The 71,837-nt window shown below is 46.8% G+C and overlaps 2 protein-coding genes, 1 long non-coding RNA gene and 2 pseudogenes across 3 annotated transcripts; 3 read left to right on the forward strand and 2 right to left on the reverse strand.

Annotated features, from left to right (window-relative positions):
- Positions 1–4,501: 4,501 nt before the first annotated feature.
- On the reverse strand, positions 4,502–5,925 carry LOC136481594 (pentatricopeptide repeat-containing protein At4g35130, chloroplastic-like). The gene has a single exon (XM_066478930.1). It carries the CDS (start codon positions 5,923–5,925, stop codon positions 4,702–4,704), a length of 1,224 nt encoding a protein of 407 aa, XP_066335027.1. The 3' UTR covers positions 4,502–4,701.
- Positions 5,926–17,693: 11,768 nt separating this feature from the next.
- LOC136484406 (uncharacterized) lies at positions 17,694–23,409 on the reverse strand (annotated as a pseudogene).
- A 14,064-nt stretch (positions 23,410–37,473) lies between these two features.
- LOC136479522 (uncharacterized) lies at positions 37,474–49,093 on the forward strand (annotated as a pseudogene).
- Positions 49,094–49,957: 864 nt separating this feature from the next.
- Positions 49,958–50,636, forward strand: LOC136482979 (uncharacterized). Its single transcript, XM_066480120.1, has 3 exons — positions 49,958–50,025; positions 50,103–50,201; positions 50,283–50,636. Exons 1-3 carry the CDS (start codon positions 49,987–49,989, stop codon positions 50,610–50,612), a joined length of 468 nt encoding a protein of 155 aa, XP_066336217.1. The 5' UTR covers positions 49,958–49,986; the 3' UTR covers positions 50,613–50,636.
- Positions 50,637–50,991: 355 nt separating this feature from the next.
- LOC136481596 (uncharacterized) lies at positions 50,992–54,214 on the forward strand. The gene is made up of 2 exons (XR_010764784.1): positions 50,992–51,160; positions 53,977–54,214. It is a non-coding gene; the product is annotated as an uncharacterized lncRNA (long non-coding RNA).
- Positions 54,215–71,837: the final 17,623 nt, after the last annotated feature.

A 71,837-nucleotide genomic window follows, 5' to 3' on the forward strand; every position in this document is an offset into this window, starting at 1 on the left:
TGCGAAAAGTTGGCCAAGACTAGAGCCTCGCCTAGTCAAGATAGCGGTCACCTTCATCCAACAAACGCGCTGAGTCAGATTTGTCGTCACCATTTTGGAATAATCCCAAGCAGCTGATTGCACCACCAAAGGTGATGATTCTTATAATACATTTTTACTAAAAAATAAAAAAGTAGAAAGCGGCAAGAGCATATCCAGCACCCAAATCAGAGTCTCTACTTTTGATTTGGGTCCTCCGCCTACTTTTGTTGGCCTAGTTTTTCTACTTCTACTCCAGTAGTAGCACCCAAATTTGAGACCTCAAATTCATTCTAGTAGAGACAAGCAAACGGGACACGCATGTCATTCTCTCCGTCTTCTTCCTCCTCCTGGAGGGCCGGGGGGCGAGCCCCTGGAATGGTTGCCTGAGGGGGATTTGGGTGCCCACCCAAAATATGGGCCTCGAATAGGGGTCTGCTGAAGCATAGTTTTTTGATTGCGCACCCATATTTAGCTATGGGGATTCAAGCAGGGGTTTTATTGGAGTTGCTCTTAAATGAAATGCACAAACTGTTTGATTGCACAGTCATCTTAGTGCCTGTCGTTTGGATCCAAATTATATGTCGTGCCATGTTGTGCAGCCCGATGACAATATAATACATTTCACCCAAACGTTCATTTGTTAAAGCAACCAGCTCCCCACTGGCATGGTATCTGCACCCCGCAATCACACACACGTACATGAAGCTGCCAGCCACTCGAGGCAGGTGCAGGTTAGTGTAGAGCACCATGGCATCTACCCGGTACACATCTTGCTAGACATCCAGATGGGCGATCAAATTGTCAACTTCCAACTTGCAACACTAACATCAGCTTTTACAGTGCACCAATCCGGTGTGGAATTAATAAACTAGGACGCCGCACGCAAATCGACCGAAGCTGTCACGCACTTTCCGTCCCACCTTCCGCTGTCACCACTCTACCGCATGCATCACCATCTTCTTCCCTGAACCATCACCAATTCATTCCCAGTTGAAACAGCCAACAGAAGCCATCACATTACCTAAACCCCTCTCGCTGCTCCTTACTGGCATGGTATCTGCAAGCGATGCAGTCACATGGTGCATACATCTAGACAACCAGATGGGCGATCAAATTATTGTTATAACTTAATTCAACTTGCTTTTGTGTTGACTTCGTTTGCTAGCTAATGAGGCTCCAATGCGGAAATAAATTGCAAGGGAAATACGAGCATCCGTCTACACTCGAGATTGCAAGGAAATGAATTGCCATTGCCAGCTCCAGCATTATTGTAACTGAAAATCCCGTCTAGCTACCTGTGTTAATTAGCCTCCTGCTCACCGGTTGTAAGCTTGGTGAAAAGGTGTGTCTCAGCTATCTGTACTTACAGTGCACTAGTAGAAGTGGAGATGCTCACCGGTTGGTGAAACAGGAAGAGCAGCAACAAATCGAGAAGGTGTTTGATGAGCTCTGCCCTCCGCTTTTCGAAGGGCATTTCAGTCAACGACTTCCGAAGTGGATGACGCCTACAGAAATTTCGTCCCTTGGAAGCTTGAGGATTCTACTGATGAAAGACTTGCCTTATTTCACGGAGCTACCTGATGGTTTGTGCCAGCTCCCCAGCTTGGAGTTCCTACAGATTAGAAGAGCCCCAGGCATCAAGCGTATTGGCCCAGAGTTCGTACTACCATACCATCATGAGCACCCAAGGGCTATGGAAAACTTTGGTTCTGATTTGGAAATTCAGGTAATCGAATGTCAAGGCCTCAAGAGGATCAGCAATCTGCCAAATTTCCATAACCTCGTGATCATAGAGTACCCAGAGTTAAAGGTACTAGAGGGTTTGCCTGCACTTCAGAAACTCGGACTGGAGGACTACGACATGAAAACACTCCCTGGATACTTGAAGGACGTAAACCCAAGGGACTTACTTCTAGACTGTGATGTCTCACTGCTCGCTTCCATAGGTAAAGGGAAATCTAGCCCTGAGTGGGACAAGTTCAGCCATATCAAGCAGGTCAGGGCATACGCAAATGATGACGACAACAACATTCGAAGGAAGTGGTACGTGAAGTACACGAGAGATCCTTTCAGCTTGAAGACAAACATCAGCCTCTCTGCTGACGCCTCAGGTAAATTAACACAACTGCTGCTTTATAGGTTGCATACTGAGTATGTACCTTTCTTGTTGTTGGAATATCTCGTCACGTGACTGGATGTGCCGTTTCAGGGGATGAAACAGAAGTGTTGTTGGACGAAGTGGAGGAAATTTCAAAGGAAGAAATCCAAGAAGAATGTGTCAATGTGGAACAACTGAGGGAGTAATCGAGTATGCTACTACAACTTGTTACTGGTTGCTTGTTAAGCCGTGTCTAACACTGCCAATTATATAAATAATGCATATGGACGACCTTGCCTGCAGGTGGAGTGTCCGTCTGTGGACGTACATGGACAGAAGGATCCTTGGAGCGGCCATCGCCTTGACGGAAGAAGTAGCAGTGCAGAATTTGTGATGCAAATTTGTTCCCTTTTTTTTAGCTCGCAGATTGTTCTGAGGTGGTCAGATATTCGACTTTGCAAATAAAAGGAGACTAGAACGTCATGTCAATTTGTTCCTTTTTATTCGGTAATTTGCGTGCATGTTACTGTTCAATCCCGATGCAGTTTGGCTTCACAGTTGAGAATTGAGAGGCATGTATCACTACCGGAGACTGTGTATTTACCGAGTGCTCCGACAATTACCGAGTGTGAAAAGTCGGGGCACTCGGAAAAAATTATTTACCGAGTGCCAACACTCGGAAAACATAAACACCCGGTAATCAACCTCTTTACCGAGTCAGCACACTCGGTATATTCAGACACTCGGTAAAACTACAAGTTTACCGACGGGGTGCACTCGGTAAAAATGGTCACTCGGTATTAACGTGCCACGTCACCTAGGACAGCAACCGTGCCCAGACGGCGTCTAGGCATGACATGTTTACCGAGTGTTATGATCATACACTCGGCAAACATGAAAATTTTACCGAGTGTTGGGCCAATACACTCGGTAAACACTATATTTTACCGAGTGTATTGGCCCAACACTCGGTAAAATTCAACCAAATTTCTTGTTTTTCCCTTCATTCTTTTTCCTCTATCCACATATGATATTTAGTACTCCATTCCAAAATATGGTGTTTATTTCAATTTATTTACTATATTTCACAAAAGTTTCATTCTTTATGAAAATTAGGAACATATCGTGTGAATTTAATTGTAATAATTAAAATCGAACTCGATAAATCACAAGATTGGAAGAATTAACATTGAAGCATACATCTGTGTTATAGAAAAAATTTCATAACGTTTTGGAAGTATTTTTACATTCGTCGTTGCCGAACCGGTACATCTCCCAAAGAGACGCTAAACATTCACAATGACGAGTAGGATTTCTATTAAGAGTGAAATTCAACAATATGATTTGAACTTGGAATTTTTTAGATAGTAAATAGATGACATGAAATAGTTCGTGTGAAAGTTTGGTGAATTTTAGGATTAAATTGGCATTTTTTCTTTTTTGTTTTGCATGAAATAATGGATACAGTTACCGAGTGTGACCTGAAACACTCGGTAAAGGTTAGCCACGGCCCACTTCTACCACGGTTGCTTCTGTTTACCGAGTGCCGTAGATCTGGGCACTCGGTAATGTACCAGGCTTATGTTTACCGAGTGCCGTAGATCTGGGCACTCGGTAAACATGTACCCCACATGTCATTGGGCTGCGGTACTTGAGTTTACCGAGTGCCGTACATCTAGGCACTCGGTAAACAGAAACATTCAACACAGCCGTTTCTCCCTCAAATCGTGCACAGACGCACACACACACACCGCACACGCCTCCCCACCACCGCGGCCGCTGGCCTCCTCCCCTCCACCACCGCCGCCACCGGGCGGTCCCCCACAGCTGCCGCCACCGGAGAGACGGAGAGAGAGACAGCGGCACCGGCGCACCGGACGACGATCCCCTCCGCCGACGCCGCCCCGTGCTCCCTCCTTCGCTCCCGTTCCCGCGAGGTGGGGTGGGGTGGGCCCCAGCAGCAACGGCGACGGCGAGCACTCTCTCCCCTCCACCACCGCCGCCACCGGGGGAGGGCGGTCACCCGCCGCCACCGCGGGACTGCCGCCGCCGCGGCCGCCTCCTCCCCTCCAAGCTCCGGACCTGCTCATCTGCTGACTGAATTAGGTAACACACCACTGCTCCCATGCATCCGCTTGGCATTACAAAACTAGACAGCACAGCTTCATCACATCAAAGGGCTTATTCTCTTGATTTGGATTTATTTTACCACCCTTTTATTGTCTGGTTCACTCAAGTAGAAATAGTTGTTTCATTAAATAAGTATCATTAGATTTATAAATAGTTGTTTCATTAAATAAGTATCATTAGATTTATCATAAGATATATTTTCATAATATATATCCCCCCAAAATTGTCTGAAAACAAGAAACAGAAGTTCCTTCCTGGAGCATCTGCTAGAGTACCTGGGAATGGGTCTTTCCAGTATGTGTCCTCAACTGAATACATGTTGTAGTAGCCTGCAATCGTGCCTTGTGTCAGTTTTGTGAAAGCCCGGGTGCTATCAGAACACTCTGCATCCAGGTGTCCTGCTCTAGCAGAATCTCATTGAGTTCAGGGATTCCATCATCAATCTTAACTGTTCACCAGTAGTCATCACAGCAACAAGAGCCATCTGAAAATATGTGGTATATCCTTGTGTCACCAACTACAATCTTCCGTCCCGAATATTTTGATATCAACTTCAGTGCATGATGGCAGTGGTTGCATACACGCACATTCTTCTTGACAAGAACAGGGGTCCCAGCCTCAGATGATATCAGACCAAAGGCAACAGCCAGCCTTACACTATGCTTATTGGGAAGTACTGTTTTCCCTGATGCAAAAGGAACTGAATCGCGGAGATTACTTGGGCTATCTAAATCTTCTCCAATATTTCTTGATAGGATATCAGACAATTCATGAATTTTCTCACTCTGAGGGTGAGACATGTCCCCATTGACAAAACTGCACTCTTTATCATTAAGCTCGACAAGACTTCTTGCCTCTGTCCTTCGGAGCCCCTTCTCCTTCATCAGAGATCTTATCCTCTCCACATCCTCCCATCTCCCAGCATCAGCATACATGGAAGACAGAACAACATAACAGCCTGTGTTGTTGTGTTCCAGTTGGAATATCCTCTCTGCTGCATATTCTGCTATACCAATATCATTCTTATTTCTGCTCGCTGGCAGCAAGGAACCCCAAATCCTGGATGTTGGAGCAATTGGCATGTTTTCGATAAACCGCAGCACCTCCCTGAGGTCACCTGCCCGGTCCAGAAGGTCAGTCATGCATCCGTAGTGCTCAATCTGCAGAATCATACCATACTCCTGTTGCATTGAATTGAACTCCTTCCAGCCCTCAGCCTCCAGGCCTGAAACACTGCAAGCAGTCAACACAGAAACAAAGGTACTCTCATTTGGTTCCATACCACTGCACTTCATCTCATCGAACATTTCCAATGCAGTCTTTCCCTGTCCGTGAATTGCATATCCTATAATGATTGTATTCCAGGAGATCACATCCTTGCCTGGCATTTTGCCAAAGATTCCCCTTGAGGCCACAATATCGCCACACCTTGCATACATATGCATAACGGCATTCATAATGAGAGTGCTGTCTCTATAGCCTAACTTGACAATGTAGCTGTGCATTTGCCTGCATTGTCTTATTGAACGTAGTAAGACGAATGCTGGTACTACTGTTGTCATGGTGAAATAATCAGGATAAAGAGGTTGATTCAGTAGCTCCAGGAACAATGTGATGGCTTCCTGGTACATTTCCATGTACATGTAAGCAGCAATCATATTATTCCATGATACCATTAGAATAACAGAATCCAGAGAAACATCTTGCTACCATGTCTGGGTTAGTACTGCACCAAGGCTTATTACTCTGACTTTGTTGTTGCTTCTTGCAATACTCTGACTCTGGTCATAGGTCATCTTAGATTTCAGGTGATTGGGTCATGCCTAATCAAATCATCTGTGCATGTGCAGTTGCTTGACAAGGAAACCACGTTACCTACTGACATCATTGAGAAAAATAGTAAACATTATATAACTAAACCATAAAGTTTGCCAAAGAATAAAAGAAAATGTGTGCCTTGTATTTCTACAATAAAGTGACATTTATATTTATATACTAATTAAGCATTAGTTAAAACGTCACCCAAACCATAACCTGAATTTTCTTTTTGCTAAGTTACCAACATGAGGTCCCAAGTTCTGTAAAAGGAACTGGTCACTAAGAGCACATAATTCAAGAACACTATAAGCCAGAAAATTAAGCTGCTGCCGGTTGCATTCCAAAAAAAAAAAAATTAAGCTGCTAGAACTTTACAGTATTTCATTTGTTAAGATAGGGAAGTATTGCTAGGGGAAAGAACATTTTTCTTCACTGTTTCACACATGTCAAAAGCTATGCAAACTCAAAAGAAAACTGAAGAAAAAAATCTCAAACTCTAATGGGCATCATATAATCGAAATATGCATAGGTAAACTCTTCTGAAGCGCAAGAGTAGAAGCAGCAGAAATTTGAACCTTTGATGCGTCTCAACTCTTTACAGAGGGTGATAAAATCTCCCCATTTCATATGACACCGTCTTATAAACCTTAGGTAAAATCTCATCATCCAATCTAGCAAACATCTTCTATGTGAATCGACCAAGAACATGAATGTCTCTTTATCATCTCATATGGTTTTTCTCTAGCACTACTACTCTATTGCTCTAAACTGCAATATCGTCTATATGTTAGGATGGATGACCGTCAGTGGATGTACACGGGCTATCAGAAGAGGGGTCAATACACAAATGAATGGATTGAGAAGGCCAATGATTTCATGACGAAGGCATTTGCAAACGGACGGCGACATGCCTGGTGTCCCTGTAGGAAGTGTAAGAACAAGGCAATGAAAACATATGAGGAGATGAGTAAAGATCTTGTCAACAATGGATTTGTAGAGAACTATACCCGGTGGACCATGCATGGTGAACGCCATCGTGCGAGAGAAGAGGTCGTGAGACAACGGATCGAGGAGTTTGATTCTGAAGCCGGGGTGGCAGAAATGTTAAATGACCATGACATGGCTTTCGATGAAGGAAGTGCAGAGCAGGAGCCAGAGCAAACTGCAAAGGCGTTTTACGCCATGTTGGATGCGGCACAACAACCCCTTCACGGGCGCACCAATGTTTCTAAACTGGATGCCATTGCATGTCTAATGGCTGTGAAGTCCCAGTTTAGCTGGAGTAGAGAATCCTTCGATCAACTGTTGACAGTAGTTGGCACCCTACTTCCGGATGATCACGTTCTGCCAAAGAACACGTATGAGTCAAATAAAATCCTTCGTGCACTCAAGATGTCGTACGAGCAGATACATGCTTGTCCGAACGGATGCATCTTATTCAGGGGAGAACATGCTGACGATAAGTACTGTCCGAAGTGTAAGGCATCTAGGTACATTGAGTTAGAATCTGGTGATGGTCGGAAGACGCAAACAAAAGTCGGCGCAAAGATCCTGAGGTACCTTCCTTTCATACCGAGGATCCAACGGCTTTTCATGAGCGAGGAATCCGCAAAACAGATGACGTGGCACAAAACTGGACGCCGATACACTGACAAGATGATACATCCGTCCGATGGTGAATCATGGAAAAGCTTCGATCGGAAGCATACCGACAAAGCTAATGAGGCTCGTAATGTACGCATTGCACTGGCAACTGATGGGTTCAATCCTTATGGAATGGGTTCTTCACCATACACATGTTGGCCCGTATTCGTCATCCCTCTCAACCTCCCACCTGGCGTCGCCTTTCAACGGCAAAATATTTTGTTGTCACTTATAATTCCAGGACACCCGGGGGCTAATATGAGTGTGTACATGGAGCCTTTGATAGACGATTTGGTCCGTGCATGGGACGAAGGGGTAGTGACATACGACCGATTCACAAAGACAAACTTCAGAATGCATATTTGGTACCATTATTCCATGCATGACTTCCTGGCTTATGGGTTATTTTGTGGCTGGTGTGTTCACACGAAGATGCCATGCCCGATATGCAAGTCAGCTGTGGAGTTCTTTCGGTTGGAGAAGGGGGGCAAGTTTTCTTCGTTTGACAAACATCGACAATTCCTCCCTCTTGACCACCCATTCAGGAGAGACAAGAAGAACTTTCGAAAAGGTGTCACAGTGGAAAACTCTGCACCGGAAATGATGACAGGTGCCCAGGTTCTTGAGATGTTAGATGGTCTTGTGGTCGACAATGAAAAGGGGGGCTTTGTGGGATATGGAAAAGAGCATGCCTGGACACACAAGTTGTGCTTGTGGAAGCTTCCTTACTTTAAGGACCTCCTTCTTCCACATAACATTGATGTAATGCACACTGAAAAGAATTTCGCCGAGGCGGTCCTTCACACAATCATGGACTGGGAAAAGTCAAAGGACAATGTCAAGGCGGTCCTTCACACAATCATCTTGAAAGGCTTTTTTAGTTCAGATTGTGCTACAGTCAACACTATCATGTTAGAACCTAGAAGAGAGTAGGATACATACATGTATAAGTTAGATTATTAGTAATATTGTTCAGACCTTGAAAGGCGTCATGTTAGGTTCTACATGAGTACATAGGTGTTTGCCCAATTCATGTTCAGTCTACTCGACCATGTGTGACGATATCTTGCACATAGAGGAGAACTAAACAGCAACTAACTTGATATGTGTTATCTATTATATGCCTATATATTGATGTCACTGTTAACTGGTCTTTCGAAGGAATATTTGAATTTGGCATACTACCTTATGATTAATTGACAAATATGTTTATTTTCTTTTGCTCCCTCATTCCAGGGACCTTCTACAGCTGGATCGAACAACGATCAAGACTTGGACTTGTCTCCGTTTCTCGGTAGGGCTCCGACCATGTGACAGGACCATGTTTCACTTGTTTGTATGTTGAACTTAGAAGTGGGTTGAACTTTGTGGACTTTGGAAATGTTGATGGTGTTTGTGGACTTTGCATTGTGCTTGTGACATTTGTTGTAGCTATATGTTGGTTATAATGAGTGGATGTGACATTTGTGGACATATATGTGATATATATTGTCTATCTGTTGGTAACTGTGATATTCTGTTATAATTGTTGTTAATTGTGGCTGGATATGCACTGAAACAAACAAAAAAAATACTGTGGACAAGTTTTACCGAGTGTAACACTCGGTAATGGTTATGTTTACCGAGTGTTACACTCGGTAAAACAGAGAACAGAACCAAATTGGTTCTGATTCTGTTAATTTTGCCGAGTGTGCCATTTTTTACCGAGTGCCACGACCCCACTCGGATATATGTGCCATTTTTTACCGAGTGCCACGACCCCACTCGGATATATGTGCCATTTTTTACCGAGTGGAACACTCGGTAAATGAGTTAGATGTTTACCGAGTGTTACTGGTACACTCGGTAAACTATATTAGGAAAAAAATATTTGCGGAATTGTTTTAATCATGAAAATGGTTATCTGTTTACCGAGTGTTACTGGTACACTCGGTAAACTATATTAGGAAAAAAATATTTGCGGAATTGTTTTAATCATGAAAATGGTTATCTGTTTACCGAGTGCTATGTCTAACACTCGGTAAACGACGTCGTTAACGGCAAGCTTGGGGACTGACGACCGTCACGTCGTAGTTGTTTACCGAGTGCCGGCTTAGCACTCGGTAAGATTTATTCTCCGAGTGCCCCGTTAGTTAACACTCGGTAAACTAACTTTACCGAGTCGTTGTTTACCGAGTCATGTTTACCGAGTGTGGCACTCGGTAAACAATTTACCGAGTGTTTATCCATATTTGCCGAGTGTTTATCACACTCGGTAATTAATCAGTATCCCGTAGTGTATATGTATATATAAGTTGAGGAGTTACAGAACAAATTAATGTTATGATACAGCTTCATTCAGCTTGCTGATTCACGGTGATATATTCTGGAAATGCAACTTGCCAATAGCTGAATGTGCATAACATGGCTCACACGAATTTTTGGTTTGTCAAGACTCCAAGTGGGTGCTGTGAGCGCTGCTTCTTCAGATCGATAAACCAGCTTGACAGTTTTTATCAGATGCGTCAATTATATTAGTAAGTATAGTGCCCATTTCTTGTGACTACGACATGCTAGCTGGTTGTTACGGGCCGAGGGAGACAACGAGACATTACCTATACTTGTTCAACGCGTAATGCAACGGAAGCCTACAAACCAGCAAAATGCAGCTGAGGAGAGACCGAGAGAATACTGCATTCGATGCTTAATAATATTCGATGCACAAGACACCAACAAATCACCATGGATGCATTCGATGCTTAATAATGTTCTTATTAATTGAGCCGTCCCAGATGACAAGCAATAATTATGATTAGCAGAGACGCATGGAGTGGTGGTAATGGTACTGAAATAGAGGAGAGGCTAGCACACGAACACTGGGGATATTTAACTGTATCGTCAATCCTAAAGCTGCTATCTCAAGAGTTGTCATCAGTTATTGTTGAAACCGGCGGTCTCAGACAGTGTGGAGGAGGTAGAGGCCTCCGTCTCTCAGACAGCGTGGAGGAGACAGGGGCCTCCGCCCACCGAGCGTCGCCCTCGGGCGGAGGCTCGGGATAGGCACGACAGGTGGGTACGTGAGAAGCTGGCACGGAAAGCTAGGGTTTCATTAATTCATTCACCAACCAACCCGCACGGTTACAAGTGTTCCCTATTTATAGGGCTCAACTACTTCCTGACGGAATTTATTACAATGCCCCTCAACTGCTACAGTACATTCCTGGAATATTCTGCCACTGGTCTCTCGTTTGCGGGGCAATCCTGCCACGCCGTCTCCTAGTAACGGGCCTCCTTAAGCGGCCGGCCCACCGTGCCTCGATCTCCGGCCCAAAAGGCTCGGGTTCCCGATGCTGGCCTCCGTCTTTGGGGGCGCGCCGTCGCCTTGGTGGGTCTCCGCCGGTCCGGTCGGAGACGTCAACCGTGGGTCTCCGCCTGGCCGCGCGGGGGTCATGCTGGCGCACTCGCGCGGTCCCCGGGCGCCTGCGCTTGAGTACCTGCACACACTTAGGCAAGATTGTTTGTTTAATTAGTTCGGAGGTAAGGCGGCCTCCGCCCTCATGGTCGGAGGCGCCGTCCGCCTGAGCAAAGGTCGAAGGTCCCAGCGCACGGCCTGGGCGGAATTCGCGACAAGCCTGCTGGGTCTCGCGTTGTGCCCTACGAGCATAGCCAGGAAAGTTCCTTTAGTCAGCGCCAGGTCTCCGCCCTCGGATGGTCAAAGACGCCTTAGCGACACCGTGCTGTCGGAGGCCTTCGTCACCCGCCGAAGCTGTGTTACAACAGTTCCCCCCTTTTGAGACCATGGTTCGCCGGAGCGTGCCTTGAGCTCAAAACGCCTTGGCCAAAGGTGTGCGTGGGGGAGGAGGCCATTTGCATCGCCGTCTTCGAGCGAGGCCCCGCTACTTCCCCCCTGGCCCGCTCTGGCGTGGCCGCTGGTCTCGTTGAGAGTAGCCGTTGGGCAGCAAATCTAGCCGTTGTCCTATGGCGCGGCCGTTTATGCCGTGTCAGTTTCCATTGCATACCTTGCGACTTTTTCGGAGATGACCGTTGTGCGTCAGGCGAATTTTCCGGAGGTGACCGTTGTGTGGCGGGAGCCGGACCGCCTGCCCGCTGCCTATATAAGGGTGTTGTTGGTGGCGGGGTCCCCTCCCGCATTGCTCATTCGCTTTCATTGCATTTGAGACATCGCTCTCCGCTCTCTTCGCTTTCGCCTTTGGCTGCCCTTGCGCGTTCCGTCTTTCTGCTTGCGTCTCGCGCTTAGGCTGCTGTCGCGGTGGCTCTTCTTTCCGCCTCCGCCCAAACTTGCCGGCCCGCCTTTTTCGGACCCTACCGCCACCTCCTCGGCGTTAGGGCCGTCGGCTGGGGTGCGCGCTTTGAGGAGTGCATGCTTGCCTCTGCCTCCGTGTTGGAATTTGAGAAGCTACTGGAGGAGGATTTGGGGAGTGTCTCCACGTCCGTCGGAGACCTGATCGCTGTGGACTCCGGAGTCATGGCGATAAAGTCATGGGATTTCGGCCCCTCCTCCATTACTGAGGAGGCGGTCGCAGAGATGTTGAAGGAATCGTATTTCCCTTCTACGAGGGTAAAAATCCCTCCGCTAGGCCAGACCGTTCCGGAGCCGGAGGATGGATATGCGGTGGTGTTCCGGGACTTCTTCACCTGCGGCCTCCACCTTCCTTACGTCCCCTTCCTCCGCCGGGTGTTGGAGACTTTCAACGTCTAGCTTCATCATCTGACTCATACGGCCTTCCTCACGCTCAGCAAATTCTGTTGGGCGTGTGTCTCTTATGGCGCCGAACCGGATGTGGACACCTTCTGCGCTTACTACGAGCTGCAGAAGCAGCCAAAGAAGAAGAAGGAGATGCGGGAAGGCAAAGAGGTGGAGGTGATCTACCAGTATGGTAGCTGCACCTTCATGTCGAAGAGGAACCAAGGCGTAGATCGCCTGGAGATTTCATTCTGCCAGAAAGGCAAATGGGACCGTGGCTGGCTTGAGCAGTGGTTCTACGTGAAGACCTACGGGGTTTGTGGCACCACCGAGGATGGTGCGGAGGTCTGGGAATATCCACTAACCTCAAGGATGGAGGTGATGGCGCCGCATTCGCGCGTGGATCCACCGGAGGCGGTGTCTCCGGCGAGGGAAGCCTGTCAACGGGCCTTTGCGTTGGCGTGCCGTTACTCCGGGGGCCGTGATCTGGTGGAGCAGATAATGGCCTCCAACTATTGGCCCCTGAGCAAAGACAATCCACCCTTTCAGCTGGAAACGGTGCCGGTTCCCGTTTTTGGGCCGGAGGTCGGGATTCCGTTCCCCCGCTTTGGCCATTCTTTGGGGGAGGGGGTGACGGAGGACGGCTTTGTCTCCGAGGTTGAAGAAGCCACCATCGGGTTGGTCGGCAAAATTTCTGAGCGTGAGTACACGTCTCGGAGAGCCGTGGCATGCACCATGCCGCGGCTCAATCGAGTTTTTGAGGAGCTCGGGATCATCTACCGGGAGCGCGAGGTTCCCGCGGAGGTCCTGGCTTCGATTGACAAGAAGAAGAAGAAGACCTCCGCGAAGAACGTTACGGCAGAGGCCGAGTCCAAGAAGAGGAAGGGAGCCGCCGTTGCACGGGTGCCTCCGAAAAAAAAGAAGAAGGTCGGCACTCTAGTGATTGCGCCGGCCGCGTCTTCGTCCGGTAGTGCGGGTGTTGCCTCCGTCGGTAGTGAAGATGGGCAGAGCTCTTCCGTCCCGTCAAGGGACGTGCGGGTCGCGGGCGGCGGAGATAGCGGCTCTCCTGGTGCTTCGGTGCGCCCTTTGCGCGGCGCTGTGAGCGGTGCGGGGCGGCCAGAGGCCAGCGCTGCTCCGGCGCGATCCTTGCACGGTGTCACGAGTGGCGCCGAACAGCCGGAGGCCAGCGCCGTGAACCCTATGCTCGACATTTTTGGCGGGATGTCCTCAAGTTCTGAAGAGGGCGCGGAGGTCGACCTACGACATGCTCCTCCTGCTCCCGCCGTTGCTTTGCCTCCCCCGGTGCCAGAGGCCGTCGATGGGCAGCCGGAGGCCATTCTTGCAGAGCAGGCCCCGGCGGCTCGGTCTTCTTCGAGCCCCCTGCCCGCCGGGCCGCGGGGGAAAGAGAGTCGGCCTTCTGGTCCTTCGCCGCATGATAGGGCGGAGACTTCTTCCCATGGGGCTCAGCAGGCGGCCCACCCTGGGCTTTTTATGAGTAAGTTGGTTTGGCGCACACTTTTGTGTTTACTGTCTTTGGGCGGTTTATTTGTTTATGTATTATATGTTGCTTTTGCAGGTGATGTCATGGCCGGACTCCTCACTTCGGAGGAACAGGCGGCTGCTGCCAGCGCCAGGTTTGGTCCGGGGCAGCCGGGGCCGATGGCGCCGGGTCCAAGTGAGTGTGGAGTGTTTTTATCTTACTCGTCTCTTGGTCTACTGTTATTGCCTATGTCTGATCGGCCCTCTGACCTGAGTTGTTGTTGTTGTTTTTTTTACGCAGGCTCCTCCGGCACTTCTATTTCAGGTTGGGAAGAGTGCTATCTTGGGGTTCTTGGAGACGTCGGAGGTGGTCTCCGGCAGTTGGTGTATTCATTGTGAGATTTTTTTTTCTTCACCTTATGGTTTTGTATTTGTTTGTTATTCTTTGAACAGATCGCTTCAAACAACGTATGAGGGACATGGATTTCTTCCAGCTTCTCCGTGTTCATCTAGAACACCAGAGCTTGGTTCGTCTTCGGCAGTTTACGTTTTTTGGTGTATGCTTGCCTTTACATTTGTTTTGTTTTATTTCTATTACTGATCGCCTTTCTTTCTGATCGTAGGGGTATCACACGGGCGTTGTTATGGAGGAGCGCTGCACTCACGAGGTCTCCGACCGAGATTCTGCGATTGAAGCGCTCAAAGCGGAGAACGAGCGCCTGGAGGGTGAAAAAGGGCGTTTGACCAACTCCCTTGCAGCTCTTCGTCTTTCACTGGTGGAGAAGGAAAAAGAAACGGAGGTGGTGAGGGCCGATATCACCAAGGCTGCCGAGCAGGCCCGCAAGGCGAACGAGTTGGCCGAGGGTCTCTGGCGAGAGCTGGCCTCTGAGAAGGAATCCGCAGCTGCGATGGAGGGGCAGCTGACTTTGACGACGAGGCGTTTGGACTCGGTCAAGGTGGTTCTTGCTGCAACCGTTAGCCAGTACCGGGCCATCGTCGCTGGGTTCGGCGGCGAAACCTCCGCTCCTCTGGAGGAAGACAACGTCTACGCCCTCGCGTCCTGGCTAAAGCGTCACCTTGCGAAGCTCCCCGATCTGCTGAATGGATGCACGGACTACGGGGCGCTGGTGGGGGTGACGAACTACGCCAAGCTTCTAGTGCGCGGCGGGTGTACGCATACTGAGAGTATTCCGGGGGGGGTGCTGCCGGGTCCGGAGGTGCTTGGTGAGACTTCTCCTGGTTTGCGAAAAAGCTTGAGGAATTTCATTGGGTACTTTTGGGCTCCGTTTGGGAGGCTAGCCGCCCGGAAGCTGGCGGAGGAGAAGAGGGCGAAGGTATTTGTAGTCTTTGTTGTCGTTGTTTTTCCCTTCCCTTGTTTCTTACGAAGCTGTGGAGGCTTTTATTGCTCTGTGAAGCTGATATTGTGGTCTGTGCTTTAATAGGAGGCGCAGAAGGGTCTGGTGGGCAGGCCTCCGCCGATTGCTAGCTTGGCGACTGCGGGTGATGCCTCCACCTCTGCTAATGCCCCGAAGAGCGCTACGATCGGCGGTGGTGATGCCCGGAAGCCGCAGGCACCGTCTCCGTCCGTGTTTGGTGCGGGCTCCGCTCCTAGGACTTCTACAGCGTCCGAGACTCCGGAGGTCTAAGCTCTTTGTAGGATTTAGTTCTTTTAACTTGTATATCGCAGTCCGGTTGGACTCTTGTGAATAAAGTTTCTTTTGTTCTGAATGATTTCGTGGAAAATTTTAAACTTGCGCAGGTTCTGAATCTGGAACCTGCGCAAGATGTTGCGCCTTTGAATCTCTACAACGATGGTATTTACGTGAGAGGAGAGCTTTGGGAGTACTGGCGTTCGGCTTTTCCGCGCAGCGTTGCGCGTGACGTGTTTGAGTCAGTTAAGTTAGACATAGACGACGAGCATGCTGGGTTTACTCGCGCGCTTGCTTGGCATGGACCTCCGCCACAATAGTTAGGATTTTATTGTAAGTTTGTGTCCTGTAAGAATGCTACTTGATTTTATATGGAATACAAAACAGGTTCGCTTTCTTGATTGTTTGTGCGGGGGCTTAGGTCTGTTGTGCTAGTTTACATATCTCGTCTAGTCCCGAGCTTGCACACCGTTGTCCTTTGCTTGGGCGAGCGTGCGCGATACAGAGGTGGTGGCCGGGACCTTCGCCCCATTTTTTCTCCTTCTCTATGCTTGCTTGATGGCCGGGGTAGAAGTCTCCGCAGTTTTTGGACCGGCGGAGGCGTACTTGAAGTCCGCCTGGCGAGGCTTGCCGAATCGGTATTTGATCCGACTGGAGGTTTGGCGCAGCTTGTGCAGACGGCGGAGACTTTTGATATTTCTTTAGCTGGTTGTTTTAGCTGTCTGGAGGTATTGGTCTCCGACGCTGCACTCCCGTGGGACATGGTTGATCTTTGGAGATGGCAGGTTAGGTCTCCGGCATCAGGGGGATGTTACGAGATTTCGTGCGATATCCCCCTTGTTCCATAGGCCTTTGTTGTTCATCACCGTGCCATAGGTCCTAACTCTTTCCCCACTGCCTCCGACTGTCTACTGTTGCTTCCGATTTTACAAGTTTTCGTACAATATCTATGGTTGACTGGATATCTAAGGAGACCCCCGCCTCCATGTCTGTCGCTGTGGCTTTTGCCGGCGCTATGCCTTGCTCCCCCCTTGCGCCCTTGCGCCCTATGCTGACTGAGTTTTTAAGGGCATGGGGGGAGTCCGTTTTTATAGTAGGGTGGTGGCTTTCGGGTGTTAACATTTTTGTACGTTGTTAGTTGGAACGTATCTTGGCTTTAATAGCCTATATCTTTCTTGTATTATTCGTTCCCCTTGAGATCTTTTGAAGTAAAGAGGCCCGGCGCCGCAGTGGTTGCAGTGTTTTGTCAGGCACTTTCTGTTTTTCCTATTTTTGATGGCGGAGACCTTCTTCCTGGTGCTAGTGTCACAAATTTGTTGCCCTTGACGCTAGGGGGGTTTTTTGTGTTAAGGTCGGAGGCATGTTTTCCCGAGGTTGTTTTTTTCTTGGCGCCTGAATTTGTTCAGGTCTTCTTCTATGGTCGGAGGCCTGTTTGGCCAAAAAAAAAATTGACCTTGCTGCCTGACTTTGTTCTGGTCTTCGTCAAGGGTCGGAGGCCTGTTCGGCTAAGGTTGTTTTTGCCTTGATGCCTGACTTTGGACAGGTCTTTATCAAGGGTCGGAGGCCTGTTTGGCCAAAAATTTTTACCTTGATGCCTGACTTTGGACAGGTCTTTGTCAAGGGTCGGAGGCCTGTTTGGCCAAAAATTTTTGCCTTGATGCCTGACTTTGGACAGGTCTTTGTCAAGGGTCGGAGGCCTGTTTGGCCAAGAATTTTTGCCTTGATGCCTGACTTTGTACAGGTCTTTGTCAAAGGTCGGAGGCCTGTTCGGCCAAGAATTTTTGCCTTGATGCCTGACTTTGTACAGGTCTTTGTCAAGGTTCGGAGGCCTGTTTGTCCATAGAGGTCGTTTCAAATCGCCAATGCCTTTGGCGGGCGCTTTGAAAGGACCTGTGCTTGTTATTGTTCATCGAATATTGCGGCGCCAGAGCTGGCCGCTTTCGGTTTCGGACTTTTCAAGCATTCTTTTGGGGGATTACCTCTTTATACTTGTAGAGGATTTTTACATTGAGCCTGCCTCGTTAAAAACCTCACCTCCGCTTCGAGTTCCCCTGTGAGGAAAAGAGTACAGGCTCTTTTACATTTTTTTGGTTGAAAAAAAAAACTGAAAGGTAAATGAACGGAGGGGCCTCCGCTTGTTATTTGCGGAGGTTGCCCTTTGGTACACTGCCTAGATGTAATATCTTCGGAGGCTGTCGATATTCCAGGTGTGGGTTGTCGTGACACCTTCGCCGTCGGTCAAGTAGAAAGAGCCAGGGCGGCCTACTGCCGTTGCTATATGGGCCTTCCCATTTCGGTTGCAGTTTACCAACAAGTTGTGCGTTGGGTTTTCTTCTGAGCACGAGGTCTCCGTGTTTTATGTCTTTCCTTACCACCTGAGAGTCTCTCCACTTCTTGGTTTGGGACTGATATTTTGCAATGCTTTCGACTGCTTCCAGTCTTATGGCTTCTATTGTTTCTTTTGCATATTCTTCATCCTGCAACATTAGCTGTCTCGTTGTGCGGAGGCTTTCGTGCTTGATTTCTTCCGGCATCATGGCCTCTTCTCCATTAAGCAGTTTGAATGGTGTGAATCCTGTTGTTCTTGGGATGGATGTATTGTGTGACCAAATCACTTTGGGTAATTCATCTACCCATTTTCCTTTGCGTAGGCCCAGCAATGTTTTTGATATTGCTGAAAACACTATTCTGTTTGCTCTTTCCACAGCACCATTGGACTCTGGGTGGTATACTGAGGCGAAGGCTAGTTTTATCCCAATGCTTTTGTAGAATTCTTTGAAGTTCTCTGAATCGAATTGTTTTCCATTGTCTACTGTCAAAATCCTCAGTACACAGAATCTGCAAATGATGTTTTGCCAGAAGAATTTTCTGATAGTTTCTGAGGTTATCTTCGCCAGCGGCTTTGCCTCTATCCATCTTGTAAAATATTCTACTGCCACTACTGCGAATCTGTTTCCTCCTTGGGATGGTGGTAATGGGCCGACCAGGTCCATACCCCATCTTTGTAGCGGCCATGTCGGAGGTATAAGCTGGGTCTCCGACGATGGTTTTGACTACCCTGGAGAGAATGTTTGGCATGCTTTGCATGTTCTGACTGTCTGCTCTGCGTCTTTTATGTGTGTTGGCCAATAAAAGCCTTGCCTTATTGCCTTTGCTGATAAAGCTCTAGAGCCAATGTGCGACCCGCAAATTCCTGAGTGTATTTCTTAAAGCAACTCTATGCCTTCGCTCTGCGATATGCATTTGAGGAGAGGCTGGACTACTCCTTTCTTGTACAGTACACCATCTATGATTGTGTAATTTCTTGCCCTGGCCTGTATTCTTGCTGCTTTTGCTTCATCTTCTTCGGTGGTTTTGCCTTCTAGGAATTCTGTTATCGCCTTTCTCCAATCTTCATTTTGCAGGTGTAGCATGGGCTTTAGTGCCTTAGATGTCTCCGCAGTTGCCAGAGACTTCAAGATCTGGTAAAAGGTGTTTGGTGGCAGTGGCAGGTTGTTTGCCGCAGCCTTTGCCAATTCATCTGCCTCTGCATTTTCTGATCTTGGGATGTGCTTCAGGGTGAAGCCCTCGAATCTCCGATCCAAATTTCTGACAACTGATAGGTATTTGATGAGTTTTGGCTCTCTTGCTGTGTATTCTTTCTCTACTTGGCCAGTGACCACTTGAGATTCTATTTTGACTGTCAATGTTTTTGCCCCTAGGGCCTTTGCTTTGCTCAGCGCTAAGATCAGGCCTTCATATTCTGCTATGTTGTTTGTCGATTTGAACTCTAGCCTTGCTGCGTATTTCAGTCTGACGCCGGAGGGTGCCATTAGGACGGCGAAGGCTCCTGCTCCGGCTTGGCCCTAGGCTCCATCCATGAATGCTATCCAGCCTTGAGTTGTTGGTTGCACCTTGGGCTCTGTTGGAGGTGTCCAATATGCTACAAAATCGGCTAATGCTTGTGATTTGATTGCTGTTCTGGGGACATACGAGATACCGAACTGTGATAGCTCTGTAGCCCATTTGCCTATTCTGCCGGAGGCTTCTTTGTTTCTGAGCAAGTCTTGGAGTGGCAGCGATGTTGGAACTGAGATTTCGTGGGCTTGGAAATAATGCTTTAGTTTTCTTGATGCCATCAGCACTGCATAGGCGACTTTCTCTACCTCTGTGTAGTATAGCTTGGCTCCGGACAGTGCTTCTGAGATGAAATAAACTGGTTTTTGAGTTTTGCCTGATTCTTTCTCCAGCTCATGGACTAAGACTGCGCTGACTGCATGGTCGGAGGCCGCCACATACAACAATAGGTGGCTGTCTAATTCTGGGACGGAGACCATCAGTGAGTTTGCCAGATACTCTTTCAAGTTATGAAATGCCTCCAACTGCTTGGACCCCCATTCGAAGTTGCCTCCGCCCCTCAGGGCTTGGAAGAAGGGTAGGCTACGTTCTGCTGATTTTGAGATGAATCTGTTGAGTGCTGCTATTCTTCCCGTCAGCTTTTGCACTTCTTTCTTGTTTTTGGCTCTGCCATTGTCATTATTGCTCTGGTTTTGTCCAGGTTCGCTTTGATGCCTTCGCTGCTTGTTATATAACCGAGCATCTTCCCTTTTGTGACTCCAAATATACATTTTTCTGGGTTGAGGCGGAGGCCAGCTGTTCTGAGGTTGGCGAAGGTCTCCTGTAAGTCGAAGACATGATCATTCTTGTTCTTGCTCATGACCACTATGTCGTCGACGTATGCTATGATGTTTCTATCTAGTTGTGAGCCCAAAACTTCCTTTGTCATTCTGGCAAAGGTTGCTCCGGCATTTTTGAAGCCCTCTCGCATTCTGGTGTAGCAATATGTCCCGAATGGAGTGGTGAAACTTGTCTTGTCTTCGTCTTCTTTTTTTCATCCAGATTTGGTGATACCCATAGAAACAGTCGAGGAGAGAGAACCTCTGGCATCTGGCTGCCTTGTCGACGGAGGCATCTATTCTTAGCAATGGGAAAGGGTCTTTTTTGCAAGCTTTATTCAGATCTGTGAAATCTATGCACATTCTCATTTTGCCATTCTTCTTTGGTACCAGTACTACGTTTGCAAGCCATTCTGAATACTTGACTTCCCTGATCACTTTTGCATCTAGCAATCTTTGCACCTCCGCCTTTGCTGCCAGGATTCTGTCCTCCGACATTTTTGTCTGTTTCTGCTTTCTTGGTCTTGTTTTTTCATTGATATCCAGTTCGTGTTGTATGATGTCCCTGTTGACTCCCTGGAGGTCGGAGGCTGACCAGGCGAAGATGTCCTTGTTTTTTACTAGAGTTTCCATGAGCTCTTCCTCCTCTGCCTTGCTCAATTGTGAGCTAATTGTTACTTTTCTGTCTGGTAACTCCTTTTCTAGAGGGATCAGCTTTGTCTCTTCTTGACCTGCCATATCTGTTTTTCCTCTGGGCATATCCGGAGGCTCTAGTTCTTTGTCTGCCGACTCGACTGCATTGATGTTTCTTTGGGCTCTGTAGATAGCTTTTTCTATGTTTCTTGCTTCTTTCTGGCTGCCTCGGACTGTGATAATACCATGGAGTGCTGGTATTTTCATGCACAGGTAGGCCATATGCAGGGCTGCGTTGAATTTGGTTGTGAATCCTCTGCCCAAGATGGCATTGTATGGGTAATACAGATCGACTACGTCGAAGGTTATGTACTCGGTTCTAGCATTTGCTTGGGTTCCAAACGACACTGGGAGTGAGATTTTTCCTAATGCTTGTATCTGCTTGCCTCCGAATCCTATTAAAGGGGATTCGGAGGGCTGTAGTTGATTTCTGCTGAGCTTCATTTGGTCGAAGGTATTTGCGAAGATGATATCTGCTGAACTGCTAGTGTCGATCAGTACTCTGCTTATCTCCCATGCTGCTATGTTGGTCTTGATCACCATTGCGTCTGCGTGAGGGTAGCTCTCTAGCTGGAGATCTTCTTCTGTGAAGGTGATTGGGACTCTGGACCAATCTGTGTGTTTCGCCGGGCCTTGGACTGCTACATTGTTTACCAGGCGGAGGTGATCCTTTTTCTGCTTTTTCGTTTGAAACTCCATTGATGATCCTCTGGCGATTGGCAATATCATGCCTATTGTTGGCAGTGCTCCATGAGGGTTGACTTGGTTTTCTGGGTTTGGCTCGTTTTTTGGTGTTTGGGGTTGGTTGTGAAGTGGTGGCGGAGGCAGTTGCTGCATGTGGTGTTGTTGCGGCGGAGGCTCGAACCTTATTTGGTTTTGTTCCGGTGGGTTTGTTTCGAGGTAGATTATATGGGGAGATTTTGGGTTTATGTAGGTCAGGCTTGCCTCCGACCTGTAGTTGTTCGCCGGAGGCTGCTGCGAAGGCGATGACCGCCATGCAGGTAGGAAGTTTGGGTAATAGGCAGAGGCCAGTGTGGAGGGATGTATTTGGGTTGCGTTTAACGCTGGGTACATTGGGCAGTACTGCTGGTGGCCAGTTGTGTAGGTGGTGCTGACCTCTCTTGCACTCTGCTGTGTCGGAGGTTGGGCAGTCTGCTTGTTCTTCATCCTTTCTTGTGTTTCTTTTGTCTCCGGACAATCTTTGGTGCTGTGCCATGCGTTTTCACCGTGGAAAACGCAATATGGCCTGCGTTGTTTCTGGCTTTGGTTTTTGTTCCAGTTTTTGCCTTGGTAACCTTGCCGACCTTGGTTCCTTGTCTGGGTCTCCGGCGATGTTGGCGCTGCCTGTTGCCCTTGCTCGTTGTGAGGTTGACCCTCGATGCTGAGCACTTGCCCCTGGCCTGGTTTCTGATTTGATGCATTCTAGTTCGTATAGGTTTTCTGGGAATTTTTGCTGTTGTTTTGCTGTCTATTTTGACTCTGCTCCTCCAGCCTTTTCCGGAGGTCATTGTCTGATTTGTAGTACTTCTCGAACTTGTCGTACAACTGCTGTATGGAAGTTGGTTTCTTTCTTGCTAGGTGTGCTGCGAACGGCCCGATTCGGAGCCCTTTGATCGCTGCTTCAATGGCGATCTCTTCTGGGACGTCTGGTGCCTTCGCCTTTAGTTGCACAAATTTCCGAAAGTAGTCGTGTAGTGTGTCTCCCTACATTTGTCTGCATTGGAACAGATCTGTGGATGTCAGCGACTGTGCTGCTAGCCCCTTGAAGTTTGCCAATATCTTGTCCCGGAGATTTTCCCAGGAATAGACTGTGCTAGGTTTGAGCATGGAATACCAAGCCAACGCGTCACCTTCGGCGGCAATAACAAATGACTTCGCCAGGACGGCGTCGTCTCCACCGGCGGAGGCTAGTGCTGCCTCGTAACTCATAATGAACTGATGGGGGTCTGTCTTTCCGTTGAACTTTGGTAGTGTGATTGGCTTGTACGCTGTTGGCCATGGCGACTGTTGTATGCCTTCAGAGAGTGGGGACTTGGGATCGATAGGCCTCCGCATCACCTGAGATGGCATCGTGGGCTGGCTGATCACTGGCGTAGGGCCTTGTAGCATGGTTGCAGTTGGTGTTGCTGCGGAGGCTGGGATTGCGGAGGTTAACGCTGGTACTGCATGCTGCATACTTAGCATCTCAGCATGTAGGACTGCCAACTGCTGCCTTATTTCTGCTGCTTGTGCTGACGCTTGAATAGCTTGCTGATTAGCTGCGAATGCTGCTGCCATTCTGTCCCTCTCTTGTTGCGCTCTTTGCAACTGTGCTTGCAGCTGTTGCAGTTCTTGCTCGGGCGTTGTGGCTGAGTTTGGTTGGGCCTCCGGATCTTGAATCTCTAGATCTTGGGGTTCCGGTGGTTGACCCTGAGCATCTGCTCTGGTGTCATCCTCCGCTGGCGAGGTTGCGTAGGTGCTACGAATGTTGCGCCTAGGCCTTCCTCGCTGACCCGTGGTCGCTGCTGCTCTGGTGGTGGTTTTTCTTTTCCCTGCCATCGTTGGTTTGCCTTGGCCAAACCACGGTGGGCGCCAATGTTGAAACTGGCGGTCTCAGACAGTGTGGAGGAGGTAGAGGCCTCCGTCTCTCAGACACCGTGGAGGAGACAGGGGCCTCCGCCCACCGAGCGTCGCCCTCGGGCGGAGGCTCGGGATAGGCACGACAGGTGGGTACGTGAGAAGCTGGCACGGAAAGCTAGGGTTTCATTAATTCATTGACCAACCAACCCGCACGGTTACAAGTGTTCCCTATTTATAGGGCTCAACTACTTCCTGACGGAATTTATTACAATGCCCCTCAACTGCTACAGTACATTCCTGGAATATTCTGCCACTGGTCTCTCGTTTGCGGGGCAATCCTGCCACGCCGTCTCCTAGTAATGGGCCTCCTTAAGCGGCCGGCCCACCGTGCCTCGATCTCCGGCCCAAAGGCTTGGGTTCCCGATGCTGGCCTCCGTCTTTGGGGGCGCGTTGTCGCCTTGGCGGGTCTCCGCCGGTCCGGTCGGAGACGTCAACCGTGGGTCTCCGCCCGGCCGCGCGGGGGTCATGCTGGCGCACTCGCGCGGTCCCCGGGCGCCTGCGCTTGAGTACCTGCACACACTTAGGCAAGATTGTTTGTTTAATTAGTTCGGAGGTAAGGCGGCCTCCGCCCTCATGGTCGGAGGCGCCATCCGCCTGAGCAAAGGTCGGAGGCCCCAGCGCACGGCCTGGGCGGAATTCGCTACAAGCCTGTCGCGCCTCGCGTTGTGCCCTACGAGCATAGCCAGGAAAGTTCCTTTAGTCAGCGCCAGGTCTCCGCCCTCGGACGGTCGAAGACGCCTTAGTGACACCATGCTGTCGGAGGGCTTCGTCACCCACCGAAGCCGTGTTACAACAATTATAATAATAAAAAGTTAAATATCCCCGAACACTGCCTTCGTTCAATACTACTAGTATTGTTCTTGAAACCCTTACAAGAGCTCTGCTTTCGGTAGAACAGAGTACCCCGGTCCTCTTCCTCCTAAACCAAATACCTGCAGATCACAAGAACAGAACCCCTGCGAATTGAGGTACATACTCTCTCTCTCTCTCTCTCTCTCTCTCTCTCTCTCTCTCTCTCTCTCTCTAGATCAAAAATGCATCATATTCACGTCTCCGTTCTTTGCTTAAGTCGATTTCAGCTCTCTAAAAAAAAGTCGATTTCAGCTCCTCCGCGCTCTCTGGCGCTGGCCAACCACAATCCTCGCCATATGCCCATCAGCCTTCACCAGCACCTCTGCCACCCTCCGTCAAGCAGAGCAGTAGCCAGTATCCAGGCCAAGCTGCTGACGACTGCACCGAGGCCGGATCCATCTACGGAGCATTCTCGCTCCCCGCAACAAATCTATGTGCATAAGCCTAGTCTCTCCCTGCTCTTTCTATTTTTCTTTCCATCCTACTCCCTCCAATCTAAATTATTGGAAATTTTGGTTTTTCTAGATACATTGTGTTGGGAAAATGATCCCAACACAAAGGATGATGTGCAATTTGAATGTACTGAGAACGAGATGAGAACTCGGGACAAGTTCGACGACTGCTAGTGAAATTTACTCTTTATTTAATAATTAATCAAATGATAAAAAACTTTGTTAACAAACCACATATATAAAATAAATAAAGATACTGACAATTTATTTGATATTACATTTATAAGATATGGAAATAAATTTTGTAAGTTTTTATTTTAAATAAGTTTATAAATTTTGGCAGAAATAATATGTCATATCAATACTAGTAATTTAATTTTAATTATTCTATATTTCTACAAAATAATATTGCTACATATATAATTCTTTGATATAACAAGTTCAACATTTTTAATGCCAAAGTGTAGGCTGAGACGATAGTTCATTCAATTTTAGTAAAATAATTTTTTAATAAAAGCTACAGGAGTGAATATAAACAGGTACATAATACGGTGACTATAAAATACAAGAGTCGGTAATGCTAGAGTGACCACTTCTGTCCACAGACGTCACCTAGTTGCACCGTAGTGCTATACATATTACATATATAATAAATTTTGCCATGCGGCTGCTTGCGGGTGGTCGGAAATGAAAATAATGATGAATAAAAGATACACTGAAGAACATTGTAGTGTCGATTATAGAAAAATGTGATGGTTTGCCTCTCGCAGTCAAAGTAATAGGTGGCCTTCTGCGCCAGAGAAACACAAGGCAAAGCGACTGGAAAAATGTCCTAAATGATTCTACATGATCAGTATCCCAAATGCCTGAAGAGCTAAACTATGCAATATACCTTAGCTATCTAAGATTTGCATCCTGATTTGAAGTCTTGCTTTCTGCACTACGCCCTCCTCCCCAAGAGCACAATTTTCTCGCATGACCGCATTATTGCCATGTGGATTAGTGAAGGATTTATTCATGGAAACTCACAAGATTTTGAAGTACTAGGAAGAGAGTACTATGACCAGTTGATAGCTAGGAACCTTCTAGAGCCTGTTCCAAGGTTTGTCGACCAGGGAGTTTGCAATATGCATGACGTCATTCGCTCATTAGCTAGAGATGAAGCAATGATAGCTCACAAAAGCGAGGCTGGCCTTATCAATTATATTAATCCACAAAATGTTTTTCGGATATCACTAAAAACCAAAGGATCAGAGTCCAATGAGCTTGGGTGGAGTTCTCTGCAAGCACATATATCACTACGGACACTAATTTTAGTTGGGGGAATAAAAATCAACCCAGGTGATTCTGTCATCTTTTCCATGTTTGCAGACTCGACATATAGAAGATGGAAATTTCGATGTATTGTCAGAATCCTTGTTCCAACTCAAACACTTGAGGTATTTGTCCCTAGATGGCACTGACACCTTTGCCAGAAAAAATAGCTAAGATGAAATTCTTGCAGTGCATTGACCTTTCTAATTGTAAAAGTTTGGTGAAGCTTCCTGGTGGCGTTGGGAGGTTACATCAGCTGAGGTACCTAAGCCTCTTTGACTCAGGTATAAACAATATACCTAAGGGTTTGGGCGGCCTAACTAATTTGAGAATATTGAAGGGCTTTCCAACCCACGTGGAGGGTGATTGGTGTAGTTTGGAAGAATTTGGGTCCCTTAACCAGCTCATGGTGCTTCATATACATGGCCATGGCCTGGAGAATGTATCTTCTTCCCCGTTTGCTATAAAGGACAGGCTTGGTGAAAAGGTGCACCTCAGCTTTTTGTACTTAGAGTGCACTAGTAGACGTGGAGGTGCTCAACGGTTGGTAAAACATGAAGAGCAGCAAGAAACCGAGAAGGTGTTTGATGAGCTCTGCCGTCCACCTTGCTTAGAAAATCTAAAAATCCAAGGTTACCTTAGTCAACTACTTCCACGGTGGATGACGTCGACAGCAATGGCGTTCCTTGGAAGCTTGAGGAATCTAGCAATGGAAGACTTGCCTTATTGCGCGGAGCTACCCGACGGTTTGTTCCAGCTCCCCAGCTTGGAGTTGCTACAGATTGAAAGCGCCCCAGCCATCAAGCGTGTTGGGCCAGAGTTCTTAATACCACACCATCATGAGCTCCCAGGTGGTTCTGATTTCAAAAATTGAGGTTTTTTTTAGGGAAAACAGGAGGGGTAAAGCCCCCTACTGTGCTTTTATTGAAATACTAATTTTACAGTTCTACAGTTCTCAAAAACTGGAATCAAGATACAAAGAAGGTTACAAAGAAAATTAAAAGGATTACACTTAAGCTTCTAGCCATGTATCAATTGTTGGATGGTAAACTGTTTTTTCCCTTAGTATAACTAAGGCAAACTCTGTCCTGAAGATCAACTTGCATCGTTGGATGGGGGCTGGAATTCCTTTGAAAATGACATCATTCCTAACAGTCCAAATAGACCAACACATCGTTACCAAAATTTCCATAAAGAATGGCACATGTAGTTGAGTCTTGAAGGCTTCAAAAATCTGCAAAGGTGAAGAAGACACTGGTACCAACAGATTCAGAGTATTCCAGCAAGCCATTGCAAAAGGGCAGTCAAAAATGAGATGGAAGAGAGACTCTTCTACACGATGAGTACAGAGAACACAGTTATAATCTTGCAGAAACATTGTTTTACGTCTGAGTAATTCTCATGTACTCAACCTGTCCTTGAGTAAAAGCCAAAAGAAATTTTTTCTCTTGTTTTGGCATGCAGATTTCCAAAGCCATTTATATATTGGGTGTCCTTGGGAACTCCCAATTGTTGGTCTATTCTAATCACATAGTCATTGTGGGGGATATACCCCCGGGTACCGCAAGATGGTACATGGGCCGCACCATCCGAGGTGGCCCGGCCCGTAAGATCAAGGTGTGCACATCAAGATTACAAGTTGTACTAGATATTGTAATAGTACCAAATTGAATACTTTACTTGTAACCTTGTCTCTTCGGAGTATATAAGGAGAGACAAGGGTCCCCTAGAGGACAGGTTAATCTGTATACATCTCAATACAATACACCAAAGACACAGGACATAGGGTATTACGTCGATCAGACGGCCCGAACCTGTCTAAATCGCTGTCTCTGCGCCTTGTGTCACCATCTGGTTCCTGATTACACGCACCGTCTACCGATAATCTACCACCACGGGCACCCCCCTCGGTGGATTGCCGACCATATTTCGTCGACAGTGGCGCGCCAGGTAGGGGTCCCCTTTAGGGGTTGTGCGCGCTGATCTTTCGACGAATCAGATGGGATTTTCTTCTTCAACATGTCAATAACAACTCGACTGATCGCGGTGGCGTCCTTCGGCAACTACGTCGACCACGTCCCGAGCAGCTCCGCCGAGCTCCGACCACGTCGACCACGGACCACGTCGACCACGTCCCAAGCAGCTCCGCCGAGCTCCGACCACGTCGACCACGACCACGTCGACCACATCCCGAGCGGCTCTGCCGAGCTCCGAGCACATCGACCACCAGACCACGTCGCAATGATGATCGCCGCGAAGAACGGCGCTACGACAACCGCGACCATCGTCATGACGATAGGTCGGAAAGCTCGAGGACCAGACAACTTCATCACCACCGACCAGATTTATATCCAAAGATAAGTATACTTCTAATATTTATATTTAATATACTTTTCATTATGACGTTTCTCCACAACGTCCTTGTCATGATCATTCTTCAAATAGCGTTTGTCCATGTATACCATCTTAAATATAACATACAACTATACTTAATGCAAATCCTTGACCAGTCATGTTGACGCTCGATGCCTCCAGAGACGGCCCTGTCTCCGGCTCATCCCTACACGTGCACGAGCGTCTGCCCTCTGCGTTATGGGTGGTCGCCAACGGCTCCTTAGCAATGCTTTGTTCTTTCTACACGTGCACGGGCTCTGCGCCCCGCGTTATGGTTAACGGGCTAGCTAGGGCTGGAGACTCAGCTACATACTAACTGGTCGGGCAGTTTATATTAAGTATAAACACAAACTTCACATTAACACTGATGTTTACAAAGCACCAACTGCTTTATCACATCATGCTCATTTGCAAATGACTACTGAGCGTCATACGCTATTTCTTCACCGCTGATTTTTTTCCATAATTTATTATTTTGTACATCATATACTACCATTCTACATATTTATCTACAGGAATTTCAAGCTATGCTCGAGGACTTCGTCGCTCGCTTCTCGACCTACGCTCGGGGACTGCCTCGGTCACTCTCCGACCACAGCTCGGGGACTTCGTCGCTCGCTCCTCGACCTATGCTCGGGGACTGCCTCGATCACTCTCCGACCACGGCTCGGGGCCTTCGTCGCTCGCTCCTCAACCTACGCTCGGGGACTGCTTCGATCACTCTCCAACCATGGCTCGGGGACTTCGTCGCTTGACCTGTGCTCGGGGACTGCCTCGACCACTCTCTGACCATGGCTCGAGGACTTCGTCGCTCGCTCCTCGACCTGTGCTCGGGGACTGCCTCGATCACTCTCCGACCACGGCTCGAGGACTTCGTCGCTCGCTGCTCGACCTGTGCTCGGGGACTGCCTCGACCACTCTCCGACCACGGCTCGAGGACTTTGCGTCTCGACTACATGTGACTGGCAACTCGCATATAGTTGGGATATTTTTTCTCACTTAGACCTTGCTACAAGGCTCATACCTCGCCTTCCAGCAAGCTCGGGGACTACATTGGTACGATGCACCTGCCGGTGCATCTCATATCGCCTGTACGACGATTGGGTTCTCAACTTAACTGGGAATTCTTTTTAGACCCTGGCACCATGTGTCTACGTCACCTACTACCAGGCTCGGGGACTAAGTGGGCACACTTCACCTTGCGGTGAATGTGTTTGTTTTTTGACCCCTACGCCTCTGATGATCAAGGACGCTACGCTTCAAGATGCACTTACATTTCTTTTCAGAAATACAGGTGGGCACACTTCCCAGGACGGAAATCTTTTTCTTTTTTCTTAAGAGCACCATACATTCTTCGGACAACCTATTTCTCCGGTGACAACAGTGGTCGGAGATGTCAAGAACTCAAGCCTCACTGTTCGAAGAAGGTTAAAATGGCGTGTCGCATCAGAATACATGGCGCTCGGGGACTAGCTGTGGGGGATATACCCCCGGGTACCACAAGATGGTACATGGGCCGCACCATCCGAGGTGGCCCGGCCCGTAAGATCAAGGTGTGCACATCAAGATTACAAGTTGTACTAGATATTGTAATAATACCAAATTGGATACTTTACTTGTAACCTTGTCTCTTCGGAGTATATAAGGAGAGACAAGGGTCCCCTACATCTCAATACAATACACCAAAGACACAGGACATAGGGTATTACGTCGATCAGATGGCCCGAACCTGTCTAAATCGCTGTCTCTGCGCCTTGTGTCACCATCTGGTTCCTGATTACACACACCGTCTACCGATAATCTACCACCACGGGCACCCCCCTCGGTGGACTGCCGACCATATTTCGTCGACAGTCATAGATCTAGCCGGGTACATCTTGTAAATGGATAACATGTCCTAGTACGTGAACTAGACAGAAATTAGAGAGAGGAGTAGTGCTAGGTTACCGGCCATCATAGGGCTTCGATCCAGCGGCGTCGGCCATGGTCGTTGTGTCGGTGTCTGCGCGAGGGCAGCGACGGTCGGTGAAGACGGTGACGGTGATGAGCAGTGGCGACCGGTGGTGAAGACCGATGGCAGCGTAGTGCAGTGGTGGAGGTGCTTCCCGTCACTGGCTGCACCCCTCACTAGATCAGGTTAGGATTTTGTCGGTGGGGAGCTCGGCTCAGGCGAACCTCATACTCAGAGCCGCCGGCCCCCACCTCAATTTATTGCGCAGTGTGACAGGAGCCCTCTAGCCATAGTGGGCTAGGCGCCCCCGATCAGGGCATGGATCAAAGGCCCAACTAGACCGTTGGGCCCAGTTTGGGATTAGAGATCAATCTAACAATCTCCCCCTGGATCTCCGACCATCTTTCAATTTCATATCATTTACTTTTGTTCATTCCATTACAGATTAGCACATAGAGCATGTTTCATCGTCACGGTCAATTATCGATAGATTTAACAGCTACAACACACCACTCTGTTCTGAAATAGATACTTAACTTTGGGCCTTCTTTTGTCTAGGAATTATAGGCTTTCTCTTAAACCCATGCCGGCTACATGTTCTCTGAACACGTTGGGTGGTAAGCCTTTTGTAAGCGGATCTACGAGCATCTTTTCGGTACTTATATGCTCAAGGCTTATGACATGATCCCGGACTTTATCTTTCACAACATAATACTTTATGTCAATGTGTGTAACACCCTCGGTGTTACATTGTACTATTTTGCTAAAACATTGCATGAGCATCATACTTGTTTGTACATGTGTGTAACATGAAGTATAAATCAATGTTTGGCACTTGAAACATTTATATGAAACATGAAACAAAGTTACGTTTCGTGTCACTTAAAATGAAATTTGTCGAACGAAAATGATAAGGAACGTTTTTGCGAATGGCGATGAGATATGTGCGGTCGAGGACAAGGATAGCTAGTTAGTACATCAAGTAGGTCGGATTTGGGGTTCGACGCAAAATCGTTCGAAACGACGTCAGTTCGCATAGGTTTGAAAGAAGGTCGACGAAGCTACCTTTGGCAAGTTTTATAGAACGATCGGCTTAGGAAGTAGCACAATGTCACGGCTTCGATTGATAGCTTGATATACCCTCTTGCGCATCGAGCAATTAGTTTGGCGTTTGGAGCATTGTGTATATGTTTCTTCCTGCTTTAAAAATCGTGCACGGCACCTGGCCTCTGCTCTGGGCGCAGTCACCACTGGGCCAGGAACGTTGCTGGCTTGCCAGCACACTGCCGCGCTGGCCATGCTCCACTGCTACGCTAGGGCATGTATGCACACGCACGGCACCTGTGCTGCGGGCCCTGACCACCTACCACCGCGCGCTGGTCGCGGCCACCGCCACTGCCCGGCCTGCCATCGCTGCTGACTCGCCCAGCGCGCGGGAGCGCCATTTGTGTCCTAGCTGCCGCCCGTGAACACACCGCGCGTAGGCCCTGGCTGCTGCTGCCCTGGCTACTGCTGCCTTGGCTACCTGCTGCTCCTTGTGGCGCGTGGGTCACCTCACCGGCTAACACGTTGTGCCTAGGACGTCGACAGTGCCTGCCGCGCCATGCCCTGCTCCGCACTGCCTTGGCCAGGAGTGCGCCAGGTCCGCGCTACACGCTGCCCGTCGCCACGCCGGTACTACGCCCATTGACATTGCCTTGGCTGCTTGCACGCAGGACAAAAGCCTACTCCACTATCACCTCCATGTCACTCGCACTGTGTTCCCTTGTCTGGCACTGCCCGCTGCGATGCCGTGCCGAGCCTCGTCGGCTTGCAGCCACGGTCGTGCGGACAGTCACCTAGGGCACGTCCCGCTGTCCCCCATCATGGCGCATGTTTGTTTGTTGCATTGACAACCGTAGCCGGACCAAGCCTAGCCACGTCAGGACCCTCCCCTGCCTCCGCTGTCTTCATGGCCGCCGGGGCGGCTCCTTCAAATTCGTCGTGGCAGCGGTGCCTTGTGTCAAATTGAGCACGTTTTTTACTCCGCTAGGTAGCCTGTAGTCCTACTGTCCCCACATCGCCGCCTATAGCTTTGTCCTGTACTCCAATTTCTTAATGCCGCGCCATCGGGTCCATTAGACCGGACGGATGCGCACCGTTGGCAAGATAGCCACTCCGAGCACCCCGTAGCAATTCAGTGCACCGTCAGCATAGTTGTACCCTCCTAAGCACCCCGCGCACCTCAGTCGTAGCTTTGCAGCCGGCCGGCCACCACCGCCACGGCCGTGCCATCACCGGGCGTCGTCGCATCGTCGGTGCGCACGTGGCCAACTCACCTCGGGCTTCCTCCGGCCGAACTGTCAACGCGAAGGTGTCTGTGAGCGCTCACTTGTGCTCGCTAGCTACTGTGCTTACTCTGCCTTCGTTGTTGCTCACGGGAACGCATCCGCCATTGCAAGTCAAGGCTCACCGCCGGGTAGGGAACCCGGGACAATGCCCCTACTCACTGTATCGGTTCTAGCCATTGCACGTTGCTATGGAGGTAATCACCGGCCCCTTAGCTAGGCCTTGGAGGCTCGGATGTCACCGACGTGGCCGCCCGGTGCCCGTGCCGTCGCGCGAGTGCACGCCCGGGTGCCGGGGGACGTCGCCGCGATAAAGAAGGAGGGGGAGGGCATATCTGTAAAAGCATAGACTAGTGAAATAGTGTCTTAGCGCTCGCTGTAAATGCCAAGTAGCTCGGGGGCATTTTTGTGAAAGTGCCGTCGCACGCGGGTTTTCCCTGTCGTGGGCCGTTGGCCGGCTGGGCCGCGCCTCGCATGGGCCGCGCTGAGGCCTGCTGGCGCGCGCGGGCGGGAAGACGGCGTGGGCCGAGCCAGCGTGAGTTGGGCCGAAGGGTAGGATTCGGTTTCCTCAATTCCAGTAAATAAGAAATGTTCATTTATTTTAGTTATGAATTGAACTTCGATAAATCGTAGTAAATCGCGTAGTTGTCCAAAAATAGTGAGACTAATTTTGTTAGGTTCACAAAAATATCGTCTACTGGATAGTACAGTTGGATTGTAGTTAGCTGTGACGAGTAGTGGGTCATAAATTCAAAGCTAGAGAGCTAATGTTAGGTCGGTTAATACTTGTAGGAATAATTGTGTATAATTGGTGATAGATATAGTCACAAAAATTTTATAGTAGGACCACTAGGTTGTCATGTACTTGTAAATTTTGTAGCCTCGGAATGGGATGGTAACTAAAGTAGCTATTACTCTTGTTTTATCTTATCTCGATTAAATCGGTATTAGGAGTAGCAATACCTGTAGTTGCTATAATAATGTATGTCATGTTTCATACTTGTTAGTGGTAATGGTACGTAGCTTAGCCTTAGTGGGTAGACCTCACTTAGTAGTTCACTAGATGTACTTTTAGGTTAAGAGTTGCCGTTGTCATATTATTAAACATTGCATCATCATTCATGTAGATCACGAAATGGTAGACTTCGTGCCCGTCGGCGAGCCGGAGTATGATGAGGTGATCGAGGAGTACGAGGAGGAGATTCTCGTGCAGGAGGGAGCCCAGGAGCCTATTGGTGCTGACCCTATAGACCCGGCGCCTGCCCAAGGCAAGCCCCGATGCATAGCCCATATTTTTAATGATCACTGAATATATATATGATGTGCATTTATGTTACAGGCATTTTGTGGAAACTACATGCATAAATATATCTACCTATGAGTCCTACTAGTATAGGTCGAGTAGCTACTATGCTCAGGATATCGGTAGCATGAGTAACCTGCTGTTACTCGCAAATAGGTAAAAATATGATCACTCCTGATAAAATGATGGAAAGGTAAATGGTGACCGGGCAGGGATATAGTTTTGGTATTGGTGAGTGTAAAGGGTTGTGTCCTGTGGCCAACAGGGCATAGCTCAGTTACACTTTTTCCCTGTCTGTGTCGATTAAGGATTGGTCATTACATATGACTCTAGGCAAGTCACAGATTATTGTCCTGAGCGCATACTTGGGTATGGGCGTAGGAAGGCTTGCTGCTCTCTTGTCGTGGATCCGGCTCTTTCCGGGCCGACTGATGGGAAGAGGAGGTGGTGGAGGTCCTTGCACCACACTGAGTCCAGGAGTCCGGAGTGGGGGCTTGGAGTCCAAGTTTGGACGGGGTCCTGGACACCCGGGACAGGAGGAGAGTGGTGGGTTAGTCCTGCTTGTGCCTGAGGTACAAGCAGGGCGTGTGTTTTCGGGGCACCCAGCTGGGCACATTGATTCGCGAATCACCGGGAAATCTGGTACGGCTTGTCTGCGGTTTAGCACCGTAGTAAGAACTGAAAGTTGAAAGGAGAAGAAATGGAACTCATTGCTCAACTCTTGCTTGAAAGTAGAACAAGTGCTTATATAGACTGGCTAGATGATAACTTAATATGGCTTATAATAAGACATAAGTAAGGACTCACTGTTAGTGCTGTTTTGCTAAAGAAAACCAGCAAACCATAAAGCTTATCATATTCCTTGGAGTCGGGAAATTATTCCCACTAGTCGGATAAGTCTTGCGAGTATATTGTGTACTCAGGGTTTATTTACCCCTGTTGCAGGTGATGCATGAGATGTACCTTTGTGTGGAGGATTCTTCTGGTGGGCTCAGATGGAATCCTCGCTCCTATCGCTAGATGTATATTTAAATTCCGCTGTGTATTATTCCGCACTCTGGTATTTGGTATTGTAATAATGTACTTTTTAAGAAACTCTGATGTATGAAATGAACTAGTATTGTAACTCGTTCTCATTATTGGATCCTTAGAAAAAAATGTGGATCTTTCGGGTTCTCCCTCGGGGTGTGCCCGACGGATACCACCTGTTGTAGCTTATTTTCGGGGTGCTTAGTGTCTGGCGGAAGACGAGCGCCTCCGTAAACGTGCTATTTCAGGCGGTTCTGCCACAGCTGGTATCAGAGCCAATAATGGTTACGGGTTTCATCACTCTTTTTCAAAACTTAAAAATTTGACCAACAAAAGTTTTATAAAAAGTAGGATGTGATTATATTAGGTAAATAAATATAAGCCCTAGCAATATGGTATATCTAGGATAGCGGCACTGGTTTTATCTAATCAGTTTTTGCAGGTACACTGACTTACGTTGTGTAAGAAATCGCTTAGTATACGAAAAGTGAGTGTGCGATGTGCCAAACAATTTACGAAGCCGCTATATTCCGGCTTGAGTGAACGTATAGGTCGAAGCATGCATCATGATAATAGCATCTTACATCAACTGAAATCCCCCTTCACGTATAATTGAATTAGTTAATTGATAGGACTAACTAAATGACTGCTTTAATAATTGTGCTGTCACCTCTCTAATTCCTTGCTTCTAATCAGAAGGTTGTTCTAATGGATGGTTCATATCTATTACAGATGAATCTAAGGTCTGGACATGGGAGCACCAGTTCTGGGGTGGCTCACGAGGGCCAGGGTGACAGTGTCCAGGCCATTGAGCATGGCAGCGGGGGAGGTCAGTAGGTTCCACCTCTAGCTCCTCATCCTTTTCAGCCGCCGCCACCGCCTCCACTGATGACTCCCGCTGAGATGATGGTGGAGCTGTTGGCCACTCGCCGGGAGTCAGCTGCTGCTCGCCAGGAAACAGCTTGTGCCATGGACCTAATGGCGCAAGCTGTCACGGGTCTCGCCCGCAGAGGTCACGGGGGCAACGGTGGGAACGGGGGTGGTGCCCGCCGTCCTGAGGGGCAGTCCTCTTATCATGACTTCCTCAAGACTCACCCACCCATGTTCACGCCGTCTGATGAGCCCCTAGAGGCGGAGCACTGGCATCGCACTCTCAAGCAGAAATTTCGGCTGCTCGGAGTGACCGACGAATAGAAGGTGTACTTTGCGGCACAGCAGCTTCTAGGGTCCGCAGGTGCCTGGTGGGAAACTTTCTAGGCCACGGAGCAGCCGGATCATCCAGCAACATGGCAGGAGTTCTCCACCACCTTCCGAGAGTTCTTTATCTATGTTGGTGTCATCAACTAGAAGATGATAGAGTTCCTGGAGCTGCGCTAGGGAAATAGGACAGTGATGGAATATGTGAACAAGTTCAATCACTTGGCTCAGTATGCCGGCAGTCAGGTGGATACTGATGACAGGAAGCGGGAACGCTTCTTTCGTGGTCTCGCTCCCCTCCTTCAGGAGAAACTTTATACGGGGAACTATCAGACCTTTGGGGCTCTAATGAACGCCGCCATTGCCATGGAGGGTTTTTAGCAGGAATCACAGGCTAATTGGAAGAGGAAGCGGGTGGCAGCTGGATCCTCTAGCCACCCTCACACACAGAAGATTTAGGTTGTCCAGCGGGGGTCCTATCAACCATCCGGCAGGCCTCCGTTCCGGTAGCCCCAGCAGACTTCGCAAGCTTCCTCTACTTAGTACCGTGCACCTCCACAATAGGTGAAGCCATAGCAGTCTCAGGGATAGCAGGTCCCACCTCGTCAGGGGTTTGGGAATAGGCCAGGAGCTTGTTTCAAATGTGGCAAAGATGGCCACTATGCCTGGGCCTGTCCCCAGAACCAGCCAACTCAGTCAGCTCAACTGTCCACAAATTCCAGGCTTATCAAGAGGACCATCATTAAGAAGAAAGTGCCCAGTAGGTCTGGTCAGGTGCACTTCACAGATGCTGAGCGGGTTGTGCAGTAGGAGGCAGTTATGGCTGGTATGTTTACCATCGACTCCCATCTAGCTTTGGTGTTGTTCGATTCTGGTGCATCATATTCCTTCATGAGCATGGGGTTTGTAGAGCGACACAACTTACCACTTATGGCTATACCATATGCCTATAAGATCCATACTGTGGGTTCATAAATGTTCATCAATACCCGCACGGATACAGTAAGTTTGGTATTAGCCACCCACACTTACCACCTATAGTTCATGATAATGCCTAGGCAAGGCATTGATGCTATTCTTGGAATGAACTGGTTGTGGGTGTATGAGGTAGTATTGGATATGAAGAGAAGTGTGGAGTTACGGCTTCCTTCTTCTGAGGATAGGATGTCTCTTATTGTACCCTTAGATCCAGTCTTACTTGTTGCTACCCATGCTGAAGCCTCTTCAGATCTTACCTCCATCCCTGTGGTTTGTGAGTTTCTAGATGTTTTTCCTGAAGATCTTCCTGGGTTGCCACTAGACAGAGAGGTAGAGTTCTCCATTGAGCTAGAGCCCGATACTGCTCCTATCTCCAAACATCCATACCGCATGGCTCCAAGGGAACTAGCGGAAAGGAAAAAGCAGCTGGAAGAGTTGATGGACAAAGGTTTCAACCATCCGAGTTCTTCACCATGGGGTTGCCCCACCATTTTTGTGAAGAAGAAGGACGGTACTCTGAGGATGTGTGTGGATTACTGCCCTCTTAATGCGGTAACAGTTAAGAACAAGTATCCCTTGCCCCGCATAGATACCTAGCGGGTGCCAAGGTATTCTCGAAGATTGATCTCCGATCAGGTTATCATCAGATCAAGATCAGGCCACATGATATACCAAAGATAGCTTTCTCTACTAGGTATGGGCTATATGAGTACCTAGTGATGTCGTTTGGTCTTACCAATGCTCCTGCCTTCTTCATGTATCTGATGAATTCAGTTTTTATGTCGGAGATGGATAAGTTTGTGGTGGTTTTCATTGATGACATCCTGATCTATTCCAAGAATGATGAAGAGCATGCCTGACACCTCCGGATAGTACTGGCTCGACTAAGGGAGCACAAGCTGTATGCTAAATTCAGCAAGTGCGAATTTTGGTTAGATGGAGTGTAGTTTTTAGGGCATGTGTTGACACCTGAGGGCGTCTCGGTGGATCCCAGTAAAGTGCAAGATGTGTTAGATTGGAAATCTCCTAGGTCTGTGCATCAGATTCGGTAGTTTCTGGGTCTAGCTGGATATTATTGGCGCTCCATTCCAGATTTCTCCAAGATAGCCTAGCCAATGACCAAGCTACTCCAAAAAGAAGCTAAGTTTGATTGGAGCCCGACTTGTGAAGAAGCTTTTCAATCTCTGAAGACATTTCTGACCACTGCTCCTGTATTGGCCCAACCAGATATTGATAGGCCCTTTGATGTATACTGTGATGCCTCGAAGACAGGGTTGGGGTGTGTGCTTATGCAAGATGGGCGTGTGATAGCTTATGCTTCACGCCAACTGAAGAAGTACGAGGTGAATTACCCTACCCATGACTTAGAGCTAGCGGCTATAGTCCACTCTCTGAAGATTTGGAGGCATTATCTGTTGGGCAATAAGGTGCATATCTTTACAGACCACAAGAGCCTCAAGTATATTTTCACTCAGTCTGAACTGAACATGAGGCAAAGGAGATGGTTAGAGTTGATAAAGGATTATAATTTGGAAGTCCATTATCACCCAGGAAAGGCCAATGTTGTAGCAGATGCTTTGAGCCATAAGTCACACTAGGTTGAGGAAATGCTTTTGTCTCTCAACCACATAGAGGTGCTAGCTCATATTGCATTGACCTCGGAATTGCTGGAGCAGATTCTTCGAGAGCAGAAGGAAGACCCCAAAGAGATTCCTCACATCAGAAAATTGATGGCTGAAGGGCGTGGCCCTCACTTTAGTGTTGATGAACATGGAGTGGTGAGATATAAGGATAGACTGGTGGTTTCGTCCAATGAAGAGCTGAAAAGAAAAATTTTGAATGAAGCTCACCATTCAAAGTTGTCTATTCATCCTGGCAGTAACAAGATGTACCATGATCTGCGCCAATTATATTGGTGGTCCTACATGAAGCAAGACATCACCCAGTATGTTGCAGAGTGCGACACTTGCGGTAGAGTCAAGGCAGATCATATGTGTGCTCCAGGATATCTGCAGCCCTTGCCCATTCCTATTTGGAAATGGGAGGATATTTCCATGGATTTCATTGTGGGTTTACCCCGCACGTCCACAGGCTATGATTCTATCTGGGTCATTGTGGACCGTCTCACCAAGTCTGCTCACTTCATCCTAGTGGACACTAGATATACTGCTAAGAAGTATGCTGAGATATATTTCGATCAGATTGTGACCCTACATGGGGTTCCTCTTACTCTTGTTTCTGATAGAGGATCAGTCTTTGTCTCTCGTTTCTAGAAGCAACTGCAGCACTGTCTAGGTACTCATCTTCTTAGAAGCTCAGCATACCACCCCACAAACTGATGGTCAAACTAAAAGGGTGAACCAGGTGCTCGAGGATATGTTGAGGGCTTGTACCATTTCTTTTCCTAAGAAGTTGGATAAGTGTTTGAAGTTAGCTGAATTTTCATATAATAACAGCTACCAAGAGAGCATCCGCATGGCACCATTTGAAGCTCTATATGGGCAGAAGTGTAGAACGCCACTAAACTGGGTTGAAGTGGGAGACCATGGATACTTCAAGCCTGATTTCATAAAAGAGGCTCGAGAGAAAGTAAACATCATTCAAAGCCACTTGAAGGCATCTCAGAGCCGACAAAAGGCTTACGCAGACAAGCGAAGAAGGCCTTTAGAGTTTGCAGCTGAGGATTTTGTGTATCTCAAAGTATCTCCTATGAGAGGGGTGCATCGGTTTGGTGTCCATGGCAAGTTAGCCCCTCGGTATGTGGGTCCATACAAGGTGTTGTAGCCATGTGGCCCCGTTGCTTATCGTCTCCAGCTTCCTGAAATCCTATCGGTGGTTCATAATGTGTTTCACGTCTCATAATTGAAGAAATGTCTACGGGTTTCGGAAGAAGCTATGGAAATTGAAGGACTTCCGCTCTAGCCTGATCTGTCTTATGTGGAGCATCCTATTAAAGTCTTGGATGAGAAAGAAAGGGTAACCAGGAACAGTGTGAGAAAATTCTATAAAGTGCAATGGCAAAACCATTCTGAAGATGAAGCCACCTAGGAACAAGAGAGCTACTTGTTGAAGCATTACCCCCACCTCCTCTCTGGTTCGGATAATTAGTTGCTGCGTCAAAATGTATTCCCTATCCCCTTCTCACACTAGGCACAAGAAATCTCGGGTCGAGATTTTGTTTTAGGGGGGTAGATTTGTAACACCCTCGGTGTTACATTGTACTATTTTGCTAAAACACTACATGAGCATCATACTTGTTTGTACATGTGTGTAACATGAAGTATAAATCAATGTTTGGCACTTGAAACATTTATACGAAACATGAAACAATATTACGTTTCGTGTCACTTAAAACAAAATTTGTCGAACGAAAATGATAAGGAACGTTTTTGCGAATGGCGATGAGATATGTGTGGTCGAGAACAAGGATAGCTAGTTAGTACATCAAGTAGGTCAGATTTGGGGTTCGACGCAAAATCGTTCGAAACGACGTTAGTTCACGTAGGTTTGAAAGAAGGTCGATGAAGCTACCTTTGGCAAGTTTTATAGAACGATCAGCTTAGGAAGTAGCACAATGTCACGGCTTCGATTGATAGCTTGATATACCCTCTTGCGCATCGAGCGATTAGTTTGGCGTTTGGAGCTTTGTGTACAAGTTTCTTCCTGCTTTAAAAATCGTGCACGGCACCTGGCCTCTGCTCTGGGCGCGGTCACCACTGGGTTCGGCACGTTGCTAGCTTGCTAGCACACTACCGTGTTGGCCATGCTCCACTGCTACGCCAGGGCGTGTATGCGCGTGCACGGCACCTATGCTACGGGCCCTGACCGCCTGCCACCGCGCGCTGGTCGCGGCCACCGCCACTGCCCAGCCTACCGTCGCTGCTGACTCGCCCAGCGCGCCAGAGCGCCATTTGCGTCCTCGCTGCTGCCCGTGAACACACCGCGCGTAGGCCCTGACTGTTGCTGCCCTGGCTACTGCTGCCTTAGCTGCCTGCTGCTCCTTGTGGCGCGTGGGTCACCTCGCTGGCTGATGCGCTGCACCCAGGACGTCGACAGTGCCTGCCGCGTCATGCCCTACTCTGCACTGCCTTGGCCGGGAGTGCGCCGAGTCCGTGCTACACGCCGCCCGTCGCCACACCGGTACTACGCCCGTTGACATCGCCTTGGCTGCTCGTGCGCAGGACAAAAGCCTGCTCCACTATCACCTCCGTGTCACTCGCACTATGTTCCCTTGTCTAGCGCTGCCCACTGCGATGTCGTGCCAAGCCTCGTTGGCTTACAGCCACGGCCGTGCAGACAGTCGCCTGGGGCACGTCCCGCTATCCCCCATCGTGGCGCATGTTTGTTTGTTACATTGACAACCACAGCTGGACCGAGCCTAGTCATGTTAGGACCCTCCCCTGCCGCCGCTATCTCCATGGCCACCGAGGCGGCTCCTTCAAATTCGCTGTGGCAGCGGTGCCTTGTTTCAAATAGAGCACGTTTTCGACTCCGCTAGGTAGCCTGTAGTCCTATTGTCCCCGCATCGCCGCCTATAGCTTCATCCTGTACTCCAATTTCTTAATGCCGCGCCATCGGGTCCATAAGACTAGATGGATGCGCACCGTCGGCAAGCCAGCCACTCCGAGCACCCCGCAGCAATTCAGTGCACCGTCAGCATAGTTGTACCCTCCTGAGCACCCCGCGCACCTCAGCCGTAGCTTTGCAGCCAGCCAGCCACCACCGCCGCGGCTGTGCCATCACCGTGCGCCATCGCATCGTCGGTGCGCACATGGCCAACTCACCTCAGGCTTCCTCCGATCGAACCGTCAAAGCGAAGGTGTCCGTGAGCGCTCCCTTGTGCTCGCTAGCTACTGTGCTTACTCTGCCTTCGCTGTTGCTCACGGGAACGTATCCGCCATTGCAGGTCAAGGTTCACCGCCGGGGAGGGAACCCGGGACGATGCCCCTGCTCACTGTATGGGTTCCAACCGTTGTGCGTTGTTGTGGAGGTAATCACCGGCCCCTTAGCTAGGCCTTAGAGGCTCGGATGTCACCAGCGTGGCCGCCCGGTGCTCGTGCCGTTGCGCCAGTGCGCGCCCAGGTGCCGGGGGACGTCGCCGTGGCAAAGAAGAAGGAAGGGGAGGGCGTATCTGTAAAAGCATAGACTAGTGAAATAGTGTCTTAGCGCTCGCTGTAAATGCCAAGTAGCTCGGGGGCATTTTCATGAAAGTGCCGTCGCGCGCGGGTTTTCCCCCATCGCGGGCCGTTGACCGGCTGGGCCGCGCCCCCGTGTGGGCCGCGCTAAGGCCTGCTGGCGCGCGCGGGCAGGAAGACGGCGTGGGCCGAGCCAGCGCGAGTTGGGCCGAAGGGTAGGATTCGGTTTCCTTAATTCCAGTAAATAAGAAATGTTTATTTATTTTAGTTATGAATTGAACTTGGATAAATCGTAGTAAATCGCGTAGTTGTCCAAAAATAGTTAGACTAATTTTGTTAGGTTCACAAAAATATCATCTATTGGATAGTACAGTTGGATTACAGTTAGCTGTGACGAGTAGTGGGTCATAAATTCAAAGCTAGAGAGCTAATATTAGGTCGGTTAATACTTGTAGGAATAATTGATGATAATTGGTGATAGATATAGTCACAAAAATTTTACAGTAGGACCACTAGGTTGTCATGTACTTGTTGTAAATTTTGTAGCCTTAGAATGGGATGGTTACTAAAGTAGCTATTACTCTTGTTTTATCGTATCTCGATTAAATCGGTATTAGGAGTAGCAATACATGTAGTTGATATAAGAATGTATGTCATGTTTCATACTTGTTAGTGGTGACGGTACGTAGCTTAGCCTTAGTGTGTAGACCTCACTTAGTAGTTCACTAGATGTACTTTTAGGTTAAGAGTTGTTGTTGTCATATTATTAAACATTGCATCATCATTTCATGTAGATCACGAACTAGTAGACTTCGCGCCCATCGGCGAGCCGGAGTACGACGAGGTGATCGAGGAGTACGAGGAGGAGATTCTCGTGTAGGAGGGAGCCCAGGAGCCTGACCCTGCTGACCCGGCGCCTGCCCAAGGCAAGCCACAGTGCATAACCCATATTTTTAATGATCACTGAATATATATATATGATGTGCATTTATGTTACAGGCATTTTGTGGAAACTACATGCATAAATATATCTACCTATGAGTCCTACTAGTACAGGTCGAGTAGTTGCTATGCTCAGGATATCGGTAGCGTGAGTAACCTGCCGTTACTCGCAAATAGATAAAAATATGTTCACTCCTGATAAAATGATGGAAAGGTAAATGGTGATCGGGCAGGGATATGGTTTGGGTATTGGTGGGTGTAAAGGGTTGTGTCCTATGGCCAACAGGGCATAGCTCGGTTACACTTTTTCCCTGTCTGTGTCGATTAAGGACCGGTCGTTGCATATGACTCTAGGCAAGTCACAGATTATTGTCCCGAGCGCATACATGGGTATGGGTGCAGGGAAGGCTTGCTGCTCTCTTGTCGTGGATCCAGCTCTTTCCGAGCCGACTGATGGGAAGAGGAGGTGGTGGAGGTCCTTGCACCACACTGAGTCCGGGGCTCAGGAGTGGGGGCTTGGAGTCCAAGTTTGGATGGGGACCTGGACACACGGGACAGGAGAGTGGTGGGTTAGTCCTACTTGTGCCTAGGGTACAAGAGGGGCATGTGTTTTCAGGGCACCCAGCTGGGCACATTGATTTGCGAATCGTTGGGAAATCCGGTACGGTTTGTCTACAGTTTAGCACCGTAGTAAGAACTGAAAGTTGAAAGGAGAAGAAATGAAACTGATTGCTCAACTCTTGCTTGAAAGTAGAACAGGTGCTTATATAGACTGGCTAGATGATAACTTAATACGGCTTATAATAAGACATAAATAAGGACTCACTGTTAGTGCTATTTTGCCTAAGAAAATCAGCAAACCATAAAGCTTATCATATTCCTTTGAGTCGGGAAATTATTCCCACTAGTCAGATAAGTCTTGCAAGTACATTGTGTACTCAGGGTTTATTTACCCCTGTTGTAGGTGATGCATGAGATGTACCTTTGTGTGGTGGATTCTTCTGGTGGGCTCAGACAGAATCCTCGCTCCTATTGCTAGATGTTTATTTAATTTCCGCTGTGTATTATTTCGCACTCTGGTATTTGGTATTGTAATAGTGTACTTTTTAAGAAACTCTGATGTATGAAATGAACTGGTATTGTAACTCGTTCTCATTATTGGATCCTTGGAAAAAAATGTGGATCTTTCGGGTTCTCCCTCGGGGTGTGCCCGACGAATACCGCCCACTGTATGTTGTTTTTGGGGTGCTTAGTGTCTAGCGGAAGACAAGCGCCTCCGTAAACATGCTATTTCAGGCGGTTCTGCCACAATGTGTTTGCCAGCACCACTTGACTTATTGTTGTGAGCATACTGTACTACCGGATTATTATCACAGTATAACTTAAGTGGTCTATAGATGTCGTCAACCACCTTCAAACCGGGTATGAACTTCTTTAGCTAGTTCACCTGCCCCGTTGCCTCATAACATGCTACAAACTCGGCATATATTATGGATGATGTAGTGACAGTTTGCTTTGAGCTTTTCCATGAAATAGCTCTCCCCTGCGAGAGTGAATACATATCCAGACGTGGATTTTCTATCATCTCCCGCATAATCAGAATCTGAATATCCCACTATATGGAGTGAATCAGATCTTCTATACATCATTATGAGGCTTTTCGTTCCTTGCAAATAACGCAAGACTTTCTTTACTAATTTCCAGTGTTCTGTTCTAGGATTGCTTTGGAATCTGCCAAGTAACCCGATAACAAATGCCAAATCAGAGTGTGTACATACTTGAGCATATTGCAAGCTTCCGACAGCTGAAGCATATGGAACCGTTTTCATTTGATCGATCTCATACTGATTCCTGGGGTATTGAAAATCCCCATATCTGTCACCCTTGACTATAGGAGCAGGTGAGGGACTACATTTGTACATACTGAATTTCTTTAAGATCTTTTCTATGTATGCCTTTTGTGATAGTCCTAATACCCCTTTACTTCTATCTCGGTGAATCTCGATCCCTAGAACGAACGAAGCTTCACCAAGATCTTTCATATCAAATTTTGGGGACAAAAACTTCTTTGTCTCTAGCAGTAGACTGACATCACTAATAGCAAGTAAGATATCATCCACATACAGGACAAGGAAGATAAACTTCCCATTCTTAAACTTTGCATAGACACAATTATCCTCTACATTCTCTTTAAACCCAAAATTTCTTATTGTCTGATCAAACTTCAAGTACCACTGTCTTGAAGCTTGTTTTAATCCATAAATGGATTTCTTTAGGCGACATCCCATTTGTTCTTTTCCTTCCATGACAAAACCTTTCGGTTGTGCCATGTAAACATTTTCCTCCAAGTCCCCATTGAGAAATGTCATCTTTATATCCATCTGATGTAATTCTAAATTGTAATGTGCCACTAATGCCATTATGATTCTGAAGGAATCCTTACATGAGACTAGAGAAAAGGTCTCATTGTAATCAATCCCTTCTCTTTGCATAAAGCCTTTTGCCATAAGTCGCACTTTATATCTCTCTATATTCCCTTGAGAGTCAAGTTTTGTTTTGTAGACCCATTTACAGCCTACTATTTTGGCTCCTTTAGGAATTATTTCCAAATCCCAAACTTTATTGGCATTCATAGATTTCATTTCATCTTCCATGGCCTCAAGGCACTTTGATGAATAATCACTTCTCATGGCTTCTTCAAATGAGGTGGGATCATCCTCCATTTGAAATTCCTCAGTGTTGTATACTTCATAGTCAGCAGAAATAGCTGATTTTCTAACTCTTTGAGTCCTTCTAGGGGCCTCCACATTTGGTACATCTTCTGTTTGAGGCTGTTGTTGCTCCCCCTCATGTGTGGCAATAGGTTCTATAGGATCCTGAAGAACAGGTTCCTCATCGTCATTCATTGTTGTCATAGGCGGACTAACAACAGGTACTGGCACCATAGTATCTTGCAATGTCGGTGTAGCGACAGCAGGTAGTGAGAAAAATGGCTCATGAATCATCGGAGTGGGCGCATACACCCGCTTCTCTTCAAGGTAAATTTCTCGAGCTACCATGCTCTCCCTCATCATTTCATCCTCTTGGACGACAGCGTATCTCGTTTCCACAAACTTTGTATGTCTGTCTGGACAGTAGAAACGAAAACCTTTTGACTTTTCTGGGTAGCCAATGAAATGGCAACTTACTATTTTGGGATCTAGTTTCCCAATGTTTGGGTTAAATACTTTAGCCTCAGCAGGACTCCCCCACACACATAAGTGGTTTAGTGAGGGTACTCTTCCTGTCCACAACTCATACGGCGTTTTGGGCACCGACTTACTTGGTATTCTATTGAGAATATGAATGGCGGTTTTTAATGCCTCCATCCACAGGCTCAATGGTAAGGTGGAGTAACTTATCATACTGCGCACCATATCCATCAGGGTACGATTGCGCCTTTCAGCTACTCCATTCTGCTGAGGTTCACCCGATGTAGAATACTAGGCTACTATGCCATTCTCCTGTAAGAACCTTGCAAAAGGTCCAGGAACTTGGCCATATGGGGTATGCCAACCGTAGTACTCCCCCCCATGGTCAGACCTGACTATCTTAATCTTTAAATTGTGTTGGTTTTCAACTTCTGCCTTAAATATCTTAAATTTATCCAATGCTTCCGTTCTTTCTTTGATTGGATAAATGTAGCCATAATGGGAGTAATCATCTGTGAATGTTATGAACGAATCATAACCATTCACACTCTTTACAGGAAATGGACCAGAGATGTCTGTGTGAATAATCTATAAAATTCCTGCGCTTCGTTTGACATCTTTCTTAATTTTCTTTATATACTTTCCTTTTATGCATTCTCTGCATTGTTCTAAATCTGAGAACTCTAATGGAGGAAGAATATCATTCTTAACTAGTCTTTCTATTCTCCCCCTTGAAATATGGCCTAAACGACAGTGCCGTAATTTTGACGACGCATCGTGAGCTCTCCTTCGTTTTTTGTTTACATCCATAGACGAGGATACATTTTCATTGTTGCACACAATGTTCCCATCATCGCATACAACATTCACATCAGCACGTAGTGATAACAAATAAAGCTCATTTTGTAAGATAGCAAGACCAACACATGCATTATTAAATGTTATCTTACATTTGCCATTTCCAAAATGGCAATCATATCCATCATTGTCCAAGCATGAAACACTAATCAAGTTTCTTTGTAAAGCGGGAACACAAAGTACATCTCTAAGTAAAAGTGTGAAGCTATCAGCAAATGTCTGAAATTACAGAAAGTAAACCTGTCTGTTTCGATTCAGGAATACAAAGTCTGAGATCGTTTTCTATGCTTAAATATCAATGTTTAACTACACAAAAATGTATGGATGTAGTTAACCTTTTTCTGCATCAGGCATTGAATTTCTCATGTTGCATGTGCCTGCTCTATAATGGGATTACAGAAACCATCTAAAATAGAATCCTGAATTCAATGATATTTAGTCCCATTACTTATATATATGTAATACTTTACCTTTTTTATTCTTGTTTATTTATCAACCATTGTCCTATTTATGCAGTGGCACGGGTGAAATGTGGACTCTTTATGTTCATTGCAAGAATGGACTTCCAGATCAGGATTATGTAATGTTCAAATTGGAAAGGCCTCATATAAAATTGTCAACCTTGACATCTCTTAAGGACTAGCTTGGGTATAATGCCCGGGACTTCTTGTACTACAAGAAGCGTTGTGGAAGAGATGTTGCAAGTCTTCAGCCCCTCGATTTTGTCAGACATGCAGAGATTATGCTACAAGACAATGAGAGTGATAAGGAAATCAGATTAGTACTCTCAAAGGAACAAGAGACAGCACAGCAAGTCAGCATAACACCCCTCAAGCGACCAAGGCAGCAGCTGGAAGAAGATGAGCATCCGTTTATGGATGATCCTTTTGATGCATACAAGGACTGGCTAAAGAAGCTACGACCGGAACAATCCAAAAGTATATCATCTATGTTTTTGCATATGTTTTCATATTAAGCAAAATCTTAGCACCTTTATATAAACTACACCTCATCTTACATTTTTTTGGTGACTAACAGATTTGAAGGATGACACGAGGCAACAAGCAGTCACCACGTACAAGGAATTTTTAAGGATGAAAGGGGACATTCTAGAAATTAGTAATTTATTTTTCTTCTTCAACCAATGTTGTTTAGTACTAATTTTTTTAAAACTGAACCTTTAACCTTGTGTGCAGTGGCATTTGTCGAACAACGTGACACCGATGCAATCGTAGACGAAGACGACGAAAGCAATGGAAGCAATGCGACACCACCCTCAAATAGGCCAAGCCATGCAAGGAAGGCAAGAGACGAGGGAAACGGTTTGTGATAATGCATGTACTTTTAATATTGGGTTCACATATCTTAGTTGAGAACTACTACAGCTCAAGATTGTTATTGTCTTTTTTGCAAGGACATGGCTCCAATGAATGCAAGAAAAGAGGTCGTGGCACTGTTAAAGGATTAACAGTAGGCAACAAGAGAGTTAAGGAACGCATTCACACACTCCCAATCGAATTTTTAGAAAGCCGTGGAGGACCCATTGGACCGAATACCCGTGCATTTGTCGATGAGGTCGTTTTATTTACAAGGCAATGGGCCCCACTAATTGGAGTAAACAGTTGGAAGGATATAAAGGAAGAAGTCAAACTAGAAATTGCAGAAGAGATACTGGTATGATGTGTACTATTTTTTGTTAAGGAACATTGCTATTGCTCTTTTACTGTCCAAAAAAGTGAGTACATTACTAAGCAAATTTGCTAATAGAGAACATGTAGCTAAAAATCAGTTAGAAAATGTCATACGCCCTCAGCCCTCAGTTAGAGAAGAGGTTCTAGAAAATCTTTGGATTCACATGCCTCTCCTCTAGTTAATTTAGATGCCAAATCAGCTTAATACTCTAGAAACAGTAACATGCATGTCTTAAAAACATCTATTTTTTAGTATGGACCAGACATTAAAATTGGATTCCAGAAAGATCAATGTTAGAACCCACTCCGTTGTGGAATCAGCTTAATACTCCATTTGACAATATTTGTCCACACCGCCTAATATTTGTCCACACTCTTGATTACGTCCAGTGAACACAGTTCTCAATATACAAAAATATAGTCGACACAGTTCTCAATACACAAAAATATGCATGTTGGAGACTAAATGCTACAGATTTTGCCAAGCTGCAAAACACAAGTTTTCATTGCTTTTTAATTGTAACCAGCTTTGGTGGAACTTCATCAACACTGATGATGTGTATAAAAGAAAAGAGAAAATATGGAAAATTGCCAAGGAGCGGTACAGAGGATGGCGATCTGATCTGAGTGCCACATACAAGGCTTATAATAGTTATGGTGAGAGGATACGAAATAAACCCGAAGAAATACACCTTTTTGAGTGGCACTACTTGTAGTTGTATTTTGGATCTAATAAATTCAAGGTCAGTGCTAGTAAAATCTACTTTGTCAAACAAAATTGATGGACCAAAGTTGCATTGTTACATACCACTTGTTCTCATTCTGCAGAAACTTAGCAGCCATAACTACTCCAACCGTCAGCAGCAAAGAACCAAGCATGTGATGGGTTCAAAGAACTTCTCACAATGTAGCTTTGAGCTGGTAATCATTAGATACACTAATCTAGTCCTTCCCTTCTATGATGCAATACTTGTGTGCTGAATTTTTTGGCATCCTAGAGAGACCAAGAAACTGGTGAAGAGCCAAGTGATCTTCTTTGGAGGACCACTCACACAAAACATGGTGCATGGTCAAATCCTGTATTAGCTTCAGTATATGTAAGTAAATGTTTCGTCAACCTTTTTTATAGCTGCTGGTAGTGTCAAGCAACTCTTTACAGGTTCTGTTATTTAATTTAGGAAAATGCAACCATGAAAATTGGTGAGATTGGATTAGAACCTGATAGACCAGCACTTACAACTGTTGAGGAGAACATGATTTTCCAGTCATGCTACAAAGAAACAACACAAATCAAATCATCCAAATTACATGGGCATGGATATTTGGCTACGTATCGAACTCGCAGAGAACTTATGAAAGAGAACCTTGAAGTACATGCACGTGCTCAAGCTGCAGCTAGGGAGAAGAGCATTGCTTTAGAAGCGGAGGTTGACAAGCTCAAAGAACAGATTGTGCAAGAAGCTGCAGAAAGGGAAAGGGAGAAAGAAGAAAATAGGAGGAGGATGTAAGAGGAGCTGGAAAATGCTAAGATAAACTTAAGAGAAGAAATGAAGCAAGAATTCCTTCATATGCTAGTGCAGCACAAAGAAGGAGCTATGATTATGGTATTAGAATAATTTTTTATCCTTTGTACTCTTGATAATCTTATGATTGTGATGCCTAATCTTTCACCCCCAATATTTGTATGTATAGAGTACCCTGCAAAACAATGCCAGTACACAAGTTGCACCAATCATACAAGAGGAAGATGAGACCAGTGGACATGAAAATGAAAATGAAGATGGGTTACAGGAGGTAATGACATTATTTCACTATGTTCCATGTACCTTGAACTGTAGCTAAAATAGATCAAACAACTTGATGTTTGTAGACTCAGCCTGGAAGCATTGTCACCATACAAAAAGGTGCACCAGCACCTACACGCTCCACTAGAAGTACTGCACCTCCCAGCAGAGCTCTTTTCAACGAAAACACTGCAAATGTGACTGCATCGAAGACATATATCACTTCACAACAGCTGATGAATAGGACAAGAAATAATCCCAAAAGGAGGAAGGTAATAACCAGCTAATTGGAATCTAAATTCTTGCATGATTTAATGAAATTTTATCAAATGTGACCTTCCTTGTTGAACTAGGAAATGTAGAAAATACATTGAACATGCGTGCTGAAAACTGCAGCTTGTGCATGTTTGATTAGGTGAGTTGTTCTGAGTAGTAATCTACCTTTTCTGTGATACTTGATAATACAAAAGTTGTAGAGGGTTTAGAGATGTTTGTCGTCGTGAAAGGTCATGATTTTAGACCTAGAGAATTAGAGTTATGAATTTTGAAAGTAGCCGGTCAGGTTTTGACCTTGGTCTGGACAGCAGTGGGTGTTTGTGTTTTTTTACCATGATAACTGCATAATCTTATTTAACAAATAACTAGAAAGATGTAGAGAATTTCATGGGCTTTCCATTTTGTTAAAGAATATAATTTTTCGTTGTCTACAACTCAAGTTATGATTTTTCTAATCAACTAAACTGCTCACAATCTCCTCACCCTCCTGGTCCTCCCTTTCCTAGCCGCCGCCCCTGTTCTCTGTTCGCCGCCGCACACAGTTCGGCTTTCCCGTACCGCCCCTACCCCTTGCCCATCCGCGCCACCCCTCCTTCCCACCTCAATGGCCGGCGTAGAGGGCCGCTCTTGCGCCTTCCTCAGGCAGCGTCGAGCGTGGAGGAAGCTAGAGAAGTCGGTGGCAGGTGAATGGCGTGTGGGTGAGGGGATTTCCCTTGAAAGGTGCATGGTCCAGCCCAGCCAAACCCAACCATCTCGTGCCTACATCATGATATGATCTTCGTTTCAATGCAATGTTTCTCCTGCCTTTTTACAACAATTGTTTTCTGGTGATCGATATGTTCCTTGTGCTTCATTGTGATTTAGATTTGGGTACGTTCGATAGCATCGAAATCGTTAGCTATTAATATTAATTATTCCTACTATCTCTATCGCATCTGGTTCATATCTCGCTGTTACCCCCTCCAGTACTGAAAGTGCCTGATTTGGTTTGTATCTGTCAGTTGACAGTGGCTGATTTATATGAAAACACAATATTTGGTGAATGATTTGATTGTATCTGTACAAATTCCAGTACTCTGTATTACTTGGGTGAATCACATGGCCAAGCATTGTGTCTGCATATATATTGTTGTAGAATATATAATACAATCACATGGCGAGCTATTTTGAGCTGCGTATGGCTGAATAACATATTTTGGAGAGGAGTGATGTGCTTATGTAGTACTGGATGGGAGTGTCCCCTGAATTTTGCATTATGATGAAGGAAGTATGCAAACAGACATTAGGTATAGCATTTGCTCTTGTATAAAAACAATTAATCATGTATAAGAATAGTGTTATTTCCTATAAGAAAAAACATTGGCTATCTCTTGCCTAGATTGGAATCTTCGGTTAACAGGCTAAGCAAGGCATCCAGAAGAATTGACTATGGTAGGAGTCCAAAGTGCTGCCAAGTAGAGAGCTCATAATAATAGAGAAAAAATGTTCCTGTATTATGATTGCCAATAAAGTATATTTTATGATGATATCAAACTTTTCTTACTACTCACTTTCTAATTTTTAAATGAAACACTTAACATGGTTTTTAAATGGAGTAATATTAACAGTGCTGCTTTTTCTGTTTGACGTAGCTTCTTATGTGATCACACTATTAAATATGTAAACAGGAAAGGTTGAATATTCTACCAAAATACCAAACTACAAACACTTCTGTTCAGTGTTGCTTTTCCAGATTGGGTGAATAAGGTAACAACAATTCATAGGGCTTTCCATTTTTTAAAATGTTTTTTTAGTATTCATGTGGATTTCCATTGTATTTTTGAATAATTGTAGTCCTCTATGAGATTTCTGAAACTTGACTGGAAAACAGAACATCTTGTCAATAATGAGAAATTGAAGGATGGTGCATCTGCTATGCATCTTGCTCTTCCCTGTAATAAGGCAGCAAGGGCTCAATTTTTTTCAGATATCATCTGATCCTATAGCCAGTATGTACTGGCTGAGGTTGATGGGCTCAAATGCTAATCATTCACCATTTGCCACTTTACCACTCCTTGATTAGGTATGCGCAAGACCAGAGACTTAATTCCTAGTGCCTGACTTCTGTTTTTTGCCAGTGTTTTCAAGCTTAAGTGTGGTCCCTTTACTCTGTTCTCTTTTTATTATTCAATTCAGTAGCATGATGGTAGGGAAAATGGGGTGTATGACAATGCTTGGATAGGTAACCATGATTATTAGTGGCTAATGCCTATTGCTAGGCTGAATTTCTCTATGCCAAGTAGCTTCTAGTAACCATGACATTAAGTTGTAGCTGTCACACTCGCACCTGCACCAATTGCTACACATCGCCGACCTCCAGCTCTCCCCTGTCTCTCTATTTGCAGTTATGAATTTTGAAAGTAGTCGGTCAGGTTTTGACCTTGGTCTGGACAGCAGTGGGTGTTTGTGTTTTTTGACCATGATAACTGCAGAATCTTATTTAACAAATAACTAGAAAGATGTAGAGAATTTCATGGGCTTTCCGTATTGTTAAAGAATATAATTTTTTGTTGTCTACAACTCAAGTTATGATTTTTCTAATCAACTAAACTGTTGCTGCCTTAAAAATTCAGAGAAGGCAGCTGCTACTGTAACATATGCAACGCCTTCAGGCAGGATTGCAGTAGAACTTCAACTATGCAAAAGCTTGGTTGATGGCTTTTGTATATGAAATTAGAAATTAGAACCATTTTATATCTTCATCTCTTTACATTTGTGCAAAATTTAGTAAACTTAATATTGTTCTAATATCCCAATCATATTCTTTTGGCAGTAGGTGGACAAGGTTTCAGTGGAAGGCTCATAATCAAGCGAGGACATAGCCGAGGAGATGACATGTTGGGCTGCTAGGAATTTCTCAAGTGCTGCATAGATGTTAGGAAGTTTGTAAAAAGTTGTCAAATAATGAGTTAATTGTACACTCATTTATGATTTTAGCTACTATTTCATGGGTTTGGCAACATATTGAATGATTAATTATAATTAATATATGTGGGTGCAATTGCTTTTGATATGGTTTATTGATTTGCAATGATGATTTATTAAACCAAAATTAAATGTTACTAGCGTTGCAATAAAAGCTATACCTACGAGCCGTGATGCGTGGCAATATGCTGTATGGCAACAGACTTATTTACGTTACAAATAATACTATTGCCACGACATGACTATTGTTGCAATAACAATTAATCTTCCGCAACGAATAAAATTGCGGGGCAAATTCTACTGTTGCAACGGCACCGATGTCATGACAATAATGAACGGTATATTGCAACGAATAAAATTGCGTGGCAAATGATACTATTGCAACGGCAACGCGGCCGTGGCAATAATGAACGGTATCTCGTAACGGATAAATTTGCGTGGCAAATGATACTATTGCCACGCCAAGACAAGCGTGGCAATAATGTATACTCTCTCGCAATGATTACATTTGCGTGGCAAATGATTTACTTGCCACGGCACAACGGTCGTGGCAACAACACCTTAAGCAACAAAATTATAGCGTGGCAACAAAAATCTATTGCCACGCTATCGCTCGTTGTATTTACCACCTCTCGCTACGAAGACAAACGTGGCAAGTGCTCATATTGCCACGCCAATGAATGTTGCGATAACGTCCTATTGCAATGCTTGGCAACGTTGCAAGAAAATCTAACTCTTGCAACGGCAAACTAGCAACGGTTGTAAGTTCTTATTGCAATGTGACTTTTTGCAACCATTGCCAACGAACGCGATTTCGTGGTATGAACTACCTTTTGCAACAAAATTGGGCCTATTGCAATGTTTTCTCGTCGTTGCGCAAGGGTTAGAAGTTTGTAGTGCACGCTCTAGAGAAAGATCGCCAACGGCTTCAACATCTGCTCGGACTCCATTTGCAACTTTAACGTGTCTTTCTCTTCTTTGTGTAGTCCTCGTCGAACGAAATCCCTGTAAAAATTAGCAACATGAACAGTTGCACCTGAGTCAATCCACCAAGTAGATTTTGAATACTGTACATATAAGGATTCATTTATGAACGTAATAATGTTCTCACATTTCTTTGCCATGATCATCTTTAAGTAATCGGGACAATCTTTCTTATAATGTCATGTCTTCTTGCAATAGAGACGCTGGTCTTTCTCTACTGTGAACTTGTTCTGCTGAGGCTGATGTATCATGGGACCCTTTTCCTTTGACTTTGAGGAGTTAGAATTATTATTCTTTTTCTTGTTGTCTTTCACATAATTGATAGTGCCACCATTGGCAGCTTTCATTCTCTCCTCCTCTTGCATACACATAGACATGAGCCTCTCTAAGTCTCACTTCTCGGGCTGTATGTTGTAGTTGACAACAAAAGTGTCAAATTCCTTTGGCAAGGAAGCAAAAATCAGATGGATAAGAAATTTTTCCTTGAGAGCCAGATCCATTGGTTTTAGCTTGGATGCCAAATTGCTCATCCTTAGTATGTGCTCTCTTATGCCACCATTTCCAGAGTACATCTCTGTCACCAGCTGCTTTATCAGCTGGGTAGCATATGTCTTTGAAGAGCCAGTGAACTGACTCTTTATTCTATTGAGGTACTCGGTGACCATGTCACACTCTGGGATTGAACCCACAATTACAGGCTCAATCGTATTCTTTATCACAGCCAAACATTTTTTGTTGGCAGTGACCCACTTCCTATGCTCAAGGTGATAGGACATCTTTTGGGATTCAAAATCCCTCTCTCTAGTTGCCCAAGCGGCATCAGCCTTGTTTGTCTCCCTCACCGGTGCCACAGGATCAATGAGACACGGTGAGGTGACTACCCAGTCCACCTCAGCCAAGATGAAGGCCAGGTCAATCTTTTTCTTCCACTCTGTATAGTTGTCACCTTTGAGAGTGAGGATCTCTTTGATACAACCCATCAAGTTGTATCATCCTGAGAACACAATTCATATAGAGTGAGAACATAAACATAATAATAACAATTGCATGTCTTAGTTCCAACGTTGGTCAAAATTAAAATATACAATTGTCCTCTACACTAATTCTACATCACCGTTGGGCAGAAATAGAATTAATGCATGACAAAACTCATAAATAACATCATAATATTGCCATTAATCAACGTTGGTCAGAATAATAACAATATTATAATAAACTAAAAACATATCTATTTTTCAAAATTAAATTCTCCCGTTGGTTCGAATTTAATAATAAAAATAACAACTTTAAATACGCAACGGAAAGCGTAAATATTCTCATTATTATTTTTTCAAAAACTTTATAGTACTGTACTTTTCTCTGAACAAAATTATCGTTGGATCAAAATTGTGTAGAGTTGGACATCAAAATTCATTTGAAATTCATCAAATATGTATCAAAAAGTTTCTAGAAAAAATAAAACGAAAGAACTGTTTCACTGTGTTTGTGGCCATTTTGGCCCAAAATAGCAAAAACGGCCCACGGCCCACGGTCGCTCGTGCGCTCCCCCGCGCCCAACGAAATTGGCCCGGCCTGCTCTGCTGACGCGTGCACTGTGCCTCCCAGGCCGCAACCTGGGCTTGGGCCGGCAAAGCCGCCCGCCCGCGCGCTCCCGCCTAGGCCGGACGCCGGTCCGATCAACGCTGGCCGTTCATCTAGATCTGACGACCAGGCGTCAACTTCGGGATATCAACCCCCCCCCCCGGCCGCCGTTCCCAAACCCTAGCGTCATTCTCTTCTGCCCTTTCTCTCTCTTCGCCTCTCTTCTCAGCGTAGTGAGCAGCAACCGAGCGATGAGCAAGCGATGAGCAGCAGCCATGGCGGCCGGAGGAAGTGGCGGCGCCGCCGCGCGCCCCTTCGCCGGTGCGTGCATCCACCCGAGGGTGAGCGCACCGCCATCGAAGGGCTGCACTGCGGTGCCCTTGACAACTGAGCCCACGGCGGAGCCACGCGGTGGTGTGACCTGCCCGGTCGGCACCTCTGGTTCTTCCCGCGCGCCGGCCATGGAGATGGCCGGTGGCGAAGACGGGACGGCTAGGCCCTAGGTAGGAAGCCCCTTCTCTACTATCCCCTTTCTCTTTCTAGGGTTAGGGTTTCTTTTCCCGATTCGATTCGTTCGATTCGGTTCATATCTTTCATTTGATTTCTTCTTCTCTGTTCTTCTTGGATTTCATCCGATTGGGGATTAGGGTTAGGGTTCGGTGACCCTCTTCTTTTCATTCACCCTGTTAGGGTTAGGGTTTTGTTAGGGTTAGGATTAACCCGGTTCGTTTTTTTTTGTTCACCCGATCTAGATCTAAAAGACCTAGAAGACCTGGCTCTGGTACCATTGTTGGTCTATTCTAATCACATAGTCATAGATCTAGCCGGGTACATCTTGTAAATGGATAACATGTTCTAGTACGTGAACTAGACAGAAATTAGAGAGAGGAGTAGTGCTAGGTTACCGACCATCGTAGGGCTTCGATCCAGTGGCGTCGGCCATGGTCGTTGTGTCGGTGTCTACGTGAGGGCGGCGACGGTCGCTGAAGACGGTGACAGTGATGAGCAGTGGCGATCGGCGGTGAAGACCGATGGCGGCGCAGTGCAGTGGTGGAGATGCTTCCCATCACTGGTTGCCCCCCTCACTAGATCGGGTTAGGGTTTTGTCGGTGGGGAGCTCGGCTCAGGTGAACCTCATACTCAGAGCCGTCGGCCCCCACCTCTATTTATTGCGCAGTGTGACAGGGGCCCTCCAGCCATAGTGGGCTGGGCGCCCCCGATCAGGGCATGGATCAAAGGCCCAACTGGGCCGTTGGGCCCAGTTTGAGATTAGAGATCAATCTAACACCAATGAGTACTTTGTAAGCTTTGCTTGAAGAGAAAATATTTGAACCCCATATGTATCTCCATTGATCTGAATCTGAATCGAGCTGTGTATTCTGAATAATGATGTCAAGTTGCTGAAATTGCTCATAAGCTTCAGTGGGCAATGGCAAGTGGAACAAATTAATGGTTGTTGCTGTAGACTTAATTGCCTTGACTAAAACAAATGTATCTCTGCAGAATGAGAAGAGTTCTGGAAAAGAATGTTGCAAAACCTGCCCTCCCCAGAGATCCAACCAAAAGAAACAGGAGGTGCCATTGTGAATAGAAGCCATTTCCATACCTTTAAAAGAATCCAACAATTTCAGTAAGCCTCTCCACCAAAATGATCCTCTGAAGTTGTAGGTGACTCGTGGAAGCTTTCCATCAGAATAATATTTATTCCATACAAGTTGGACCCATGGTACATCAGCCCTATTGTAGAATTTATCCAAATGTTTAAGTAAAAGACATTTATTCTGAGTTCTCAAATTAATAACACCCAAACCACCTTCCTCCTTTGGTATGCAGACCATAGGCCAAGCTGCCTTTGGTGGCTTTTTGTTGTTTATGTCTGAACCTCTCCATAAACAATGCTTTCTGTATTTATCTATCTGCTTGATGATTGTTTTGGGAAGGCTGAATGTACACATAGCAAAAGTGGGAAGAGCAGAGAAAACTGCATTTGTCAGCTCTAGCCTCCTAGCTTGACTTAGAAAAGATGAGATACTAATAAGCCTTCTTTCACATTTATTAACCAAAGGCCAGAAGTCTGCAACTGTTGGTTTAGAAACGCTAAGTGGCAGACCAAGGTAGGTAAATGGTAAGGTACCCTTTGCAAAACCAAAAGAAGTAGCTAACTCATCAAAATTGTCCTGCTGTACATTTATGGGCACCATGAAAGACTTTTCAAAATTTACCTTAAGTCCAGTGGACTCACCAAATCTATTGAGCAGATTTCTAAGAAAGGTAACTTGATCACTGTCACCTTGCATGAAGATCAAAGTGTCATCTGCATGCTGAAGTCTTGATCATGATTCAGTGGAAGAGGCAAGGTAAGATCTCCATTTGAGCAAGCTTCATTCAGTAGGATCTGTAAAAAATCTGCAGCCAGAACAAACAATAAAGGAGAGAGTGGATCTCCTTGTCTCACCACCCTAAGACAATGAAAAACTTTCCCTGGTACACCATTTAACAGAATTGCTGATGTTCCAGAATTGAAAATCTGCTGCATCCAATTCAACCATTGGTCAGGAAACCCTTTTGCTTTCATGATCTGTAACATAAGTTGGTGTTCAACCTTATCAAAAGCCTTTTCAAAATCTAACTTTAGAATAATTAACTCTTTCTTTGATTGATGACACATATGCAGATACTCCAGTGAACAAGCTAAACAATCTTGTATGGATCTTTTCTTAATAAAGCCATATTGATTTTTATGAATTAGGGAAGGCAGGACCACTTGTAACCTGTTCGCAAGTACCTTTGTGATGATTTTTATGGAGTTATTCAACAAAGATATTGGCCTGAAGTCTGTAACTTTGACTGCACCATCCTTCTTGGGTACCAAGGTAATATATGAACCATTGATGCTTTGCAAACAAATGTGCCCACTGTAGAAATCATCAAAGAGCCTGTAAAAGTCATCACAAATAATTGGCCAGCACTTCTTTATGAAATCTGTGTTGAAGCCATCTGGACCTGGAGCTTTATAAGAGGGGAGGTTTTTAACCACTTGGTCAATCTCTGACTTGGAGAAAAAATCAGTAAGATGAGAGAGATCTAGAGCTCTCTGTTCATCAAAATGCTGTGAAAGGTCAAACTGAATTCCTGAAAATTTTGAGGCAACCAGCCTACCCTTAAATGATTGCCAAAGTAGCTCTGCCTTAGAATCGTGATCATAGAGAGCATTATCATTATCATCAATGAGGGAGGTAATCAGGTTCCTTATGTATTTGACTGTAGCATTTGCATGAAAAAACTGTGTACTAGCATCACCCAAAGTCACCCACTTAATTTGCCCCCTTTGTTTCGAATAAGTCTTTTGCTGACTGAGTAAAGATATCAATTTTGCTTCCAAGATAGCTCTGAAATTACACTCAATGAGTGAAAGATCTCTAAATTCCTCCAATAAATTAAGGAATCCCAGCATAAGTTTAACTCTTTCAATGTTGTCCTTCAAATTGGATAAAGAATGACTCCGGTCCTTCAAAACCTTTCTAAGGTTTTTAAATTTGGAGGTTAAAGCTTTGGCTGCATCAAGGTGTTGTGCAGTAGTGAACCAACCAGCTTGAACCTGGTCCAAGAAATCCTCATGGCGCATCCAAAAATTCTCAAAACGAAAAGTCTTAGTCTTTGGGATGACTGTATTGATGGAAACAAGGCAAGGTGTATGGTCAGAAGTTTCCATGCTCATGGTAGTGACACAAGAGTGAGGATAATTCAATGTCCAGCATGAGGAGGTAAAAAACCAGTCCAACCTTTCAAGTAAAGGACAGAGTTGTTTATTAGACCAAGTATAACGTTTTCCTTTCAGTGGTAACTCAACTAAACCCAACTTACTAATGGCCTCATTGAACAGCAACATTTCAGAGTAATCAGCACCTGGCTTATTCCTATACTCTGGATTTCTGTAAAGATTGAAATGACCAACTAATAACCAATCAACATAGGCAGGCATTTGGATATGGTTGAACCACCTCAAAAAATCTCTTTTCCCAGATGGGGTATAAGGAGCATAAATATTGGTAAGAAGCCAGGTTGCACCATTATACAGAGAGGAGAATACAACAGAGACAGCATAAGAATTTTGGAAAACACATTTGCCATTGAAAGAGGAGCTTTTCTAAATGATGAGTGAACCACCAGAGGCCCCCACAGAGGGCAGAAACTCAAAACAATCAAAGGAGGGTGGGCAAAAAAGTCTAATAAAGGTCAAGTCAAAATGAGCTCGCTTTGTTTCTTGAAAGCAAGCAATGTCACAAGCACTTTCTACAATACGATCCCTTATAGAGTTCCATTTTTTGTCCAAATTGATACCTCGGACATTCCAACTTAACACTTTCCAAGTTCTATTATTCATGTTCTAATAAACAAAATAGTTACAACAACATCTTAGATAACTAAGAACAAAGGCAGCATCAGCAATCTTTTGGGCCAGGCTTCTTGGATGGCCCAGTCAGAAGCACCGGTGCGTAGTGGAATCCTAAGCCAGGATAGTAACGTGAAGAGAGGCAGAGGAAGACAGAAGTTGACTTGGGTAGAGGCAACAAAAGGAGACTTGAAAGTATGGAATATACCCAAAGACTTAGCCTTAGATAGGAGTGCTTGGAAGACAGCTATTCACGTGCCTGAACCTTGATTGCTTCTGCTGGGTTTCAACTCTAGCCTACCCCAACTTGTTTGGGACTTAAAGGCTTTGTTGTTGTTGTTGTTGTTGTTCTTGGATGGCCCAGGCTCCTCCTCAGCAGGCCTTGTGTTGCTGCTCTCGGCCTCATCATCACCAGGTTTGATATTACCACCACTATTCTTGGCCTTCTTGGACTTGGGCCTTCCAACAGGTTTTTTGGCAGCAGGCTTGGAAAGAAGCTTTTCATCAGTCAAATTCTTTGGGTCCACCTTGCAGAAGCTTGCTCCCAGATCTCGAACTACAGCAGCAGAGATCACAGGTAGCTTAGTGTCACATCTAAGACAGCTTTTATCTTTGCAAAGATATGGTTTAAAGCCTCTATTTTGGGCATGAATTCTAGTACTACGCCTGACTTGAGATTCAGAAACAATGACAGGTTTACCTCTTTTTGTCCCCTTGTTCTTGTTAATAGGAGTGGCCATAATTGAAAGATCCAGAGAGGCCTGATCCTTCTCCAAGTGGGTGGGGGGGGGGGGGGGGGGTTCTCTCCAGGTTCTGAGAGGGATCAAGCAAGTCCATAGGTTCTGCTTGAGAGTTCAGAGAAGGCTGTTTCAGTTTCTCCAAGGGAGAGGGGTGTTCCTCTATTGTCTGAAAAGGGTCAAAAGGACCAGCTTGCTCCTCTGCAAGGTCAGAGCAACACAGTTCAGAAATAATGACTGAAGGCTTGGATTTAGGAAGAGAAAAAGTATAGCAATCACCAGAAGAAGAGTTGGAGAGATGGGTCCAAACTTGAGACCGAAGGAATTGTGTGGCCCACTCATTAGAAGAATCTTTAAGTAGCATCATAGTGAAGAAATCCATCCATTCAGCTGGAATGGTGACTGTGGGCAGCCCTGGGTCTCTATGGGAAAAGAATTTGGTCCACATCCTAAATGTGGCAGGGTTGGGAGTGTTCTTGTTGGCCCACAGGATCACCGGCTCAGGTGAGTGAACCACTCACCAGTCTTGCCGAGCACCCACTAGTGTTGCCGAGCATCCACTAGCCGCGCCGACCACGAACACGCATTGTCCATCCCCACACACTATGGCTAGAGCTAGAAGAAGAAGGGAGAACAGAGCATACACACATAGTACAAGACACCAGCGTTGGCCGAAGCCCAATCTGGGAGATAGAAAATCTGAACTCTCTTTACTGAGTTGCCGTGGTAGTCTATTTATACAACTATATCCATCTAGTCCAAGTACAGCGCACATGCTGTAACAGTAACTAGATAACATACAGGGTTGACTCTGCGCCGGCCTCTACATGTGCCTACAGTGTTGCAGGTGAGCCGTGCGGCGCCTGCACCTGCAGCGGCTACAGTATCACAGCAGGGGGCCTTTCGGCGCCGCCTTCTCTTACTATGTTCACACAAGGCAGCAGTAGATTATCTAACAATCTTCCCCTAATCCTACTGCTAACCCTAGTACCCCCTCTATGCCGATCATTTCCTTCAGCTCCGTGAGTCAAAGACGTCCGAGCGGCTTGGTGAGGACGTCCGTGAGTTGCCGACCAGTTTCGACGAACTCGATGTCGATCTGCCCTCCATCGACACAGTCCCTGAGGAAGTGGAACTTCACGTCAATGTGTTTACTCCGGTCGTGCAGAACCGGATTCTTCGCGAGGGCGATGGCGGGCTGGTTATCCACCATCAGTGCTGGTGGGTGAGCTTCCACACCGGTCAGCTCGCCCAGCAGCCGACGCAACCATACAACTTGGCACGTCGCTGTGGCCACCGCTACGTACTCTGCCTCGCACGTAGATAGTACCACCACCTTCTGTTTCAGTGACAGCCATGAAATTGGAGCCGACCTGAGGAAGACGAGCACACCAGAGGTGCTCCATCGTCCGTCGATGTCCCTCGCCATATCTGCATCGCTGAACACAGTGAGCTGCAGCCTACTCTCGCCGGTCTTGGGAAAGATAATCCCTTGATCCACCGTCCCTTTGACGTAGCGTAGTAGCCGCTTCACCGCAGCCCAGTGATCGTCTCTGGGATCCTCCATGAAGCGACTGACGTAGCCCACGGCGAACGCAATGTCCGGCCTCGTGTCGACTAGGTAGCACAGACCACCGATGATGCTCCAGTAGAGTGTTACATCCACCTTTGCCGTGGTGCTAGCCTTCGTCAGCTTCAGCCGCTCCTCCATCGGAGTCACTCATGGCTTGCACTCAGCCATGCCACTCCTCTCCAACAGCTTGGAGGCATACGTGCTCTGACCGAGCGGGAGTTCCTCCTTCCCCTATCTCACCTCGATGCCAAGGTAGTAGGAGAGTGCACCGAGATCGCTCATTCGAAAATGAGCCGCCATCTTGCGCTTGAAGCCGGTGACGATCAAGTCATCCACATACATGCCGACGACGAGCTCCTCCTTTCCCCATCGCCGTGTGTAGAGCGCGTGCTTGGTTGCGCACCGTTGAAACCCGAGCTCGCCCAGCATGGCGTCAAGCTTGGCGTTCCATGCTCGTGGGGCCTGCCGTAGCCCGTAGAGCACCTTGCGTAGTCGGAGCACCCTGTGCTCCTCTCCCTTGATGGCGAAACCTGGAGGTTGCCTGACGAAGACCGTCTCCGCCAGCTCACCGTTGAGGAAAGCTGATTTAACATCCAAGTGATGGACATGCTAGTCCTTTGCTGCTGCCAAAGCTAGTAGCAAACGGACCGACTCCATGTGCGCTACTGGCGCAAAGACCTCCTCGAAGTCTATGCTCTCGGCTGAACAAAGCCTCGGGCGATGAGGTGCGCCTTGTGCTTGACAATGGCGTCGAGCTCGTCCCGTTTGACCTTATACACCCACTTCAGGCTGATCGGACGGCATCCTAGAGGTGGATCGACGAGCTGGAAAGTCCTGTTTTTCTCGATTGCCTTCATCTCCTCCAGCATCGCCCGTCGCCAATTTCCATCGCGCTCGGCAAGCGCGAACGTGGGTGGTTCCTTTGCATGGACGAGTAGTAGCTCTGCGTCATTGAGCAGCCTACCCACCAGACCTAAGGGACCTGTGCCATCGATGATGTCGTCCAGCCTACAGAACCGCACCTGCACACCTTCGTGGTAGGCATCCACGAACTCAGTGATGTCACCGAGAGGTGAGGCGAACTCGATCGGCGTTGATGGAGTTCCCTGTTCTACCAAAGTGCTTGGCACAGCACCTGGAGTGCTCGACACTACTTCTGGATAGCTCGTCATAACTCCTGCAGTGTTCGGCCACATTGTAGGAGTGCCTAGCCTCGGTCTTGGAGTGTTGGTACCACTACAAGACATCTTGGCTCCACCACGGGAGTGCTCAGCACCCGTCCTAGAGTGGTCGCCACCACTGCAGAACCTCCCGGCACCAAAACTAGCGTGCTCGGCATCCCTCTAGGAGTGCTCGTCACTCCTCCTGGAGTGCTTGGCATCCCTCCCGATGTGCTCGGCACTACCCCAGGAGTGCTTAGATCTACCGTCGGAGTGCTCGGCGCTCCTCCCAGAGTGCTCGGCACCTCTTCCCCAGCGTCTCCACCACCGTGGATGACCAAGTGCTCGACGACAAAGGTGCTAGTGAAGCTACCAGCTTCCCCCGTGCTCGGACTGCTCCAGTCCCAAGCCGCCTCCTCATCGAACACAACGTCATGCGAGACAAGCACCTTTTCTCCGTGTGCGTCATAGAGCCGGTATGCCTTGGTACCCTTCGCGTAGCCCAGGAACACCATGGGTGTGCTCTTGTCCTCCAGCTTGGTAAGGTTCGGCTTCATCTTCCTGATGTGGCCGATGCAGCCGAATGTCCAGAGGAAGGACACACTCGGCTTGCGCCCATACCAAGCTTCGAACGACATCTTGCCCGTTAGGGCCTTGGTTGGAGCGCGGTTGAGGATGAACACCGCCGTGGTCACCGCCTCCCCCCAGAACCTTGCCGGCATGCCTTTGGCCTTCATCATGGATCAAGCCATGCCGACCACCGTCTAGTTCCACCGCTCCACCACGCCATTCTATTGTGGCGAGTATGGCGCGGTGTGGTGTCGCACCACTCCCTGATCCGTGCAGTATGCAGCGAACTCCACCGAAGTGAATTCACCGCCACGATTAGTCCTTAGCACGCGGAGCTTCTTGCCGCTCTCGGCCTCCGCGCGCATCTTGAACTTCTTGATCGCCGCCGCCGCTTCATCCTTGCTCGTTAGGAGTTGCAACCACATGTAGCAACTGCAATCATCCACGAGCAGGAGGAAGTACCGCCGACCATCGTTTGTAGAAGGTGTGATCGGCCCATAGAGGTTGTTGTGGATGAGCTCAAGAGCGTCCTTCATGTGATACTTGACCGCCTTTGGGAATGGTAGCCTCCTTTGCTTCTTAGCCAGGCAGTTGTCACATAGCTCACCTCCGTGCTTGATGTGGGGTAGCCCTCGGACCATCTTCTCCAGCCGACCAAGCGCGTCGAAGCTGAGATGTCCGAACTGGGCATGCCACATCCATGGTTCCTCGGAGTGCCTTGCTGCCAGGCACACCAGCTGCTCTACCTTCAGGTCGAGTAGGTACAACTGGTTCAGGGACCTCTCCACCTTGGCAAGAAGTCACTGCTCCTGGTCCCTAATCCTAAGGACGCCGTCCTTGATCAGTACCTCGCTACCATGCGCATCCAGCTGACCAATGCTGATGATGCTGGAACATAGTTGCGGGATGTAATATACATCCGTTAGCTCACGGTGCTCCCCGTTCTGGCACCTGAAGATAATGGTGCCGCACCCTTGGATAGCCACCCTTGAGCCATCACCAAACTTCATCGTACCGGTAACATCGCTGTCGAGCTCAGAGAAGGATGCCTTGGAGCCCATCATGTGGTTGTTGGCACCAGAGTCCAGATAACACTATTGCTCCTGGTCGGTGCCCACACGTTCGAGGTGAACTTGGGCACATGGTTCGTCGAGGTTGACGGTCTTTAGGGCCTTCTCAAGTCCTTCCACCGTCGTCGCCTCTTCCCTCTCCTCGGTCTCAATGTCGTGCAGTGCATAGAACGTCGCCATCAAGATAGTGGCCTCATCCTCATTATTGGCTTGCGCTAGGTGAGCCTGAGCCTTCTTCTCATGCTTGCGATTTGGGCACTCCTGTGCCCAATGGCCCATCTTCCTGCAATGCCGGCTGGCGTTGGGGTCGACCTGCTTCTTCTCCGAAGAAGCCTTGCCGCGGCACTTGCCATCGCCACCGTGGCTAGAGGAGGCTGCCTTCCTGGAGTTCCTCTAAGCAGCCCACTCCTCTTCCATCAGCAAGAGTTTCTCACTGTCCTTCGTTGCTATCGCCTGCTCCAGGCGCTCATCCACCACCCACAGATGGCATGTCACATCCTCAATGGTGAGGGTGGACAAGTCCAGCATCGTCTCTATGGAGAGAGCGATCTGGATGTACTTTGCCAGCACGGAGTGGAGGTACTTGGAGACCGCCTCCTCTTCGTCGATGGTGACGCTGTGACTCTTCAGCTTGCTGATGAGCATCTATAGGCGGAGGGAGAAGTCCTCCACCATTTCACCATCCTTGAACTTGAGGTTGGCGTACTCCTGCTTTAGAAGCTGGGCCGTCGCCTTCTTTGCGTGGTCGGAACCGACGTGCATGACCGCAATAGCCTCCTATGCCTCCTTAGTAGAGTTCTTTGTCCCCAACGGCTCCCTGTACTCTGCCGATACAGCAGCGAGGATAGCCTCTAACGCTGACATGTCATCTTCTTCATTGTCGGTGCCCTTGTTAACAGCATTCTAGAGCCATCGGGCTCTGAGCTTGACCTTCATGGTCACCGACCACTCTCCATAGTTGGTGCGAGTCAGCGTCGGCCAACTGGTGCTGCTGACCTACCGTATCGTGCGAACAACGACCTCCGGTCATGGCTGGGCAGCCACAGCAGTGCCACTATTGTCGCCCATCTCCGAATCGCCCGTCATCGCTAGTGGTTAGCCTAGCGATGACGCTTGTACGGATCTGATACCACTTATTGGCCCATAGGATCATCGGCTTAGGTGAGTGAACCACTCACCAGTCTTGCCAAGCACCCACTAGCCGTGCCGAGCATGAACACGTGTTGTCCGTCCCCACACACTATGGCTAGAGCTAGAAGAAGAAGGGAGAACAGAGCATACACACACAGTACAAGACACTAGCGTTGGTCAAAGCCCTGTCTGGGAGATGGCAAATCTGAACTCTCTTTACTGAGTTGCCGTGGTAGTCTATTTATACAACTCTATCCATCTAGTCCTAGTACAGTGCATATGCTGTAATAGTAACTAGATAACATACAGGGCTGACTCTACGTCGGCCTCTGCATGTGCCTACAGTGCTGTAGGTGAGCCGTGCGGCACCTGCACCTACAGTGGCTATAGTATCACAGCAGGGGGCCTTTTGGCACCGCCTTCCCTTGCTGTGTTCACACAAGGTAGCAGTAGATTATCTAACAGTTCTTACTTGCTTCCCCTACACTGTCTCCAACAGATGTGTTGTCCCAAGTGGAGCTGTCAAATTGAAAGGGGTCTATAGGAAGAGGCTATTTAGATGACTGTCCATACTCAAAACCTGAGTAAGGAGTACTCTTGTGCGGCATAGCAGGGTAAGATCCAAAAACATCCTTCTGAGGCCAAGAATTCTGAACTTGAACAAAGCCTAACTGAATAGGATCATTAACTTGCTGTGGAGGTTGAGGAGCATTCTCATTTTCATTGATCCCATTCTCATTTTCATTGATCCAACCCATTAAATCTTCTTCTTGAATTTCTTCAGGCATCAAAGGTTGAAGATTGTTAAAGTCTGGGAAAGGTAAATCTCAACCTCTGGGATAGGTAGCTGAACCTGTTGAAAAGCATCAGAATATGTGTCTGTATCATCATCCATGGCTAAAACTTGTTCTTCAGCCAATTGGGGTGCCTCCTGCAATTCTGGGATGTTCTGAATAACCTCTTCTAATGGGAGTGGCAGATCATTTTCATCAGCAACTTGACCTTCATGTACTGGCTGTTCTACCTATTGAAATGGAATTAGAAGAGGAACTTCTTTAGGCAAAGGCCCAAGTTAAATCTGGGCTACAATCTGAGGTGCAGGCTGATTCAAAGCATTGTCTTGGGCTGCCTTTGGATTCCAGGGGGCCCAAGCAGGGTCTACAGCATTAGCATGGAAAAGGATTGCAGCAAAAGGGCCATTGTTGCCTGGTGGTGGTTGAGGTGGGCCTTGACCTGGCTGACCAAAGCCAAAGAAATGAAAATGATGTGGGTCAACATCATCTGGATCCTCTGGTGGAAAGTCCTCATCCTGAGGCATAGCTCCAAGCAACCTAGTTAAAATAATCTTAGTTTGCACAGTCCAACTGTTAGATTCAGGTTCCTCACCTTCAGAAAAATTTAGAGACCATGGTATAGCATCCAACCAACTCCGCCTATGTTGTCTCAATATAGCAGGTCCCAAGCCCTGGTAAAGGATGAGGGTTGTGATAGGTGTGGAGAGCCAACATTAAATCTAGACATTTTAATGGAGATGAAACCTGAAAGAAAACTGTTGGGGTGTAACCCTCTTAGCGACGCGCCATATCGAAACCCGGGTATGGTGTTAAATGAGCAAGGGCCGGGTCGTCACCCCTATGACGTGCCATGTCGCGATCTGGGCATGGTGTCAAGTGACTAAGGATCAGGTCATCGCATCCTTAGTGGCGCGCTACATCGGTGCCCAGGTGTAGTGAAAAATGAGCAAGGGTCTTCACATCTGAGTCGACGGGTGCGAAGGGTAAGGAAGCTAGTCAAACCAACTAGGATCCATTTAGGTAGTTGGAATGTAGGGACGTTTATAGGTAAGTTAAGAGAATTAGTTGATACCACGACTAGGAGGCGTGTAAATATATTATGTGTTTAAGAGACTAAATGGAAGGGTCAGAAGGCGAAGGAGGTGGACAATACAGGTTTCAAGCTTTGGTACACAGGGATAGTTGTGAATAGAAATGGAGTAGGAGTTTTGATTGATAAGAGCCTCAAGAATAGTGTGGTGGGGGTGAGAAGGCAAGGAGATAGGATTATCTTAGTCAAGCTTGTCATTGGTGATATGGTCTTGAACGTAATTAGTGCGTATGCCCCCCAAGTAGGCCTCAACGAGAGTGCTAAGAGACAGTTATGGGAAGACTTAGATGGCCTGATTAGAGCTATACCTAGTAGTGAGAAGCTTTTTATAGGAGGAGATCTTAATGGACATGTAGGTACTACAAGCGCAGGTTTCGAGGCAGTTCACGGAGGTTTTGGGTATGGTAGTAGGAAAGGAGGGGGAGGAAGTTTTGGACTTCGCGGTAGCTTTTGACCTGATGATAGCCAACACTTTCTTTAGAAAGAGAGAATCTCATTTAGTGACCTTCAGTAGGGGACAACACTCTAGCCAGATTGACTTTGTCCTCATAAGAAGAAAGGACAAACGAGCATGCTTGGGTTGCAAGGTGATACTAGGAGAGTGTGTTGTTTCTCAACATAAGCTTTTGGTGGCAGACTTTGATTTTCAGGTGCGTGCCCGTAGGGATAAACAAGCTAAGATTAAAAGAACAAAGTGGTGGAAACTGAAAGGGGAGACGTCAGAGGTATTCAGGGAAAGGGTTATCAAAGAGGGCTCTTGGAAGGAAGAAGAGGACATAAACAACATGTGGGAGAAGATGACAACCAACATTCGGAAGGTAGCCTTAGAGGTGTGTGGAGTAACCAAAGGAAGTGGAGGCGAGGCTAAAGATACTTAGTGGTGGAACGAGGAAGTCCAAAGGGCTATTAAGGAGAAGAAAGAGTGCTATAGACGCTTGTACCATGACAGGAGTGTGGACAACATAGAGAAGTACAAGGTGGAAAAGAAGACCGCAAAGCGAGTTGTAAGTGTGGCAAAGGGTAGAGCGTACGAGGATCTTTACCAACGTTTGAGGATGAAGGAAGGAGAGAAGGACATTTATAGGATGGCTAGGGTTCATAAGAGAAAGACAAGGGACTTCAACGAAGTTAAATGCATTATGGATGAAAGGGAGCATCTCTTGGTGAAGGAAGATGAGATCCGACATCGATGGCAAGAGTATTTTGACAAATTGTTCAATGGTGAGAATACAGACACAACCTTTCAGTCGGATGACTCTTTTGATAACACCAATAGGCGCTTTGTGCGGAGAATCCAAGAATCTGAGGTCAGAGATGCGTTGAAAAGGATGAAAGGAGGTAAGGCGATGGGACCGGATGGTATCCCAATCGAGGTGTGGAGATGCCTCGAGGACATAGCTATAGTATGGCTAACCAAGCTGTTCAATCATTTTTTCGATCGAACAAAATGCCTGATGAGTGGAGGAGAAGTATATTGGTACCGATCTACAAGAATAAAGGGGATATTCAAAGTTGTACTAATTACCGGGAATTAAGTTGATGAGCCATACTATGAAGCTATGGGAGAGAGTTATCGAGCATCGCTTGAGAGCAATAACGCGGGTCTCTATGAACCAATTTGGTTTCATGCCCGGAAGGTCAACCATGGAAGTCATTTTCTTAATTAGACAAGTTATGGAGCGGTATAGGGAGAAGAAGAAGGACCTACACATGGTTTTTATTGACTTGGAGAAGGCTTATGATAAAAAATACTAAGGAATGTTATGTGGTGGGCTTTGGACAAACCTAAAGTCCCAACGAAGTACGTCGGGCTCATTAAGGACATGTACAACAATGTTGTGACTAGAGTTTGAACAAGTGACGAAGACACGGATGACTTCCCGATTAGGATATGGCTACATCAAGGGTCAGCTTTGATCCCTTATTTGTTTGCCTTAGTGATGGATGAGGTCACAAGGGACATACAAGGGAACATTCCTTGGTGTATGCTTTTTGCAGACGATGTAGTGCTAGTTGATGAAAGCCGAACAGGAGTGAATCAGAAACTGGAGTTATGGCGGGAGACTTTGGAGTCCAAAGGTTTTAGACTTAGTAGAACTAAAACTGAGTATATGAGATGTGATTTCGGCACTACTACTCGGGAGGAGAAAGATATTAGTTTGGAAGGTCAAGTAGTGCCTAGGAAGGATACCTTTCGATATTTAGGATCAATGTTACAGAGAGACGGGGATATTGATGAAGATGTTAGCCATAGAATCAAAGCAGGGTGGATGAAGTGGTGGCAAGCATCTGGTGTCCTATGTGACAAAAGGGTACCATAGAAGCTAAAAGGCAAGTTTTATAGGACGACGATTAGACCTGCTATGTTGTATGGTGCAGAATGTTGGCCTATGAAAAGAAGACATGCTCAACAGATAAGTGTCGCGGAAATGCGTATGATGCGTTGGATTTGCGATCATACAAGAAGGGATCGAGTTCAGAATGATGATATATGTGATAGATTAGGGGTAGCACCAATTGAAGAAAAGCTTGTCCAACACCGGTTGAGATGGTTTGGACATGTCCAACGGAGACCTCCAGAGGCATCAGTGCATAGTGGAATTCTAAGCCAGGATAGTAACGTGAA

The sequence above is a fragment of the Miscanthus floridulus genome, chromosome 9 (assembly GCF_019320115.1).
Source record: "Miscanthus floridulus cultivar M001 chromosome 9, ASM1932011v1, whole genome shotgun sequence".
NCBI classification, from domain to species: Eukaryota; Viridiplantae; Streptophyta; class Magnoliopsida; order Poales; family Poaceae; genus Miscanthus; species Miscanthus floridulus.

Coding starts and splice junctions, on each gene's coding strand:
- LOC136482979 (XM_066480120.1), top strand. CDS start 49,987: ATGGGTTCAAAGAACTTCTCACAATGTAGCTTTGAGCTG. Junction 50,026..50,102: donor CACAATGTAGCTTTGAGCTG/GTAATCATTAGA, acceptor TTGGCATCCTAG/AGAGACCAAGAAACTGGTGA. Junction 50,202..50,282: donor CTGTATTAGCTTCAGTATAT/GTAAGTAAATGT, acceptor TATTTAATTTAG/GAAAATGCAACCATGAAAAT.
- LOC136481594 (XM_066478930.1), bottom strand. CDS start 5,925: ATGGTATCATGGAATAATATGATTGCTGCTTACATGTACATGGAAATG.